At 47.3% G+C, this 55977-nt stretch overlaps 1 protein-coding gene across 2 annotated transcripts; it reads right to left on the reverse strand.

Annotated features, from left to right (window-relative positions):
* Positions 1-804: 804 nt before the first annotated feature.
* Positions 805-34934, reverse strand: TSFM (Ts translation elongation factor, mitochondrial). 2 transcript variants are annotated; one of them, XM_063952299.1, is made up of 6 exons: positions 34515-34934; positions 34256-34411; positions 21705-21833; positions 21012-21134; positions 1495-1573; positions 805-1326 (listed from the first exon to the last, which is right to left on the reverse strand). In XM_063952299.1, the coding sequence occupies exons 1-6, from the start codon at positions 34548-34550 to the stop codon at positions 899-901; spliced, it is 951 nt and encodes a 316-aa protein (XP_063808369.1). In that variant the 5' UTR covers positions 34551-34934; the 3' UTR covers positions 805-898. The 2 variants fall into 2 exon arrangements, with proteins under 2 accessions (XP_063808369.1, XP_063808370.1); XM_063952300.1 differs by having other exon boundaries at positions 34256-34408; positions 34515-34932.
* Between the last annotated feature and the right edge of the window lie 21043 nt (positions 34935-55977).

Below are 55977 nucleotides of genomic sequence, written 5' to 3' on the forward strand. Positions count from 1 at the left end.
TTGAAACCTACAAGTATTTTGCAGATATAAAAACAGTGCTCATCATCTATTCTTGGAGAGCAGGTGGAAGACAACTTTATCCAAAGTAATAATGTTAATTACATACTGCCCAGATAGGTTATCTAACAATGTGGATAGTCCTACCCCAAAGATAGGTACGGTAGTTTAGGGGACTTTACATACTAGAAATACCAGCGCTACGTAATCAGGTAAATGCATCACACCAATATCTTTGAATCATATTACAATTCCATAACAAGTGCCAGGAGGCACTTTCACAGCACATTTGGACATTGTGTAGTGACACCTAAACATGTCCCCAACCTGACAGCATTACTATAAACCCTATCTAGTACATAGAGTTGCATGTGTTGATATTTAGCCTATGGAGCAGTGTACCTTGCATGGATCAAACAGTAAACCCACTCTTCCTATGTTAAAGCTTCTAGACCCACTTATTTTGAGCATACCGTAAACAAGGATATCCGACTAGTTTCTCATCAGTACATGCATTATACAGACTGGCTTTCTAGGGGCTAATTATAGTAGCTGTGTCTTCATAGGATCATCTCCCTGTACACAGTAGGATGCACGCTCCCATCAGGCATACATAATGTATCACAATGACCCCCAACTGTGAGAGGAAATGAAGCAGCTTCTCAGTGTTTAACAAAGATCTAGGGAAAAGATCTGATAAATACAAATAGGTTATAATTTCATGTTCGTTCACGTAACAATATGAGAAATGTGTCCATAAATGCATATAATAGCTCTGCTCCAAGTGACGCAAACAAAACACTGTGATATTGGCAGCATTGCATTTATTTATCAGTTGGAAGGAAAAAAAAATAAAACCTTGCATTGTACAAATTTCCCAGCAGGAGCAGTTTGTTATGAATCATTGTGTCTGGCTGGTTTCTGTACACTCTGTGTCCTCTCCACATTCAAAGCGCACAAAATCCAGGACCTGTACTCCGTGTGGCTGCAGATACTGTCCTACAGTTAGACTGGGCTCCAGCAGGAAAGGTTGGGCCAACATTCTGGTCTCTGTCTCCCCAGCAGACTCATCTTCTAGAGAACCCAGTGACACAGGGCTCATGCCTACTAAGTGCTGGCCCAGTCTTCGACCAAGTTCAGATATGTTGCTTTTGTTGCCTGCATCAGTTATCTGACATACAACCAAGGATCCATATTTGCCAAATGACATGTTAGCCAAGGACGGCAAATCCGGAGGTAGTGTGCCATGTACATATGAACCTATAAACATGCCAGAGGGGACAGTTACCCATACAGCCCTCCTCAGTAACATGTTTTCTCCAAGTTTTCCTTCAAAGCAAAGAGAAAGAAAGAATCAACTATAATAACTGGTTAAGGAAGATAAACAAAGTGTAATAAACCGGCAAAGATACAGAGAATGACAATACATAGGAGCTGAACTCTTGTCTTCTTGCTCTTTTAGAGATGAAAGCAGTAATATTACAAAAGTATACATACCAATTGTCATTGCAAGAACATCTTTAAGAGAGGACTCTTCAGCCTTCATCTGTAAAATCTCCTCACCAGCCAAGGTGCCCTTTAGTTTAAAAAAAATAAAATAATAATAATAAATGTGTATCAGTGTAAAAAACAGCCACACATTTGTTACATATAAGAGATTTAAAAAAAAACTATATAGACTTCAGACCATTTGAAAATACAAAATTCAGTTATCTTGACATCAGATTGCAGCTTTATTAAAGCAAATTACATCCATACCCGATTACAGAAACCCCAGCATATTTTATGGATGGTATCTTAATGGGCTCTAATATCGGTCAAAAGTCTGAGACTTCAATCAATGATGGGACTACACAACAATGAAGGACTGCACTTCACGGTGATAGATTATTAGTTGGAGTTGTCAATTATGCTAACAAAATAAAAGATTGAACAGTTCTCTACAGTCTATCAGACATTATACAGAACTATACATGGCAAAAAAAAAAAAAAAAGACTTTTACCTATTTTTCAGCATTCAGTACTGAACACTAATTACTGTGTTTTGAAACAATGGCAAACAGTGTAAAGAGAAAAAGTTACTCCAAATGCAGTAAGCGTTGCTAGTCAACCCTAAATAAATAATAAGTGCTGGAATTTCATACCTATTGACCTTCCTAAGATTCGGTAAATAAAGGCTTATAGTGCTTTTAAGCTTATAGACAAAGTAAGTCACTTAGGGGGGAATTCAATTAGCTGGAGTAAGTTACCACAGCTAATTGAGCCCCTGGTGGCTATCCAATTAACCTCGAAAGCCGGCACTATCGGGGAAAAAAAAATGTCACCTGCCTGGAGGTAGGCGAAGAAAAGTCCCTGATAAATTACCCATTTTCGTGATTTTAAAAACTGGGACCTTATCCTGGATCCTATGTGCTTTCTCCCCAAAAACTGTTTTTTTTTTTTTTTTTATTTACACCTAAAAAATGGGCTGCAATTGAATTGCGTGAAAAAAAAAACCATTGTGTAAAAATAAAAATTTACTCACCGGTAATTCTATTTCTCGTAGTCCGTAGTGGATGCTGGGAACTCCGTAAGGACCATGGGGAATAGACGGGCTCCGCAGGAGACTGGGCACTCTAAAGAAAAGATTAGGTACTATCTGGTGTGCACTGGCTCCTCCCTCTATGCCCCTCCTCCAGACCTCAGTTAGGGATACTGTGCCCGGAAGAGCTGACATTACAAGGAAAGGATTTTTGGAATCCAGGGTAAGACTCATACCAGCCACACCAATCACACCGTACAACTTGTGATAACCTTACCCAGTTAACAGTATGAACAACAACTGAGCCTCACTCAACGGATGGCTCATAACAATAACCCTTATTTAAGCAATAACTATATACACGTATTGCAGAAAGTCCGCACTTGGGACGGGTGCCCAGCATCCACTACGTACTACGAGAAATAGAATTACCGGTGAGTAAATTCTTATTTTCTCTGACGTCCTAGTGGATGCTGGGAACTCCGTAAGGACCATGGGGATTATACCAAAGCTCCCAAACGGGCGGGAGAGTGCGGATAACTCTGCAGCACCGAATGAGCAAACACAAGGTCCTCCTCAGCCAGGGTATCAAACTTGTAGAACTTTGCAAATGTGTTTGAACCCGACCAAGTAGCCGCTCGGCAAAGCTGTAAAGCCGAGACCCCTCGGGCAGCCGCCCAAGAAGAGCCCACCTTCCTTGTGGAATGGGCTTTTACTGATTTTGGATGCGGCAATCCAGCCGCAGAATGAGCCAGCTGAATCGTGCTACAGATCCAGCGAGCAATAGTTTGCTTTGAAGCAGGAGCACCCAGCTTGTTGGGTGCATGCAGGATAAACAGCGAGTCAGTCTTCCTGACTCCAGCCGTTCTGGAAACATATATTTTCAAAGCCCTGACTACGTCCAGTAACTTGGAGTCCTCCAAGTCCCGAGTAGCCGCAGGCACCACAATAGGTTGGTTCAAATGAAACGATGATACCACCTTTGGGAGAAACTGGGGACGAGTCCTTAATTCTGCCCTGTCCATATGGAAGATCAGATATGGGCTTTTACATGACAAAGCCGCCAATTCCGACACACGCCTAGCCGATGCTAAGGCCAACAGCATGACCACTTTCCACGTGAGATACTTTAGTTCCACGGTCTTAAGTGGCTCAAACCAGTGGGATTTCAGGAAATCCAACACAACGTTAAGATCCCAGGGTGCCACTGGTGGCACAAAAGGGGGCTGAATATGCAGCACTCCCTTAACAAACGTCTGAACCTCAGGCAGTTGTCAAAGTCAGAAAAATGTCTCAATGCACGTTGCCATATTTGCACCGCACACTGGTCCGTGCTGCGCATGCGTACGCTCTCCCGTGGAAGCGCATACCCGCAATAGCGTGCACTCGCACGCGCAGTATGCGCATTTACGGTAGAGTTTATGTGATCGTAGCGTGCGACTCATTAGTTACAAATGTTCACAATTAATGTAGTTTATAGATCATGATCCCTTTGATAGTTTCTGTAAGTTTGGTTAAAGTATAATGTCCCAGAGCTGAGGAATCCCTCTTTGCATCGTACGAAGGGTTTAACAGGAATCATACAGCAGTGTTTGGTACCCATCGGAAGAGTATTTGATTAGCAATATTCCGGTGTTGGTTTGGAGCGTATTAATCGCTCGTGCGAATAGTTATGGACATAAGAAGTTTATGTCCATTTCTATGATTTGCACATACTCAGGTATGCGGCGGGAAACCCAGTTTCCCACCCACCTGAGCTGTTGGAAATCGTCACAGCCCACCTGTATGAATCACCCTATGACCTTTTGTTATGATGCAGGGCCGAATTCCTTCGGCCAATGGACAATGGGATTGTAGGACCAGGAGATTGCATTGTGTGTGGAGCATAAATAGGCAGGCCGACCACATCCAGCTCTCACTCTCTCATCAACGGTTATCTGCTGATAATCGGGAGCTGGATATCGAGGCGCTGGCGATCATACCCTTTGTGCGTAAGTTCTCTCCATAATCATTGTCTTTCTGCGAGCCAATCTCTCTCTCTCTCTCTCTCTCTCTCTCCTCTTTTTCTCTTAAATACCTTATAGTATTATAGTATTGTATCGTATTGCATTTAGGTCAGTGTAGTATTGTCTTTTTTGTATTTATTGTTTAGTTCTGTGGTTAGGAAGTCTCTGTTATATTGTAGTGTATCATATGTACTGTTATCCCCTTTTACAAGTATTCTAGATATAATACAGTTAATAGGCCTTGGAAACCTAAACCAGTATCTGTGTATTTACTATAGTGTTAAGTGTTCACTTGAGCGTCGGTGACGCTCAAATAGCTTTTGTAGATAGTCAGGTTACACAAGGTTGCATTTACACCCTGTACTCACATTAAGGTATTCAGTGTATTACATCGGTATAAGGTTTAACATAAAGGTATAGTGTTGTGAGCGTCTGCATCGCTGGTGACCTCCTCGTGGTCTCTAGCGTACGCTACGTTACAGCGAATCTTTCCCCTAGACATAACCAATAACGTGTCCTGTGATCACTGGGCCGTGAGCGAACGTGACGCTTGAGCGTCTCGCCTACGGCTGAGCGATCGTTACGCAAATAGCGTATCATTACGGTATTTCTTAAATAAACAGCGTACAGTGTTCTTAGCTTCATAAGGGTTGTTTATACGACAAGGAATTTAGCATTGTCAATTGCGGGCTCGTCCGGTCCTTTTCACATCTGCACTAGGTAGATCAGCAGACATTATCCCCCAGCAAAAGGGTGGGAGGTTATCTCGCAGTTGCTGACGGGATAAGCGTCTGCTTCGCTTAGACAAAGAGTGCTGAAGGAACCCGGTAACCGGAAGTAAGAACAAAACGCTTGTGTCTTTTAAAACTGTTTATTTTTCTTTTGTCTTGCGTACGCATACATTTATCTGCATTTCTGTTTCATTTTCGTATATCACTATTCCTGTTTGCCAATTTTTTATAGTTGATAGAAAGTGCTAAAAAGAGATTTGCTGTTATTTAAAAGTAGAGGTAATAGTTAAAGTATAGAACAAACACACGGTTTGTCTGAGATACAAGGCAGTCAGTGTGGATTGCGGTAGATGATCAGGGATCACCTACATTGATAAATAAATATATTGTGTTACGGTGGATCCTTTGCATTGCGTACACGTGTCGCTAACAAAGACTAGCGTACGCAATCCAAAAGGCAGACGCACGCAGCGTTCACTACGCAACGTAGCGTCTGGTTACGCCCACGTAGCCCAAGTCACGAAAAGTTGAATTAGCGCAAAGCGATAATTAGCGCAAAGCGATAATTAGCGCAAAAGCGATAAGTAACGCACAGCGGTAAATAACGCAAATCTATTTTTTGGAAAATCTGAAATTTAGTTTAACAGATCCTGCTCCTAATTGGTAACACTTTTGGCCTGAAGACAATTTCTGCGCAGAAATAGATATAGAAACAAAGTGTACATGTGTTGAGTGAGTGTGTTTTGTATACAAAAGTTTATACAATTTTAAAGGTGGAACCAAAAGGAAAGTCGGGTACTCGTTAAGGAACATACGTGTAAGTGACATATACGGTGGCCAGGGAGGCATCTCTGGTTAAATAATATTTGAGCATTAGAGTATAGCGGACCATAAGGTAACAAGACCAGGAGGTCATAAAGAACAAGACCAGGAGGTCGTAAGGTAAAAGGTCCGCTATAAAAGTCCAGTGGCACAACGCCTGGGGTGTTGGTGCAGAACCCATATAGGCCATAAGCTCTTGCTGAAGGAATCGCGGCCGGAAACATCGATTCCATTGATCTTTCAGTACATGACAAGTAGTGCTCGTGTACTGAACGATTGGACCACACGTAATTGTGTGCAGTAGTTAGTAATCTGACCTAAATACCATTAGAGTAAAGTGGTCACAAACGCTATTTGTACATTCTGACGTGATTTGTGTAATTTTTTATTTTTGGAAGGGAAGTTCGCTGGTCACTCAGGAACTATCTAACAACCCCAACTTTACTGGAAAGAGTAAGTGTCCTGCGGGTAACCCTCATATGTTCCAGTAAACTGAAGGTTCCATAGGGGCCCTGTATCGAGTACGCTGGCATCATAACGGTGTTTACAGGTCGTATTGGTCGAGGTGGGCGAGTGAGTGGGGTACTCGGTAAACCGCCACCGCCGGCCTACTGTGGAGTAATTTGGTTGTCTGAAAAGGCTTGCTGAAAACCTTGATACAGAAAATCCAAGGAGGATTAAGCAACACCTACAGACTATGGGGGCCAGTTGCTCAGGTAGGGGGCGATCAACCCTGGTTCAGGTTGATTCTGTGAACCGACCAGTTGGGTCGGCACGATATGTAATGTGTGAAAAATATGGAATTCACACCGAATCTTTATGTGATGAATGGGAGAGAATGACTGTACAAGACAGGGACAAGTTCCCAAGAATAGGTAGCTTCAGTCCAGAGGTGTTACAAAATTTAAGGAGGAGGATATGTCTCGTAAAATCAGCAAAGAGACGAATTCAGCATCATGATTATTTACAGTTATGGCACCAGGAAGGTGAGATACAGAGAGGTTTGGCTCTGGCGGCGGGATCTGGGGCAGTCAGGAAGTTGATTGCCACAGCTCCTCCTCCACCATACATTGCAGGAGAGAAGTTGATTGCGGAGAGAAACGCACTGGGTTGTAAAACACAAACTCTTAGTAACACTGTAAATGTTAATGATGTTAACCAAATAACTCATGCAAGTATTAACCCGTGCAAGATGTACCCTGTTTTGAACCTTCCTCAGGAGTGTGATCAAGAAGACGATTCAGCAACAATTTCAGCTCTCTCTCTTGCAGCCACCATAGCAGAGACCACAGTAGGCACAGCGACACCCACGAGATTAGTGAAAGCCCCTAGCGGAGGGATAGGTGAGGTCGTGTCAACGGGTAAGTACGGCACCATGCACTACACTGAAACAATTGTACCACAACAAGCTGTAGAATCTACACAGGAAGAGGCTGTTAGAATTGCTCCTGTAAGGGTAATAGCAGTTCCCAATGGAAAAACAGATGTGTCTGGAGCCACTCCCATAAGGAACATTGCCATGTACACTCCATTTTCCAGAATGGAATTAAGAACAATAGTGTCCGAATTTCCTGACCCCAGGAAGGATTTAGTTGCTAGCCAAAAATACATCAGGGATTTAGGTAACACGGTAGAACCCAACAACAAGGATTGGCAGATACTGCTAAGAGCTTGTTTACCTTCCAATGTTGATGCAACTCAGTTTTTAGCTGATTGTGCATTGGATAAAGATGTACCGCTTACAGACGTGTACAATAAGGATAATGTAAAAAGGATAAATTTACAGCTAAAAGAGTATTTCCCAGCCGTTGTTAAATGGAATAAAATATTTTCCATTAAGCAAAAGGAGTCCGAAACGGCAATAGAATATTTTCACCGGGCACTATTAGAAATGGCAAAGTACACTGGTATAGAAGACATAAAGACCAACCCAAACCATCGAGAAGTAGCAGTATCTGTACTGATGGATGGTTTGAAAGAAACATTAAAAGCTAGGGTACAGACCACGCAGCCATGTTGGCGAGGTCTGTCAGTGTCCACCTTGAGAGAGGCTGCTATTGATCACGACAGAAATATCACTAGGCACAGGGAGTCGCAAAGTGATAAGTTGATGTCCGTAAGTATACAGGCGCTGACCACAAGGCAGCCTGCGTATGTACCACCGAATCCTGTGGGTAAGGCAAGTGTAATAACATGTTTTTCTTGTAACAGACCGGGACACTATGCACGAGACTGTAGAGTAAGAAATGTACAAAGATCTTTTCAACCCCCTAGACAACAACACCACACACGACATTGGGAGCAGGGTCCACAGAGGCGGAGTTTTGAGCCACATACAGGGGAAACAAAAAGATATCCCCCAAACAGAGACTGGCATGCCTCTGGTAGTTCCCAGCTAACTCCCTCACAAGTAGTTGCTGCCAGCGGGATTCAGGGAGGTCAGCATACCCAATAGGGGTGTGGCCATACCTGTAATCTGCAACCAGTTAAATTGATTGCCAGTCTTGGAAGCGAACCAGAGATTGCAATCAATGTAGCCGGTAAAACTTTAAACTTTCTTGTAGACACAGGGGCGGCCAAGTCAGTGATCAATTCGACAGTGGGCATGAGAACCACTGGTAGGACAGTTCCAGCCATAGGAGTAACAGGAGTAGTCCAGCACTACCCTGTTAGCAAACCAGCCGAGATTACAATAGGGCCTTTGCATACCAAGCATTCCTTTTTGCTGGCTGCATCGGCACCGACCAATCTCCTGGGAAGAGACTTACTATGTAAAATGGGTTGCGTCATTTATTGTACTCCTGAAGGTGTATTCTTGGACATCCCTGAGAATCACGCTCAGGAAGTACGAGACATGTTAGACTCCCCATCAAAATTAATGTCACATTCCATTATGACAAATAGGAATCCATCCCAAGTAGAAGAGATGACATCTCAGATACCAGAGTCGCTTTGGACAAAAGATGGACAGGACACTGGATTAATGGCAAATGTAGCCCCAGTAGTAGTACAAGTAAAAGATGGTAGGATAGCTCCAAAAATCCCACAGTATCCTCTGAAGCCAGAGGTGGAGTTAGGAGTTTTCCCGGTAATAGAGCGCTTGCTACAACAGGGCATTCTAGTAAGAACGTCCAGCACAGCAAATAGTCCCATCTTCCCTGTTAAAAAGAGTGGGGGGAGGGGTTACAGGCTAGTGCAGGATCTAAGGGGGATTAACAAAATAGTCGAGAGTCAGTTCCCCGTAGTGCCTAATCCAGCTGTCATCCTAATGCAAATTCCTCCCACTGCCAAATTTTTCACTGTTATTGACCTCTGCTCCGCTTTCTTTTCGGTACCTCTGCACCCTGACAGCCAATATTTGTTTGCATTCACATACAGAGGAGTCCAATATACGTGGACTCGGTTACCCCAAGGTTTCATAGATAGTCCAAGTATATTTTCTCAGGCTTTGCATGATTGTTTACAGTCTTTCCAACCGGAAAGTGGATCAGTGTTGATACAGTACGTGGATGATCTACTACTGTGTTCTGATTCATTGGAGGCATCCCTGAAGGATACGAAACAGCTCCTGTTTCATCTTTCAGACACAGGTCACAAGGTCTCCAAAGACAAGTTGCAATTATGCCAAGCTAAGGTAAAATACTTGGGACACTGTCTAACACAAGGACTGAGACACCTGACCGCTGATAGAATCCAAGCCATTAGAGACATGACACTGCCACAAACCCAGCAACAGATCAGGACGTTTTTAGGAATGTGTGGGTATTGCCGTAATTGGATCCCAGGGTTTTCCATATTGGCGCTACCTTTGCAGGAAATGGTCTCTTCAAACAAACCTGATCGGATTTCGCATACAGACGAATCTGAAACAGCATTTGAGAGACTCAAACAGTGCCTAACGCAGGCACCAGCACTAGGTATGCCAGACTATGGGAAACCCTTTGAACTATACGGAACAGAAAGTGCTGGGTGCGCAGCAGGTGTACTAACACAAAAACACGGTGATGCCAGCAGGCCAATTGCATACTACAGCGCTCAGCTAGACACGGTAGCGCGATCCCTCCCCACATGCTTGCGTAGCGTTGCGGCGATAGCATTGCTAGTGACGAAAAGCGAAGATGTCGTGCTAGGCCACAACCTCACAATCCATACACCACATGCGGTATCGGCCTTATTGAATTCTGCCCAAACCAGACATGTCTCATCAGCAAGGTTTACGAGATGGGAATTGGCACTAATGGCCCCAGTAAACATCACCATAAGGAGATGCAGCACATTAAACCCTGCAACATTTCTCCCAGGTGTGCCTGGACAGGCACAAAGGGTGGGAGGTGAGAGTGATGGGGAAGGAGGATTTAATGCAAAGGAAGATACACATGATTGTATGGAATATTTGACCCAAAATTTTACCGCAAGGCCTGACATCAGTGACAATCCACTAGAAGATGCAGAACTCACGTTCTACACGGACGGTAGTTGTCACAGACAGTCAGACTCGGGAGACTTGTGTACTGGATACGCAGTCGTAGATGACCAAGACACCATAGAAGCGGAACCGCTAGGCCCACCTCACTCAGCCCAGGTTGCTGAACTGGTCGCCCTAACCAGAGCATGTGAATTGGCTAAGGGTAAGTCTGCCAATATCTACACCGATTCTAGATACGCGTTCGGGGTAGTCCATGATTTCGGAGCGCTATGGCGTCTCAGAAATTTCATGACGGCAGCTGGTACACCGATAGCGCATGCAGCTCACATAAAAAGGCTTCTAACAGCGATACAGGAACCCGACAGAGTGGCTGTTATCAAATGTAAAGCACATACATATAGCCAAGACCCAGTATCCCTTGGTAACAGCCGAGCAGACGAAGCTGCAAAGCTTGCAGCTGCTATCCCCATACGGACAGACACCACACAACTGATGGTATTTAATACCATCAACACACAAAAGTTGTGTGAAATGCAGAATTTGTGTTCCACTCAGGAGAGAGCAGTCTGGAAGGCAAAGGGATATGGCCAGGAGTCCTCAGGGCTCTGGACGGATGGACATGGTAAACCAGTGGCCCCCAGGGCATACCTTCCGTGTCTGGCTGAAGCAGCTCACGGGCTGACTCATCTAGGCAAGGAGGGGATGTGCAAATTGGTAAGAGCATACTGGTGCGCCCCAGGATTCTCCTCTCATGCTAGTAAAAGAGCAATGTCATGCCTTACCTGTCTGAGAAAGAATATTGGAAAAGCAATACCAACAGAACCATCCCATATCCCACCTGCCGGCGGCCCTTTCCAAGTAATACAAATTGACTTCATTCAATTACCCCCATGTAGAAATTTGAAATATGTACTTGTTTGTATAGATGTTTTCTCGAATTGGGTCGAAGCTTTTCCAACAGCTACAAATACCGCTATGTTTACAGCTAAGAAAATTGTGCAGGAATTTGTATGTAGATATGGTATCCCTAGAATCATTGAAAGTGATAGGGGTACCCATTTTACAGGTGATGTCTTTCAAGGAATGTGTAAGTTGATGGGAATTGATAGTAAGCTGCACACTCCGTACCGTCCACAGGCGAGCGCGAAGGTCGAAAGAGTGAACAGCACTATTAAAAATAAATTGAGTAAAGTAATGGCAGAGACAGGATTGACGTGGCCAGAAGCTTTACCCATTGTTTTGTATAGTATCAGAACCACTCCCAGGTCCCCTCTTAATCTGTCCCCTTTTGAAATCTTGTTTGGTCGACAACCGCATGTCATGATTAACCCTCAGGATGATTTGAAATGTAACAATGAAGTAACTGTAAAGTACTTAATTAATATGAGTAAGCAGTTGAGGAATCAAAATGATAATCTGAAGTTGGTGATTCCTGATTTACCAGATAGTAATTGTCATGACATTGAACCTGGGGATTATGTAATGATACGAAATTTTCTACGCTCAGGTTGTCTTATTGATAGATGGGAAGGACCATACCAGGTCTTATTGACTAGCACCACAGCATTGAAGGTTGCTGAGAGAGAGACTTGGGTCCATTCATCCCACTGCAAGAAGGTTGCTGATCCAGAGAAGTCCCGTGATAAGGAACAGACGGTAGAGGTTGTATCACTAGAGTGTCTGTTCCAGGAGGACTGAGGCGGCACCTGAGCCTTGAAGACCGAAAGCAGCTGTCAACTCCCCTCTCCCTTTTATTGTTTTCTCCACTTCCCATCCCCTCTCCTTTAAAATTTCTTTTTCCCCCTTCTCATTCTTCTCTATTTCCTCCTCAAAGATGGACTTGCCCCAAGAGACTGTGATCCGGATTTTGATGTTAACCATGATGTTGACCAGAGCAGTCTGTTCCGGCGAGAGTACCATAGAGGTCGAAAGAGGTTCTGGAATGGGTTCCGATTATGATGATGGAGGTGTAGTTTTCCAAGATCAACCAAGCCAACAAGCAAAGGCGAGTATCAGAAAACGATCCAATAGAAGAAATTGTGATGGATTGTTAGCTGAGGAAAATTGTATCTGTAGGCTCTGTGATAATCTGGTTGAAGATGGATGCATAAAGAAATGTCAATCTAGTTTTAATATCCATATAGACCGGCATCCATTGAGTGACTATCACTCCTTAGTGGGTAACGTGTTAAACCAAACAGATTGTTGGGTATGCTCTCAAGTACCTCAGGGTCACAGTAAATCAGGGCTAGTACCATTTCCTTTAACGTTAGGGGAGGTACTTGAGCTAAGTGGTGGGAGACCGGTGGACCGGAGGTTTAACATCTCCAGCCCTCCTAGTTTGAAGCTCCACCAATACCATGTGGATAGGTCCCTCATATGTTTTAACATCTCCAATCCTAGAAAACCGGGAAATTGGGAAGTGTCATGGAGCAACCTTACCATGACCTTTTCACACAGAGCAGATAGAATGCCTACAGATACAGAGCTCGTACGCCACATAGCCAGTAGAGGAAAATCATTCCGGTATCGATATACCTTAGGAAATAGGATTACTAAAGTTGGAGAGGTATCACCAGGATACTGTGCACATATCGTACAAACTGATACGTGCATTAGACAGATGGAAGAATTAGGGTCAGGAGATTTCACCTGGAAGGTTTGTAACATGGTCATGTCCTTCTCCGTCCCTTATGTTCTCCCCGATGATGCATATTTCATATGCGGGAGAAAGGCGTACAAGTGGCTTGCCCCAAACTCTGAAGGATTGTGTTATATTGGAAAAGTATTGCCTGAAGTAATGACTGTTACACATGACAAAATGAAGGACATACACCGTGGTGCCCAAACTCCTTATACTCACACTCACTACGAGCACCTTGTTAAAAGACAACTGTCAGAAAGGTTAGAGCATCCGGCCTCTGATCTTATCCATGAATCCACCGGGATTCAGGTTCTGGTAGCGTTAGATTTCACTCGCACCGCTCGAGGTGTGATGAATTATAGATACATTTCCGCACTCGCCACTTTGTTAGATAATATCACTGAAATGTATGATGACACGTTTAGATACACTGGAAGGGAACTTCAAGCTTACAAAACAGAACTAGTTCAGCATAGGATGGTTCTTAATTATCTTACAGCAGTAACAGGCGGATATTGTGTTACATTGGCAACACAGTACGGCATAAAGTGTTGCACGTATATCACAAATAGCACCGAGGATCCGGTAGAGGTCATAGACCAAAAGATGGACGATATTCTGCAATTAAAGTGGGAATTTCGTCGAAAACACAATCTCACCCTTGCTGCTGTAGGTAATGAGCTGACTGGTTGGGTGTCATGGTTGAACCCGCGAAATTGGTTCTCCGGTTTAGGAGACTGGGCTCAAGGAGTCATAATGGATGTTGGAAAGTTTCTCCTATGTATTTTGGGTGTCGTTATATCTATTGGATTGATATTTAGATGCGGGCAGGCTTTGATGAGGTGCAAGCAAAGCACGAAAGTGATGAGCTTAAGGAGTGAGGAAACTGTAATTAACCTGGATTTGATTTATGACCCAATGCTAGAAACCATGACGTAATGATGTAATGAGTATACGGTCCGTCTTTCACCCATTTCTATGTTTTCCTCCGAGGTACAAAGACCCACGTAGACGAAGGATTTGATGAGCCAAGGGGCCGACAACGGAAAGATGGAAAGAAGAAGAGCAGACGACCTGATAAACAAGATTTTGATGGACAATGCCATGGGTACCCCAGTTTCCCTAGGAACTTTAAAATCACGATAGCCCAACATTTTTTTGTAAATCCATGGACGTTGTTTGCTTTACTCACGATTTATGAGCAAAAGCACAAAGAAGAAGACTCCGATCAACCGACACCAATCAAGACCTCAATCGACGAATGTACATTTCCCTGACATAGAATACCATTGCATTTTTCATAAGTGTTCTCTATCTTCATCTCTACAACCCTCAGGTAATGACACACATAGACGATAGGGAATTCAGGCACAGATATCAGCAACCACATACCTCCCCCATTCATGTATCATCAACTAAAATGTGCATCCCCATTTTGTTACAACTACAGCCGAAATGAGCTCGGTAAAGTTTGACAGCCCATCCACAGACCTGTACCACAGGATAAGAAGGAATTCAAATGTATACTTCGCAATACCTCGAAGCTTGATCTACCACACGTACGGCACGATGATACATGACCCTCCAAACATGGACTCATACACACATGCTCCTGCTTTCTCACTAGGTCATACCCTCTTCACACCTTCTCCTCTCTCCTCCCCTACCCAACCATGGAAATCAATTAACCCCTGACTTACATTTTTCTCCTTAAATGTTTTGTGGCAGTTATTATTGACTGCCAAAGGGTGGACTGTCAAAGTCAGAAAAATGTCTCAATGCACGTTGCCATATTTGCACCGCACACTGGTCCGTGCTGCGCATGCGTACGCTCTCCCGTGGAAGCGCATACCCGCAATAGCGTGCACTCGCACGCGCAGTATGCGCATTTACGGTAGAGTTTATGTGATCGTAGCGTGCGACTCATTAGTTACAAATGTTCACAATTAATGTAGTTTATAGATCATGATCCCTTTGATAGTTTCTGTAAGTTTGGTTAAAGTATAATGTCCCAGAGCTGAGGAATCCCTCTTTGCATCGTACGAAGGGTTTAACAGGAATCATACAGCAGTGTTTGGTACCCATCGGAAGAGTATTTGATTAGCAATATTCCGGTGTTGGTTTGGAGCGTATTAATCGCTCGTGCGAATAGTTATGGACATAAGAAGTTTATGTCCATTTCTATGATTTGCACATACTCAGGTATGCGGCGGGAAACCCAGTTTCCCACCCACCTGAGCTGTTGGAAATCGTCACAGCCCACCTGTATGAATCACCCTATGACCTTTTGTTATGATGCAGGGCCGAATTCCTTCGGCCAATGGACAATGGGATTGTAGGACCAGGAGATTGCATTGTGTGTGGAGCATAAATAGGCAGGCCGACCACATCCAGCTCTCACTCTCTCATCAACGGTTATCTGCTGATAATCGGGAGCTGGATATCGAGGCGCTGGCGATCATACCCTTTGTGCGTAAGTTCTCTCCATAATCATTGTCTTTCTGCGAGCCAATCTCTCTCTCTCTCTCTATCTCTCTCTCTCCTCTTTTTCTCTTAAATACCTTATAGTATTATAGTATTGTATCGTATTGCATTTAGGTCAGTGTAGTATTGTCTTTTTTGTATTTATTGTTTAGTTCTGTGGTTAGGAAGTCTCTGTTATATTGTAGTGTATCATATGTACTGTTATCCCCTTTTACAAGTATTCTAGATATAATACAGTTAATAGGCCTTGGAAACCTAAACCAGTATCTGTGTATTTACTATAGTGTTAAGTGTTCACTTGAGCGTCGGTGACGCTCAAATAGCTTTTGTAGATAGTCAGGTTACACAAGGTTGCATTTACACCCTGTACTCACATTAAGGTATTCAGTGTATTACATCGGTATAAGGTTTAACATAAAGGTATAGTGTTGTGAGCGTCTGCATCGCTGGTGACCTCCTCGTGGTCTCTAGCGTACGCTACGTTACAGCGAATCTTTCCCCTAGACATAACCAATAACGTGTCCTGTGATCACTGGGCCGTGAGCGAACGTGACGCTTGAGCGTCTCGCCTACGGCTGAGCGATCGTTACGCAAATAGCGTATCATTACGGTATTTCTTAAATAAACAGCGTACAGTGTTCTTAGCTTCATAAGGGTTGTTTATACGACAAGGAATTTAGCATTGTCACAGTGAAGCCAGTTCTTTTTGAAAGAAAATGGATAGGGCCGAAATCTGGACCCCAATTTTAGGCCCATAGTCACCCCTGACTGTAGGAAGTGCAGGAAACGACCCAGCTGGAATTCCTCTGTAGGGGCTTTCCTGGCCTCACACCAAGCAACATATTTTCGCCATATACGGTGATAATGTTTTGCCGTCACGTCTTTCCTAGCCTTTATCAGCGTAGGAATAACTTCATCCGGAATGTCTTTTTCCGCTAGGATCCGGCGTTCAACCGCCATGCAGTCAAACGCAGCCGCGGTAAGTCTTGGAACAGACAGGGCCCTTGTTGCAGCAGGTCCTGTCTGAGAGGCAGAGGCCATGGGTCCTCTGTGCGCATTTCTTGCAGTTCCGGGTACCAAGTCCTTCTTGGCCAATCCGGAACAATGAGTATTGTTCTTATTCCTCTCTTTCTTACTATTCTCAGTACCTTGGGTATGAGAGGAAGAGGAGGAAACACATATACCGTCTGGTACACCCACGGTGTCACTAGGGCGTCCACAGCTATCGCCTGAGGGTCCCTTGACCTGGCGCAATATCTTTTTAGCTTTTTGTTGAGGCGGGACGCCATCATGTCCACCTGTGGCAGTTCCCATCGCTTTGCAATCTGTGTGAAGACTTCTTGATGAAGTCCCCACTCTCCCGGGTGGAGGTCGTGTCTGCTGAGGAAGTCTGCTTCCCAGTTGTCCACTCCCGGAATGAACACTGCTGACAGTGCTTGCACGTGATTCTCCGCCCATCGAAGAATCTTTGTGGCTTCCGCCATTGCCATCCTGCTTCTTGTGCCGCCCTGGCGGTTTACATGAGCGACCGCCGTGATGTTGTCTGACTGAATCAGCACTGGCCGGTTTCGAAGCAGGGGCTCTGCTTAGCTCAGGGCATTGTAAATGGCCCTTAGTTCCAGTATATTTATGTGTAGAGAAGTCTCCAGACTTGACCACAGCCCTTGGAAGTTTCTTCCCTGAGTGACTGCCCCCCATCCTCGGAGGCTTGCATCCGTGGTCACCAGGACCCAGTCCTGTATGCCGAACCTGCGGCCCTCGAGAAGGTGAGCACTCTGCAGCCACCACAGAAGAGACACCCTGGCCCTTGGGGACAGGGTGATCAGCCGATGCATCTGAAGATGCGATCCGGACCACTTGTCCAACAGATCCCACTGAAAGATTCTTGCATGGAACCTGCCGAAGGGAATGGCTTCGTATGAAGCCACCATCTTTCCCAGGACTCGCGTGCAGTGATGCACCGATACCTGTTTTTGTTTCAGGTGGTCCCTGACCAGAGATGCTAATTCCTGGGCCTTCTCCACCGGGAGAAACACCTTCTTCTGTTCTGTGTCCAGAATCATGCCCAGGAAAAGCAGACGCGTCGTAGGAATCAGCTGCGACTTTGGAACATTCAGAATCCAGCCGTGCTGTTGCAACACTTCCTGAGAGAGTGCTACGCTGATCAACAACTGCTCCCTGGACCTCGCCTTTATGAGGAGATCGTCCAAGTACGGGATAATTATAACTCCCTTCTTCCGAAGGAGTATCATCATTTCGGCCATTACCTTGGTAAATATCCTCGGTGCCGTGGACAGGCCAAACGGCAACGTCTGGAACTGGTAATGACAGTCCTGTACCACAAACCTGAGGTACTCCTGGTGAGGTGGGTAAATGGGGACATGCAAGTAAGCATCCTTGATGTCCAGCGACACCATAAAATCCCCCTCTTCCAGGCTTGCAATAACCGCTCTGAGCGATTCCTTTTTGAACTTGAATTTCTTTATATAAGTGTTCAAGGATTTTAAATTCAGAATGGGTCTCACCGAACCGTCCGGTTTCGGTACCACAAACATTGTGGAATAGTAACCCCTTCCCTGTTGAAGGAGGGGGACCCTGATAATCACTTGCTGGAGGTACAGCTTGTGAATTGCCGCCAGTACTACCTCCCTTTCCATGGGGGAAGCTGGCAAGGCTGATTTGAGGTAATGGCGGGGGGGGGGGGGGGGAGTCGCTTCGAATTCCAGCTTGTATCCCTGAGATACAATTTGTATAGCCCAGAGATCCACCTGTGAGCGAACCCACTGGTTACTGAAGTTTCGGAGACGCGCCCCCACCGCACCTAGGTCCGCCTGTGGAGCCCCAACGTCATGCGGTGGACTTAGTGGAAGCAGGGGAGGACTTTTGTTCCTGGGAACTGGCTGCATGGTGCAGCTTCTTACCTCTACCCCTGCCTCTGGCAAGAAAGGATGCGCCCCTGACCCTCTTGCCTTTCTGAGAACGAAAGGACTGCATTTGATAATACGGTGCTTTCTAAGGCTGTGAGGAAACCTGAGGCAAGAAAGTCGACTTTCCAGCTGTCGCTGTGGACACGAGGTCCGATAGACCGTCCCCAAACAATTCCTCACCCTTATAAGGCAAAACCTCCATGTGTTTTTTAGAATCAGCATCTCCTGTCCATTGCCGAGTCCATAAGACCCTCCTGGCAGAAATGGACATAGCATTAATTCTAGAGCCCAGCAGGCAAATGTCCCTCTGAGCATCCCGCATATATAAGACGACGTCTTTTATATGGCCCAGGGTTAGCAAAACAGTATCCCTGTCGAGGGAATCTATGTCGTCTGACAGAGTATCTGTCCATGCTGCTACAGCACTACACATCCAGGCTGAAGCAATAGCCGGTCTCAGTAGAGTACCAGAGTGTGTATACACTGACTTCAGGATAGCTTCCTGCTTTCTATCCGCAGGCTCCTTTAGGGCGGCCGTATCCTGAGACGCCAGGGCCACCTTTTTAGATAAGCGTGTCAGCGCCTTGTCCACCCTAGGGGATGTTTCCCAACGTAACCTGTCCGTTGGCGGGAAAGGGTACGCCAACAGTAACCTCTTAGAAATCACTAGTTTCTTATCAGGGGAACTCCACGCTTCTTCACACAATTCATTTAATTCATCAGATGGGGGAAAAGTCACTGGCTGCTTTTTCTCCCCAAACATATAAACCCTCTTGGTATTAACAGGGTTAATCTCAGAAATGTGTAATACATCTTTCATTGCAACAATCATGTATCGGATGGCCTTGGTCATTTTAGACTGTAAATGTGCCTCATCATCGTCGACACTGGAGTCGGACTCCGTGTCGACATCTGTGTCAACCATCTGAGATAGAGGGCGTTTATGAGCCCCTGACGGTTTCTGAGTCGCCTGGGCAGGCGCGGGCTGAGACCCCGGCTGTCCCAAGGCTGCAGCGTCATCAAACCTTTTATGTAAGGAGCTTACATTGTCGTTTAAGACCTTCCACATATCCATCCAATCAGGTGTCGGCCCCGACGGGGGCGACACCACACTTATTTGCCCTTGCTCCTCCTCCACATCAAACATGTCGACACAGCCGTACCGACACACCGCACACACACAGGGAATGCTCAGACTGAGGACAGGACCCCACAAAGTCCTTTGGGGAGACAGAGAGAGAGTATGCCAGCACACACCACAGCGCTATATAACACAGGGTTTTCACTTATAATAAGTGATTTACCCAATAGCTGCTTTATATGTCTTATTTGCGCCTATATTTATGTGCCCCCCCTCTCTTTTTAACCCGTCTTGTACCTGGATACTGCAGGGGAGAGCCTGGGGAGCTGCTTCCAGCGGAGCTGTGAAGAGAAAAAGGCGCTGGTGTGCTGAGGAAGAAGGCCCCGCCCCCTCAGTGGCGGGCTTCTGTCCCGCTTTCTGTGTAAAAAAATGGTGGGGTTTTTTACATATATACAGTGCCAGACTGTATATATGTATTTTTTTTGCCAAAAGGTACTTCAATTGCTGCCCAGGGCGCCCCCCCCCCCCCCCAGCGCCCTGCACCCTACAGTGACCGGAGTTTGTAAGTATGCTGGGAGCAATGGCGCACAGCTGCGGTGCTGTGCGCTACCTTAAATGAAGACGTCTTCTGCCGCCGATTTCGTCGTCTTCCAGCTTCTGTTCTTCTGGCTCTGCGAGGGGGACGGCGGCGCGGCTCCGGGAACGGACGATCGAGGACAGGTGCCTGTGTTCGAACCCTCTAGAGCTAATGGTGTCTAGTAGCCTAAGAAGCACAAGCTAGCTGCACGCAGGTAGGTTTGCTTCTCTCCCCTTAGTCCCACGTAGCAGTGAGTCTGTTACCAGCAGAAGCTCACTGAAAATAAAAAACCTAATAAATACTTTCTTTACTAGTAAGCTCAGGAGAGTCCACTAGGAGCACCCAGCTCTGGCCGGGCACAGATTCTAACCGAGGTCTGGAGGAGGGGCATAGAGGGAGGAGCCAGTGCACACCAGATAGTACCTAATCTTTTCTTTAGAGTGCCCAGTCTCCTGCGGAGCCCGTCTATTCCCCATGGTCCTTACGGAGTTCCCAGCGTCCACTAGGATGTCAGAGAAAAATAAAATAAAATAAATGGGGAGGGGGGGGGGGGGGGGCATGATTGAATTCCCCCCCATGTAGTACAACAGATATGATTTTGTCTTTTTAATGAATTGCTGATGGCAGGCAAAGCCGAGTATATTAACGCAGTTACAAGAACCATTAATACCTAAACTGATATATTTCCAAATATACTCTATTTGGATTGCAATGGAGAAAACTGGGAAATGGTGTTAGTCTAGCTAAGTACTTGAGGGGATACCGATAGGTAATGAGGCACTCTGCGCAACTCACCTTAACGTAAGAAGGTTGGTTCAGCGCCACACTCTGGGAATGCCTCAGTGTAGAGAGAGCCATCTGCTGAACCAGCTGCTGGAACCTCACATTCCTGGCTACAAAGTCTGACTCACAGTTCACCTGAAAGAATTTAGTGTTCAGAGTTTCATTTAGTTGTAAACTGACAAAAAAAAAATGTTATAATCCTATGAAACCAATAAGGTAAATAATAGTGAGTGATCAGTGTGTCATCATGATTGCAAATTCTCCACCCTCCACAGACCATGCAATAAGGAGAACAGGGACCTTGCACAGACTATACACATCTCCTCTCCTCCTGCTAATGAACTCAACTATGAAAGGAAATACTCAGCTACCATATAAAGATGAACGTTTCCTAATCCCAAACTTTTACTTCAAGGCAAAGGGTGACGCTAACAGGGCATAAAACTGAATTCAAAACTCTTGAAATTAAACATTTTCTGTCCTTATTAGGAAGTTCATCATTAACGTGTGCTACTACTACAATTTTCATGTGTTCACCCGCTAACTTGGGTATATATTAGATCTGGTTTCACAAAGTCCTGTTACATGGATACAAAGAACCATGAATAAAATTATTATATATGTATTTATGTCCACGTAATCCCAGCAATGTTACCGGACATATCTGCAGTACAGTGCAGCTCAGACACGTTCTTATTTACTCACTTCCACCATTACTGCACTGTTGCCTTCTAGTAGCAGACCCACAAGACCCTCTGCAGTCTTTCTTCCTTGTAACTTAAATGCTTTGCTCCATCCTTCTTTTTGGGCCTGCTGATTTAACCAAGCCTCTGCCTTCATAAAGACAAGAGTAAATGATGAAGAGACACATACATATAAATATATTACACCAATGAATAGCTATTTACATAGGTTAAAAATATTTTTACGAATTAAGAGGTACTTTTATATCAGGTACAGATACATCTGCTTTGCCATGCAAAAAAACCCCCAAAAAGACAGGTGAAGAAATTCTCTTTAACCCCGCTCCAAAAAAAACAAACCACAACAAGATTCCATGTGTGGTATTCAATTCTTTTCTGCTGATGGGCATGGTATAATCATTTCAGCTCGACCCGACCCTTTACGCAGATAAGCCCGATTATTATGGGCACAATATGCGCAATAACAGGGGTCACTTTAGAGAGGAGATTGGGTGTGATATATCATTTGATTACCGCCCCATGAGTGGTCAATATGCTGCAAAAAGCTGTAAACCTTTTAAGGGGGCATCACAAGAGGTCCTAAGACTACTGTTAGTCCCGGGATAATCCAATGACATAGCTCCATTAATAGCTTTGTATCAAGAACACACCCTGCCAGGGAGGACTATGAAGGAGGGTCAATGCTCCTGGGGTATTACTTGTCTGTAAAGTGGAGGGATGGCTCTGAGAATGGGGTTAGGCTTAAATATTCTTTATGCCATTAGTGAGTGTTCTCTGTCTCACTGACACAAATAATTCATAGCGCATACTTTAACTCACAAGGTTTGTGTTTTTTATTTTTTTATTAATGCCTTTCTCATACTCCCACAGCCACATACTACTGAATGTAATTAACCTGTTAGGGGTGCTGGTATTTAATACGGTCCAACATTTTACACATGAAAACCAGTACAAATTAGGAAAGGGGGTGTGGCCACAGGTAAGTGGGAGGGGGGGGGCTATCCTATAGTTTTCAATGTTAATTTGAAGAGCCAAAAATCGATACAAAGCCCTTTTTGGCAGGTACACACCATAAAAAAAAATAAGATTTTACTCACCGGTAAATCTATTTCTCGTAGTCCGTAGTGGATGCTGGGAACTCCGTAAGGACCATGGGGAATAGCGGCTCCGCAGGAGACTGGGCACAACTAAAGAAAGCTTTAGGACTACCTGGTGTGCACTGGCTCCTCCCTCTATGACCCTCCTCCAGACCTCGGTTAGGATACTGTGCCCGGAAGAGCTGACACAATAAGGAAAGAATTTTGAATCCCGGGTAAGACTCATACCAGCCACACCAATCACACCGTATAACTCGTGATACTATACCCAGTTAACAGTATGAAATATAACTGAGCCTCTCAACAGATGGCTCAACAATAACCCTTTAGTTAAACAATAACTATATACAAGTATTGCAGACAATCCGCACTTGGGACGGGCGCCCAGCATCCACTACGGACTACGAGAAATAGATTTACCGGTGAGTAAAATCTTATTTTCTCTGACGTCCTAGTGGATGCTGGGAACTCCGTAAGGACCATGGGGATTATACCAAAGCTCCCAAACGGGCGGGAGAGTGCGGATGACTCTCCAGCACCGAATGAGCGAACTCTAGGTCCTCCTCAGCCAGGGTATCAAACTTGTAGAATTTAGCAAATGTGCTTGACCCCGACCAAGTAGCTGCTCGGCAAAGTTGTAAAGCCGAGACCCCTCGGGCAGCCGCCCAAGAAGAGCCCACCTTCCTTGTGGAATGGGCTTTTACTGATTTAGGATGCGGCAGTCCAGCCGCAGAATGTGCAAGTTGAATCGTGCTACAGATCCAGCGAGCAATAGTCTGCTTTGAAGCAGGCGTACCCAACTTGTTGGGTGCATGCAGGATAAATAGCGAGTCAGTCTGACTCCAGCTGTCCTGGAAACATAGATTTTTAGGGCCCGGACTACGTCCAGCAACTTGGAATCCTCCAAGTCACGAGTAGCCTCAGGCACCACAATAGGCTGGTTCAAATGAAAAGCTGAACCACCTTTGGGAGAAATTGGGAACGAGTCCTCAAATCCGCCCTATCCTTATGAAAAATCAGATAAGGGCATTTGCATGACAAAGTCGCCCATTCTGATACACGCCTGGCCGACGCCAAGGCCAACAGCATGACCACTGTCCACGTGAGGTATTTTAGCTCCACGGATTTAAGTGGTCCAAACCAGTGCGACTTCAGGAAATCCAACACCACGTTGAGATCCCACGGTGCAACTGGAGGCACAAACGGGGGCTGAATATGCAGCCCTCCCTTAACAAAAGTCTGAACTTCAGGCAATGAAGCCAGTTCTATTTGGAAGAAAATGGACAGAGCCGAAAACTGGACCTTACTGGAACCCATTTTAGGCCCATAGTCACTCCTGACTGTAGGAAGTGCAGATATCGACCCAGTTGAAATTCCTCCGTTGGGGCCTTCCTGGCCTCACACTAAGCAACATATTTTCGCCATATGCGGTGATAATATTTTGCGGTCACATCTTTCCTAGCCTTAATCAGCGTAGGAATGACTTTATCCGGAATGCCCTTTCCTTTAGGATCCGGTGTTCAACCGCCATGCCGTCAAACGCAGCGGCGGTAAGTCTTGGAACAGACAGGGCCCCTGCTGCAGTAGGTCCTGTCTGAGCGGCAGAGGCCATGGGTCCTCTGAGATCATTTCTTGAAGTTCTGGGTACCAAGATCTTCTTGGCCAATCCGGAACCACGAGTATAGTTCTTACTCCTCTCCTTCTTATTAGTCTCAGTACCTTGGGTATGAGAGGCAGAGGAAGGAACACATACACCGACTGGTACACCCACTGTGTTACCAGAGCGTCCACAGCTATCGCCTGAGGGTCCCTTGACCTGGCGCAATAACATCCTAGCTTTTTGTTGAGGCGGGACGCCATCATGTCCACCTGTGGCCCTTCCCAATGGTGTACAATCATTTGGAAGACTTCTGGATGAAGTCCCCACTCTCCCGGGTGGAGGTCGTGTCTGCTGAGAAAGTCTGCTTCCCAGTTGTCCACTCCGGGAATGAACACTGCTGACAGTGCTAACACATGATTTTCCGCCCATCGGAGAATCCTTGTGGCTTCTGCCATTGCCATCCTGCTTCTTGTGCCGCCCTGTCGGTTTACATGGGCGACCGCCGTGATGTTGTCTGACTAGATCAGCACCGGCTGGTTTTGAAGCAGGGGTCTTGCCTGACTTAGGGCATTGCAAATGGCCCTTCGTTCCAGAATATTTATGTGTAGGGAAGTCTCCCGACTTGACCATTGTCCTTGGAAGTTTCTTCCCTGTGTGACTGCCCCCCAACCTCGAAGGCTGGCATCCGTGGTCACCAGGACCCAGTCCTGTATGCCGAATCTGCGGCCCTCTGGAAGATGAGCACTCTGCAGCCATCACAACAGCGACACCCTGGCCCTTGGAGACAGGGTTATCAGCCGATGCATCTGAAGATGTGATCCGGACCACTTGTCCAACAGATCCCACTGAAAGATCCTTGCATGGAACCCTCCGAATGGAATTGCTTCGTATGAAGCCACCATCTTTCCCAGGACTCGCGTGCAATGGTGCACCGACACCTGTTTTGGTTTTAGGAGGTCTCTGACTAGAGATGACAACTTCTTGGCCTTCTCCTCCGGGAGAAACACTTTTTTCTGTTCTGTGTCGAGAACCATCCCCAGGAACAGTAGACGCGTTGTAGGAACCAGCTGCGACTTCGGAATGTTCAGGATCCAGCCGTGCTGTTGTAGCACTGCCTCAGCTAGTGCTACTCCGATCAACAACTGTTCCCTGGACCTCGCCTTTATAAGGAGATCGTCCAAGTACGGGATAATTATAACTCCCTTCCTTCGAAGGAGTATCATCATCTCTGCCATTACCTTGGTAAATACCCTCGGTGCCGTGGACAGACCAAACAGCAACGTCTGGAATTGGTAATGACAGTCCTGTACCACAAATCTGAGGTATTCCTGGTGAGGGGGGTAAATGGGGACATGCAGGTAAGCATCCCTGATGTCCAGTGATACCATGTAATCCCCTTCGTCCAGGCTTGCAATAACCGCCCTGAGCGATTCCATTTTGAACTTGAACCTTCGTATATAAGTGTTCAAGGATTTCAAATTTAAAATGGGTCTCACCGAACCGTCCGGTTTCGGTACCACAAACACTGTGGAATAGTAACCCCATCCCTGTTGAAGAAGGGGTACCTTGACTATCACCTGCTGCGAATACAGCTTGTGAATTGCCTCCAGCACTGCCTCCCTGTCTGAGGGAGCTGTCGGTAAGGCAGATTTGAGGAAACGGCGAGGGGGAGACGTCTCGAATTCCAGCTTGTACCCCTGAGATACTACCTGTAGAATCCAGGGATCCACCCGTGAGCGAGCCCACTGGTCGCTGAAATTCTTGAGACAGGCCCCCACCGTACCTGGCTCCGCCTGTGGAGCCCCAGCGTCATGCGGTGGACTTAGAGGAAGCGGGGGAGGACTTTTGTTCCTGGGAACTGGCTGTATCTGCAGCTTTTTCCCTCTACCTCTGGGCAGAAAGGACGCGCCTTTAACCCGCTTGTCTTTCTGGGGCCGAAAGGACTGTACCTGATAATACGGTGCTTTCTTTGGCTGTGAGGGAACATGGGGCAAAATGTTGATTTCCCAGCTGTAGCTGTGGAAACGAGGTCCGAGAGACCATCCCCAAACAACTCCTCACCCTAGTAAGGCAAAACTTCCATGTGCCTTTTAGAATCAGCATCACCTGTCCACTGCAGAGTTCCTGGCAGAAATGGACATTGCGTTTATTTTAGATGCCAGTCGGCAATTATCCCTCTGTGCATCTCTCATGTACAAGACTGCGTCTTTAATATGCTCTATGGTTAGCAATATAGTGTCCCTGTCTAAGGTACAGAGAATCTGACCACGCAGCTGCAGCACTGCACATTCATGCTGAAGCAATAGCTGGTCTCAGTATAATGCCGGAGTGTGTATATACAGACTTCAGGATAGCCTCCTGCATTCTATCTGCAGGCTCCTTTAGGGCGGCCGTGTCCTGAGACGGTAGTGCCACCTTCTTTGACAGACGTGTGAGCGCTTTATCCACCCTAGGGGATGTCTCCCAACGTGACCTATCCTCTGGCGGGAAAGGGTACGCCATTAGTAACCTTTTAGAAATTACCAGTTCTTATCGGGGGAAACTCACGCTTCTTCACACATTTAGTTCATCAGATGGGGGAAAAACCACTGGAAGCTTTTTTTCTCCCCAAACATAATACCCTTTTTTGTGGTACCTGGGGTAATATCAGAAATGTGCAACACATTTTTCATTGCCGTAATCATGTAACAGGTGGCTCTATTGGAATGTACAGTAGTCTCATCGTCGTCGACACAGGAGTCAGTATCCGTGTCAACATCTGTGTCTGCCATCTGAGGTAGTGGGCGTTTTAGGGCCCCTGATGGCTTTTGAGACGCCTGGGCAGGCACGGGCTGAGAAGCCGGCTGTCCCACATCTGCTATGTCGTCAAACCTTGTATGTAAGGAGTTGACACTGTCACGTAATTCCTTCCACATGTCCATTCACTCAGGTGTCGACCCCGCAGGGGGTGACATCACATTTATCGGCATCTGCTCCGCCTCCACATAAGCCTCCTCATCAAACATGTCGACACAGCCGTACCGACACAGCACACACACACAGGGAATGCTCTGACTGAGGACAGGACCCCACAAAGTCCTTTGGGGAGACAGAGAGAGAGTATGCCAGCACACACCAGAGCGCTATATAATGCAGGGATTCACACTACCCACAGTGATTTTTCCCTTATAGCTGCTATAATACACAGATTTGCGCCTAAATTTAGTGCCCCCCCCTCTCTTTTTAACCCTTTGAGCCTGAAAACTACAGGGGAGAGCCTGGGGAGCTGTCTTCCAGCTGCACTGTGAAGAGAAAATGGTGCCAGTGTGCTGAGGGAGATAGCCCCGCCCCTTTTTTTGGCGGACTTCTCCCGCTCTTATAATCATAATGTGGCAGGGGTATTTTACACATATATATAGCTTATTAGGCTATATTATGTGTGATTTGCCACTCTTAAGGTACTCTAATTGCTGCCCAGGGCGCCCCCCCCCACAGCGTCCTGCACCCATCAGTGACCGGAGTATGTGGTGTACACAGGGAGCAATGGCGCACAGCTGCAGTGCTGTGCGCTACCTTAATGAAGACCGGAGTCTTCTGCCGCCGATTTCCTGGACGTTCTTCTTGCTTCTGGCTCTGCAAGGGGGACGGCGGCGCGGCTCCGGGACTGGACGACCGAGGCTGGGCCTGTGTTCGATCCCTCTGGAGCTAATGGTGTCCAGTAGCCTAAGAAGCCCAAGCTAGCTGCAAGCAGGTAGGTCCGCTTCTCTCCCCTAAGTCCCTCGTAGCAGTGAGTCTGTTGCCAGCAGATCTCACAGAAAATAAAAAACCTAAAATATACTTTCTTTTCTAGGAGCTCAGGAGAGCCCCTAGTGTGCATCCAGCTCGGCCGGGCACAAAATTCTAACTGAGGTCTGGAGGAGGGTCATAGAGGGAGGAGCCAGTGCACACCAGGTAGTCCTAAAGCTTTCTTTAGTTGTGCCCAGTCTCCTGCGGAGCCGCTATTCCCCATGGTCCTTACGGAGTTCCCAGCATCCACTAGGACGTCAGAGAAATAATAATAATAATAAGAATTTACTTACCGATAATTCTATTTCTCGTAGTCCGTAGTGGATGCTGGGGACTCCGTCAGGACCATGGGGATTAGCGGGCTCCGCAGGAGACAGGGCACATCTAAAAAGCTTTTTAGGTCACATGGTGTGTACTGGCTCCTCCCCCTATGACCCTCCTCCAAGCCTCAGTTAGGTACTGTGCCCGGACGAGCGTACACAATAAGGAAGGATCTTGAATCCCGGGTAAGACTCATACCAGCCACACCAATCACACCGTACAACTTGTGATCTGAACCCAGTTAACAGTATGATAACAAAACGAAGTAGCCTCTGAAAAAATGGCTCACAACAATAGTAATAACCCGATTTTTGTAACAATAACTATGTACAAGCATTGCAGACAATCCGCACTTGGGATGGGCGCCCAGCATCCACTACGGACTACGAGAAATAGAATTATCGGTAAGTAAATTCTTATTTTCTCTGACGTCCTAGTGGATGCTGGGGACTCCGTCAGGACCATGGGGATTATACCAAAGCTCCCAAACGGGCGGGAGAGTGCGGATGACTCTGCAGCACCGAATGAGAGAACTCCAGGTCCTCTTTAGCCAGAGTATCAAATTTGTAAAATTTTACAAACGTGTTCTCCCCTGACCACGTAGCTGCTCGGCAAAGTTATAATGCCGAGACTCCTCGGGCAGCCGCCCAGGATGAGGCCACCTTCCTTGTGGAATGGGCATCTACATATTTCGGCTGTGGCAGGCCTGCCACAGAATGTGCAAGCTGAATTGTACTACAAATCTAGCGTGCAATAGACTGCTTAGAAGCAGGAGCACCCAGCTTGTTGGGTGCATACAATATAAACAGCAAGTCAGACTTTCTGACTCCAGCCGTCCTAACTATATATATATATATATATATATATATATATATATATATATATATATATATATATATATATATATATATATATATATATTTTTAGGGCCCTGACAACGTCTAGTAACTTGGAGTCCTCCAAGTCCCCAGTAGCCGCAGGCACCACAATAGGTTGTTTCAGGTGACAACGCTGACACCCCTTTAGGAAGAAACTGGAGACGAGTCCCAGTTCTGCCCTGTTCAAATGGAAAATTCTAATATGGGCTTTTGTAAAACAAAACCGCCCATTCTTTTTGACAATCGCCTGGCCGAGGCCAGGACTAACAACATGGTCACTTTCCATGTGAGATATTGGTCAACAGCATGGTCACTTTCCATGTGAGATATTTCAAATCCACAGATTTGAGCGGTTCAAACCAATATGATTTTAAGGAATCCCAACACTATGTTGAGATCTCACGGTGCCCCTAGAGGCACAAAAGAACTGTATATGGAATACACCCTTTACAATCTGGACTTCAGGAACTGAAGTCAATTTTTTCTGGAAGAAAATCTACAGGGCCGAAATTTAAATCTTAATGAACCCCAATTTGAGGCTCAAAACACTCCTGTTTTCAGGAAGTGCAGAATCGACCTAGTTGAATTTCCTTCGTGGAGCCTTCCTGGCCTTACCCACGCAACATATTTTCACCACATGTGGTGATGACGTTGTGCGGTCACCTCCTTCCTGGCTTTGACCAAGGTAGGTATGACCTCTTATGGAATGCCTTTTTCCCTTCAGAATCCGGTATTCAACCGCCATGCCGTCAAACGCAGCCGCGGTAATTCTTGGAAAAGACATGGTACTTGCTGAAGCAAGTCCCTTCTTAGCTCCCCAGGCCCTTAGTCCTCTGTGAGCATCTCTTGAAGCTCCGGGTACCAAGTCCCTCTTGGCCCATCCGGAGCCACTAGTATAGTTCATACTCCTCTATGTCTTATAATTCTCAATACCTTGGTTATGAGAAACAGAGGAGGGAACCCATACACTGACTGGTACACCCACGGTGTTACCAGAACATCCACAGCTATCGCCTGAAGGTCTCATGACCTGGCGGAATACCTGTCCCGTTTTTCGGGCGGGACGCTATCATGTCCACCTTTGGTCTTTGCCAACGGTCCACAATCATGCTGAAAAACTTCCCTATGAAGTTTCCACTCTCCCGGGTGGAGGTCATGCCTGCTGAGGAAGTCTGCTTCCCAGTCGTCCACTCCCGGAAAGAACACTGCTGACAGTGCTATCACATGATTTTCCGCCTAGCGAAAAATCCTTGCAGTTTTGTCACTGCCCTCCTGCTTCTTGTGCCGCCCTTTCTGTTTACGTGGGCGACTGCCGTGATGTTATCCCACTGGATCAATACCGGCTGACCTTGAAGCAGAGGTCTTGCTAAGTTTAGAGCCTTATAAATTTGCTCTAAGCTTATTTATGCAGAGAGAATTCTCCAGACTTAATCACACTTCCCTGGAAATTTTTTCCCTGTGTGACTGTTCTCCAGCCTCTCAGGCTGGCCTCCGTGGTCACCGGCATCCAATCCTGAATGCCAAATCTGCGGCCCTCTAGAAGATGAGCACTCTGTAATCACCACAGGAGAGACACCCTTGTCCTTGGATATAGGGTTATCCGCTGATGCATCTGAGGATGCGATCCGGACCATTTGTCCAGCAGATCCCACCGAAGAGTTCTTGCGGGAAATCTGCCGAATGGAATTGCTTCGTAATAAGCCACCATTTTTACCAGGACTCTTGTGCAATGATGCACTGACACTTTTCCTGGTTTTAGGAGGATCCCGATTAGCTCGGATAACTCCCTGGCTTTCTCCACTGGGAGAAACACGTTTTTCTGGACTGTGTCCAGAATCATCCCTATGAACAGTAGACGTGTCATCGGAAAAAGCTGCGATTTTGGAATATTTAGAATCCACTCGTGCTGACGTAGAACTACTTAAGATAGTGCTACTCCGACCTCCAACTGTTCTCTGGACCTTGCCCTTATCAGGAAAGCGTCCATGTTTCCTTTTAAGAAAAATCATCATTCCGGCCATTACCTTGGTAAAGACCCGGGGCGCCGTGGACAACCCAAACGGCAGCGTCTGAACTGATAGTGACAGTTCTGTACCAGGAACCTGAAGTACCCTTGGTGAGAAGGGCAAATTTGGACCTGTAGGTAAGCGTCCCTGATATCCAGTGACACCATATCGTCCCCTTCTTCCTGGTTCGCTATCACTGCTCTGAGTGACTCCATCTTGATTTGAACGCTTGTATGTAAGTGTTCAAATATTTCAGATCTCACCGAGCCGGTTGGCTTCAGTACCACAATATAGTGTGGAATACTACCCCCTTCCATGTTGTAAGAGGGGTACTTTGATTATCACCTGCTGGGAATACAGCCTGTGAATTGTGTGAGGGGGAGATGTCTCGAATTTCCAATGTACACCTGGGATACTACATGTAGGATCCCGGAGTTCCCTTGCGAGTGAGCCCCCTGCGTACTGAAACTCTTGAGATGACCCCCTACCGCACCTGAGTCCGCTTGTACGGCCCCAGCGTTATGCTGCGGACTTGGCAGAAGCTGTGAGGGGCTTCTGTTCCTGGGAATGGGCTGCTTGCTGCAGTCTTCTTCCCTTTCCTCTACCCCTGGGCAGATATGACTGGCCTTTGCCCGCCTGCCCCTATGGGGACGAAAGGACTGAGACTGAAAAGACTGTGTCCTTTTTTGCCGATATGTGATTCGGGGTAACAAAGTGTGGATTTTTCAGCTGTTGCCATGGCCACCAGGTCCGATGGACCGCCCCTTTATACGGCAATACTTCCACATGCCGTCTGGAATCTGCCTCACCTGACCACTGTCGTGTCTTCGTCTGGCAGATATGTAAATCACATTTACTCTTGATGCCAGAATGCAAATATCCCTCTGCGCATCACGCATATATAGAAATGCATCCTTAAAATGCTCTATAGTCAATAAAATCTTGTCCCTGTCAAGGGTATCAAAATTTTCAGTCAGGAAATCCGACCAAGCCCCCTCAGCGCTGCACATCCAGGCTGAGGCGATTGCTGGTCGTAGTATAACACCAGTATGTGTGTATATACTGTCATGATATTTTTCAGCTTCCTATCAGCTGGCTTCTTGAGGGCGGCCGTATCTAGAGACGGTAACGCCATGTTTTTATAAGCGTGTGAGCGCCTTATCCACCCTAAGGTGTGTTTCCCAACTCGCCCTTACTTCTGGCGGGAAAGGGTATACCGCCCATAACTTTCTATCGGAGGAACCCCACGTATCATCACACACTTCATTTAATTTATCTGATTCAGGCAAAACTACAAGTAGTTTATTCACACCCTACAAAATACCCTTATTTGTGGTACTTGTAGTATCAGAAATATGTAACAGCTCCTTCATTGCCCTTAACATGTAACTCGTGGCCCTAAAGGAAAATTACGTATGTTTCTTCACCGTCGACACTGGGGTCAGTGTCCATGTCTGTGTCTGTCGACCGACTGAGGTAAATGGGCGTTTTTACAAGCCCCTGACGGTGTCTGAGACGCCTGGACCGGTACTAATTTGTCCGCCGGCCATCTCATGTCGTCAACCGTCTTGCAGCGTGTTGACATTATCACGTAATTCCATAAGTAGACCATCCATTCCGGTGTCGACTCCCTAGAGAGTGACATCAACATTACAGGCAATTTGCTCCGCCTCCTCACCAACATTTTCCTCATACATGTCGACACACACGTACCGACATACAGCACACACACAGGGAATGCTCTGATAGAGGACAGGACCCACTAGCCCTTTGGGGAGACAGAGGGAGAGTTTGCCAGCACACACCAAAAGCGCTATAATGTATATAACAACCCTAGAAGGTGTTGTTTCTATATATGCGCTCTTAATATATCATTATATCGCCAATTTATGCCCCCCTTCTCTTTTAACCCTGTTTCTGTAGTGCAGTGCAGGGGAGAGTGGGAGCCTTCCTCACCAGCGGAGCTGATCAGGAAAATGGCGCTGAGTGCTGAGGAGAATAAGCTCCGCCCCCTTTTCGGCGGGCTTTTCCTCCCGGTTTTTTAATAACTGGCCTGGGTTAAAATACATACATATAGCCTTAATGGCTATATGTGATGTATTTATTTGCCAAATAGGTATTTATATTGCTGCCCAGGGCGCCCCCAGCAGCGCCCTGCACCCTCCGTGACCGTGTCAGTGAGCCGTGTGACAACAATGGCGCACAGCTGCAGTGCTGTGCGCTACCTCTCTGAAGACTGTGAAGTCTTCTGCCGCCTGTTTCCGGACCTCCGTTCCGCCGTCTTTCTTCAGCGTCTGTAAGGGGGATCGGCGGCGCGGCTCCGGGACGAACCCCAGGCTGACATGTGTTCCGACTCCCTCTGGAGCTCAGTGTCCAGTAGCCTAAGACTTCAATCCTCCTGCACGCAGGTGAGTTGCCAGTCTCTCCCCTAAGTCCCTCGTTGCAGTGATCCTGTCGCCAGCAGGAATCACTGATTAGAAACCTAAAAAAAAACTTTACTAAATAGCTCCTTAAGAGAGCCATCCAGTTTGCACCCTTCTCGGACGGGCACAAAAACCTAACTGAGGCTTGGAGGAGGGTCATAGGGGGAGGAGCCAGTACACACCATGTGACCTAAAAAGCTTTTTAGATGTGCCCTGTCTCCTGCGGAGCCCGCTAATCCCCATGGTCCTGACGGAGTCCCCAGCATCCACTAGGACGTTAGAGAAAAAAAATAAAAAAAAGTTACTGTACCTGCCAAAAAGGTACAGTTGGAGGGTATGGTATTATAGTTAGACGTACAGTACAAGTAACCCCGTCTCCTAAGTGTTACTGCCACTCCCCTGATGCTAGTGCTAGGGACGGGGAGCATGGCAGGCACATCCTGGGTACACATGGCCCTTCACCTGTTTTGGGTCACTGTTGAACTTCTCCAGCGCTTTCTTACAGTTCATAAACGTGTATCCGGTCTTCTTCCGCAGCCTCACCAGGAGCTCCTTGTCTGCAGCCAGTAGCCGGACACATGAGTGGAAGAGCCCGGCCTGCTGCCAGGAGTGGAGCTGCTGGGACAGACAGACATCATTACATCGCACACACGCAAAATACACAGGGAGATACGGGACACGTATGTGCAGTGTCCCCGCCGGGCACGGGCACATGTCTCACCTTGACACGCAGAACTCCTGACAGAGCAGCAGCCATTCCACCCGGAGATGAATGACAGGACGCGGGGAGATGACGTCACACCAACTGTTAGAAGCGGCACTAGATGTATAATGGGTAATGAATTCCGACGCTTGTTTCAGGAGCCATATTGGTGAAGTCAGTGAGGAGGGGACGGAGCTTTGGTATACTGCTGTGCTGCTATCTGTGCAGTTATTGCCAGGATAAGGATACATGTAGATCATGTTATGTCACTGCTTGATACATGAACCCCCTGGTTTGAAAGAGTAGGATTCTCTCTGTTACAATGCGATTAGTGGCATCATGCCATGGGGGAGCAGGGCATAATCAATGAGAGAGACAATAGTTTCCCTTCGTGGGGAGGACCTTTCCCATAAGCTCGTGGGTCCATATCACAAACTATTTGGAATAGTAACCTGTGGCAAGCGGAGCAAGACACCGAGGTCCGAGTCCTATCACAGGACAGCTCCCGAAGAAAACAGAACGAAGCAGGCAAGACTTTGGGTCTATTTATGGTGTGGAGAAGTTGCCCATGGCAACCAATCAGCACTGAAGTAATATTTATATTTTGCATACTATACAATTGTACGGAGCAGCTGATTGGTTGCCATGGGCAACTTCTCCACAGGCTCTTCTCCACTCTTTTCACTGCTTCATGAATAGACCCAAGTCTGACAATCATTAAGGAGCCACAAATTATTATTTGAAAGAGGGAGATCTCATTCAAATGAGGGTGCGCCTAGTATAGTGGATATATTCCCCATTCCCTGGACTTCATAATGATCTCTGCAGTGCCGCGGTATTCTCTGGTGGTCATGTGTGATAACGTCTCAGTGGTCACATTTGTTTGCAAAGGAAGACTCCTCATACAGACACGTTTAATGCTCTCTTTAGTATTTCCTGTCTTAAAGGCCCTACACACTGGGCGATATGAGTGAAAGATATGAACAATCGTTCATTAATAAACGAGATACCGTTCATATCTTTCAGTGTGGAGGCACCAGTGACTAACGATGCGCTGCCCCGCGCTCGTTCCTCGCTGGTGCCCCGTCGCTTGTGCATGCAGGGCAATATGTCTTGTCCATATTTGCCTGCACTGCTATGGAGCTGTCACTGCCCCCCCGCCGTCGGGCAGCTCGGCGGCGGATTGCGCAGTGTGTAGGGCTCATTATGTTTGTGCACAGTTTTGCCTTGAAATGGCATGGGTAACAATGTCATTGCATTGCTGGCACCATGATGTAATCGAAATCCATGCCTTTCAGATCCAAGTGACAGCAATTATAAGGAGGAAACATAGGTAATTTTCCACTCCAATTTGTACCCCTGCAGTGGTTAGTACAAGACCCAATAATCCTTAGCAGTGCAGGGATTAAGGGGCCCATTTAATATTAATCGCATTTGCAATGCGATGTGGGCACGATATTAGTGTGCTGTCCCACTGACCACATATGCACAGCGGACATTTCCGGGGAGTTCCTGGGAATCCTGCTGGGGAGGGTTTGTGGTGTGTAGCCCATAGGCTACAGCAGGTTTCCGCCATTTTCAGATTGGTAAATCTGCCAGCATAGCATCCCACATAGAAACCTATACGGGATGGGGGGGTCACACTCACCGGGGTTTCTCACACACACAGACTCTACACAACTCACATACCGCCGCTACAGAGGACTGGATCCCAACGCTGGATGCAGAAGACACAGCTTTGGAAAGTTAGTAGTTAAAGACTGATTAAGCTAATTGGAAACTTCCAGTTGCTTAATTAGGGCCTAATTCAGACCTGATCATAGATGTGCAAAAAAACACACATCTACGATCCAAATCTCTGCCATGCGGGGGGACGTCCAGCACAGGGCCAGTCCGCACCGCATGCCAGCCCACCCCCACCCGACAGACGTGTGAAAACATTCCACTGCATTGATGCTTTTGCAACCGCCGAGTTGCTCCCTAGCCTGGCTACGAAGGCAGGTGGCTACCCGACGTTTTTTTGGCTGCAGCGCCACAGGCCGCCCCACAAACGGTCCGGACACGCCTGCATTGTCCGGACCGCGCCCCAAAAACGCAGCCGACACGCCCCATGACCGGCTCTGTCAATCAGGCAGAGGCCATAGCATCTCACTGAGTGCGCACACGTGGAGCGGCTTTTGCACGTGCGCACACAGCACAGGTCTTCAGCCTGTGAATGCTGCCGCTGCAGCATCCCGGTCTGAATTAGGAACTTAGTCCTCAGGGGGAGTGCTGCCAGGGTTCCAGTGCGAGTCCCGGTGATTTTTCCTAAAATTAATAACTTTAGGAAAAAATCTGACTTGCTCTGGAGGTGCGTAAAAAAAAGATGCAGAAATCACTGTGGCCCCTTTTCAGTCCCACAGTTGAATACCAAAACCCTGCGGCTGCGGGGAAAAACGCAGCTGTGTTCTTTGTTTCCTGCAGGCAATTGAATCTGCCCCTTAGTATAAAGTATACTGTTAACCCTTACGCTGCTGGTGCAATCCTATTTATGCAGCTTCACGGGTAATATTCTGCTAATTAATGGCTTGCTGTGCCCACATAAAATGATAAATGATGTAGGCATATAAAGTGGCAAGTGTTACCAGATTTGTAAGACCCTTAACACGTTTCTCCACCTAGACAATCAGTAGCTTCCTCAGAAGGATATCTAAGGAGACATTTGGCTCTTCCACCCTACAAGTTCAGAGCTGTTTTAAATGCAGACTAGTTTAGTGATTCACTGTACATTCACTTCACTACATGTCTGCTTGCACAGACTACTCAGCAAAAGAAGGTCAACCCTAAAGGTTGCGGAGCGATATCGCTGAGCGATTTTGACTATGTAGTCAAAATTGCTCAGAAAGTTGGTGCATATCGCACTGTGTGCACAGCCAGCAATAGCAATGCGTGTCCCCGCTAGGTCACTATCGCTGCTAAAAACAGACTGTGCAGGCAAGTAAATTTTGGCTAGGTCGCTGGAAAAGAAAAAGCATCCCCTTGCTTAAATGAGTTAGCCAAAATTGCCCAATAGCCAAAATCGCTTGCACACTGTGGGCCTAATTCAGAGTTGATCGCAGCAGCAAATTTGTTAGCAGTTGGGCAAAAGCATGGCCCTCATTCCGAGTTGATCGCTCGCTTGCTGCTTTTAGCAGCAGTGCAAATGCTAAGCCTTAGCAGAAGTGCGAACGAAAGGTTAGCAGAACAGTGCTGATTTTTTTTCAAGCAGTTTCAGAGTAGCTGCAGACCTACTCCTACCTTGCGATCACTTCAGTCTGTTTAGTTCCTGCTTTGAAGTCACAAACACGCCCTGCGTTCGGCCAGCCACTCCCCCATTTCCCCAGGCACGCCTGCGTTTTTACCTGACACGCCTGCATTTTCTCTTACGTTCTAGAGGATGCTGGGGACTCCGTAAGGACCATGGGGTATAGACGGGCTCCGCAGGAGACATGGGCACTCTAAGACTTTAGATGGGTGTCAACTGTCTCCTCCCTCTATGCCCCTCCTCCAGACCTCAGTTAGATCCTGTGCCCAGAGGAAACTGGATGCACTACAGGGGAGCTCTACTGAGTTTCTCTGAAAAGACTTTTGTTAGGTTTTTTATTTTCAGGGAGCACTGCTGGCAATAGGCTCCCTGCTTCGTGGGACTGAGGGGAGAGACGCAGACCTACTTTACTGATAGGCTCTGCGTCTTAGGCTACTGGACACCATTAGCTCCAGAGGGTTGGAACACATGTGTCGTCCTCGCTGTTCGTCCCGGAGCCGCGCCGCCGTCCTCCTCACAGAGCCGGAAGATAGAAGCCGGGTGAGTATCTGAAGAAAGAAGACTTCAGTGGTGGCAGAAGACTTCATGATCTACAGTGAGGTGCTGCGCGCCATTGCTCCCCCACACACACAGGCACAGCAAGGCACATATACAAAAAAGCGCTGCATAGGCTGAGACTGTGTTTTCAGTGTCTAGTGGCGCTGGGAGTGTGCTGGTATACTCTCTCTCTGTCTCTCCAAAGGGCCTTATTGGGGAGCTGTCCCCATATTCATAGATCCCAGTGTGTGTGGGGGTGTCAGTACGTGTGTGTCGACATGTCTGAAGCGGAAGGCTCGTCTAGGGAGGATGCAGAGCAGATGGTGGTGGTGTCTCCGTCGGCACAGCCGACACCGGATTGGTTGGACATGTGGAATGTGTTAAATGCTAATGTGACTTTAGTGCATAAGAGATTGGACAAAGCAGAGTCCAAGGACAAAGCAGGGAGTCAATCCATGGCTTTGGCGGTGTCACAAGACCCTTCAGGGTCCTATAAACGTCCCTTTTCCCAGGTAGCAGACACTGATACGACACGGATTCTGACTCCTGTGTCGACTATGATGATGCAAGGTTACACCCAAGGGTGGCCAAGAGTATTCAATATATGATTATTGCAATAAAAGATATTTTACATATCACAGAGGACCCCTCTGTCCCTGACGCAAGGGTCTGCATGTTTAAGGGGAAGAAACCTGAGGTAACGTTTCCCCCATCTCATGAGCTGAACGCTTTATTTGAAAAGGCTTGGGAAACTCCTGACAAGAGACTGCAGGTTCCCAAGAGAATTATTATGGCGTATCCTTTCCCCTCAAAGGAAAGGTTATGGTGGGAATCCTCGCCCACGGTGGACAAAACTTTGACGCGCTTATCCAAAAAGGTGGCGCTACCGTCCCCGGACACAGTGGCCCTAAAAGATCCTGCGGATCGCAGGCAGGAAACTACCTTAAAATCAATTTACGCGCATACTGGAGCCCTGCTTAGGCCGGCAGTAGCGTCGGCATGGGTGGGTAGCACAATTGCAGTGTGGGAAGATAACTTGTCTTCGGACATTGACACCTTAGATAAGGATAGTATTTTGTTGACCTTGGGTCACATTAAGGACGCAGCGTTATATATGAGAGAGGCTGCGAGAGATATTGGGCTTTTGGGTTCAAGAGCCAATGCCATGGCAGTTTCTGCTAGGAGGTCCCTGTGGACCCGTCAATGGACAGGGGATGCTGATTCAAACAGACATATGGAGGCTTTGCCTTACAAGGGTGAAGTTTTATTTGGGGAGGGCCTCGCGGACCTGGTTTCCACAGCTACCGCGGGTAAGTCTTCTTTTTTGCTTTATGTTCCCCCACAGCAAAAGAAAACACCTCAATACCAGATGCAGTCCTTTCGGTCGCATAAGTTCAGAAAGGGTCTGGGCTCTTCCTTCCTCACCAGAGGTAAAGGTAGAGGGAAAAGAGCACCAGCTACGGCTAGTTCCCAGGAACAAAAATCCTCCCCGGCCTCTACAAAATCCACCGCATGACGCTGGGGCTCCGCTGCGGGAGTCCGCACCGGTGGGGGCACGTCTTCGTCTCTTCAGCCAGGTCTGGGTTCAGTCGGATTTGGATCCTTGGGTGATCGAAATTGTATCCCAAGGCTACAAACTGGAGTTCGAAGATGTGCCTCCACACCGATTTTTCAAATCGGCCTTGCCAGCTTCTCTCCCAGAGAGGAAAACAGTTTCAGAGGCCATACAGAAACTGTGTCAACAACAGGTGATTATCAAGGTTCCCCTAGGGCAACAGGGAAAGGGGTTTTATTCAACCCTGTTTGTGGTCCCGAAGCCGGACGGATCGGTCAGACCAATTCTAAATCTAAAATCCCTAAACCTATATTTGAAGAGGTTCAAATTCAAGATGGAATCTCTCCGGGCAGTGATCTCCAGCCTGGAAGGGGGGGATTTTATGGTGTCTCTGGACATAAAGGATGCATACCTTCATGTCCCCATATATCCTCCTCATCAGGCGTACCTGAGATTCACTGTACAGGATTGCCATTACCAGTTTCAGACGTTGCCGTTTGGGCTTTCCACGGCCCCGAGGATTTTCACCAAGGTGATGGCGGAAATGATGGTGCTCCTGCGTCAGCAGGGGGTCACAATTATCCCATACTTGGACGATCTCCTGATAAAGGCAAGATCAAGAGATCAGTTACTAAAAAGCGTGTCTCTCTCCCTGAGAGTACTACAAAAACACGGCTGGATTCTAAATCTACCAAAGTCGCAGTTGGTTCAGACAACTCGGCTGTCATTTTTGGGCATGATTCTGGACACGGGAAAAAAAGAGGGTTTTCCTCCCAATGGAAAAAGCCCAGGAGCTCCAGAACATGGTCAAGGACCTGCTAAAACCTAAAAGAGTGTCAGTTCATCAATGCCCTCGAGTATTGGTAAAGATGGTGGCGGCCTACGAGGCAATTCCGTTCGGCAGGTTCCATGCGAGAACTTTTCAGTGGGACCTTCTGGACAAGTGGTCAGGGTCCCATCTACAAATGCATCGGAGGATAAGCCTGTCCCCACAAGGCCAGGGTATCTCTCCTGTGGTGGCTGCAGAGTGCTCACCTTCTAGAGGGTTGCAGGTTCGGCATTCAAGATTGGGTTCTTGTGACCACGGACGCGAGCCTCCGAGGATGGGGGGCAGTCACTCAAGGAAGACATTTTCAGGGAATATGGTCAAGCCAGGAGGCTGGTCTACACATCAATGTGCTGGAGTTAAGGGCCATATACAACGGCCTACTGCAAGCGGAGAATCTCCTTCGCAACCTAGCCGTTCTGATTCTGTCAGACAATATCACGGCTGTGGCGCATGTAAACCGCCAAGGCGGGACAAGGAGCAGAGCAGCAATGGCAGAAGCCACCAGGATTCTTCGCTGGGCGGAAAATCATGTTAGCGCTCTGTCAGCAGTCTTCATCCCAGGAGTAGACAACTGGGAAGCAGACTTCCTCAGCAGACACGATCTCCATCCAGGAGAGTGGGGGCTTCATCAAGAAGTCTTTGCAGAAGTAACAAGTCGTTGGGGACTTCCTCAAATAGACATGATGGCGTCACGCCTCAACAAAAAGCTTCGGACGTATTGTTCCAGGTCGAGGGATCCTCAGGCAGTAGCGGTGGACGCCCTGGTGACACCGTGGGTGTTTCAGTCGGTCTATGTGTTCCCTCCACTTCCACTCATCTCGAAAATTTTGAGAATCATAAGACGAACAAGAGTGCAGACAATTCTAATTGTTCCAGATTGGCCTCGAAGGGCATGGTATTCAGATCTTCAGGAAATGATCACAGAAGATCCGTGGCCTCTTCCTCCCAGGGAGGACCTGTTGCAACAGGGGCCCTGTGTGTTCCAAGACTTACAGCGGTTACGTTTGACGGCATAGTGGTTGAACACCAAATCCTAGCTAGGAAAGGTATTCCGGGGGAAGTCATCCCTACTCTTATCAAAGCTAGGAAGGAGGTGACGGCAAAGCATTATCACCGTATCTGGAGGAAATGTTTCTTGGTGTGAAGCCAAGAATGCTCCTACGGAAGATTTTCAGCCGGGTCGTTTTCTCCATTTTCTACAGACAGGAGTGGATATGGGCCTGGAGTTAGGCTCCATTAAGGTGCAGATTTCGGCCTTATCTATATTCTTTCAGAAGGAATTGGCTTCTCTCCCAGAAGTCCAGACTTTTGTAAAGGGAGTGCTGCACATCCAACCTCCTTTTGTGTCCCCAGTGACACCGTGGGACCTTAATGTGGTGTTACGGTTCCTTCAATCACACTGGTTTGAACCTCTTCAAACGGTGGAGTTAACATTTCTCGCTTGGAAAGTGGTCATGTTGTTGGCCTTGGCATCTGCAAGGCTGGTGTCCGAATTGGCGGTTTTGTCTCACAAGAGCCCCTATCTGATTTTCCATGTAGATAGAGCAGAGTTGAGAACTCGTCCTCAATTTCTGCCTAAGGTGGTTTCGTCGTTCCATATGAACCAACCTATTGTGGTGCCTGTGGCTACGGGTGACTTGGAGGATTCCAAGTCCCTTGATGTTGTCAGGGCCTTAAAAATTTATGTAGCCAGGACGGCTCGAGTTAGGAAAACAGAGGCACTGTTTGTCCTGTATGCGGCCAACAGAGTTGGCGCTCCTGCTTCTAAGCAGACGATTGCTCGCTGGATCTGTAACGCGATTCAGCAGGCTCATTCTACGGCTGGATTGCCGTTACCAAATTCGGTAAAGGCCCATTCCACTAGGAAGGTGGGCTCTTCTTGGGCGGCTGCCCGAGGCGTCTCGGCATTACAGCTGTGCCGAGCAGCTACTTGGTCGGGTTCAAACACTTTTGCAAAATTCTACAAGTTTGATACCCTGGCTAATGAGGACCTCCTGTTTGATCAATCGGTGCTGCAGAGTCATCCGCACTCTCCCGCCCGGTTTGGAGCTTTGGTATAATCCCCATGGTCCTTACGGAGTCCCCAGCATCCTCTAGGACGTAAGAGAAAATAAGATTTTAAACCTACCGGTAAATCTTTTTCTCCTAGTCCGTAGAGGATGCTGGGCGCCCGTCCCAGTGCGGACTAATTCTGCAAGGCTTGTATATAGTTGTTGCTTACATAAGGGTTATGTTACAGTTGTGATCAGTCTCTGGCTGATGCTGTTTTGTTCATGCTGTTAACTGGTTTAGTGTATACCATGTTGTACGGTGTGTGTGGTGTGGGGTGGTGTGTATCTCGCCCTTAGATGAACAAAAATCCTTTCCTCGTACTGTCCGTCTCCTCTGGGCACAGTTCTTTAACTGAGGTCTGGAGGAGGGGCATAGAGGGAGGAGCCAGTTCACACCCATCTAAAGTCTTAGAGTGCCCATGTCTCCTGCGGAGCCCGTCTATACCCCATGGTCCTTACGGAGTCCCCAGCATCCTCTACGGACTAGGAGAAAAAAAATTATCGGTAGGTTTAAAATCTTATTTTTTAGCACACTCCCGGAAAATGGTCAGTTACCACCCAGAAAAACCCACTTCCTGTCAATCACTCACCGATCAACAGAGCGACGGAAAAGAGTCGCTAGAACTTGTGTGAAACTGCATAGTTTTTTGTGAAAGTACGTCGCGCTTGCGCACTGCGGCACGTAAGCATGAGCAGAAATGCCAATTTTTAACCTGATCGATACGCTGAGAACAACGACAGCTAGCTATTAACTCAGAATGACCCCCCATGTGCACTGCAGGGGGGGCAGATATAACATGTGCAAAGAGAGTTAGATTTGGGTGTGGTGTGTTCCAACTTAAATCTAAATTGCAATGTAAAAATAAAGCAGCCAGTATTTACCATGCACAGAAACAATAAACCACCCAAATCTAACTCTCTCTGCACATGTTATATCTGCCACACCTGCAGTGCACATGGTTTTGCCCAACTGCTAACAAATTTGCTGCTGCGATCAACTCTGAATTACCCCCTTAGTCAAAATCTCCTACCGCCAGTTCAAGGGAAAACGCTTAGTCAAAATCTCTCATAGACAATATCTCTCCATGTGTATGGACCTTAAAGGCCCATACACACTGGGTGATTTTGAGCTTAAAGCAGCTCACTTTTGGTGTTTTGAGCTGCTTTCAGCTCAAAGCAGCCGTGTGTATGCCCAAACGATGAGTGGTGAGCGCTGATGCGTGCTCCCATTTCATCGCTGGCAGCCGCCGTTCCTCTACTTGTATTACCAGTAGATGAACAGTGGGGTGAGCAGCTTTCCATAGCATCCTGCTATGGAAAGCCGCTTACCCCCGCTGACATCGCTGGACAGGGGGGAATAGCGCGCAGTGTGTATGCACTGAGCGCTTTTCAGCCCAGCGATATCAGCGATCATCGCTGTTCATACACTGGGCAAAAACGCCCAGTGTGTATGCACCTTTAGACTCAAAGAATAAATTCCACCAATTTCTGCCTGAAACTGGATTGTCAGCATTTGTGGTAATCTGTCTATCAATTTATGCTGTCAAATAGATGATACTTTAGTATGGAACTTCTTTCTTCTACTGTCAGAGATTAAGCTGTGGAATCCAATGTGAAAGCTGTGCGTGAAGTCAGTGCCTTGTTGACTTGTTGGTGGGAAGAGTAGATGGTTGGTTTGTGTTTGAGTATTTGTGTGTGGATATTGTGTACTGTGTTTTGGGGAAGAGGCATACCTTAGGGTGTGCAAGCGGTGCTGTTGCCCAGTGCCCTGTAGGCGGTATTGTTGCTGCCTCTTGGCGTGTGCATTTGGCTTACAATGTGAATGGAATGGCACCCTGCAAAGCTGCCTGGATCCCCTGTGGATGTTCTGGATGGTGCTGTACTGATGGCCCCTCCCCTCGGCGTGATATCATGAATCACGTGTTTGGGGGCAGGATCGGAACACTGTCCTGCTCCTGCAGTGCTTTGGGGATTTGAACATGACTTGGATGTGTAAACATGTTTATAGTTATATTTGAATCGTCTCATATTGTGAAAAATTTAAACAGTTCAAAACCCAACCAAAAAACTGCAAGAAGATGAATGTTTTTATTAAGGTCATATATTATCTGTAGGAGTGACACACATGAATGCAGAAGTTCTCACAGATAATGGGGCTTATTCAGAGTTGTTAGCAAACCAAAAACATTAGCAGTTTGGCAAAACCATGTTGCACTGCAGGTGGGATCAACTGTGTGACCATCGGACATCCGAGTAACCCTCCGGTTATCAGGATGTCCTGCAAAATTACGCTGCTGGGGTCAGTGAAGCCCACTGGCTTCTGCTCGCCCAGAAAATGGAGCAGACATGACCCATTTTTATGGAACACTTCCTGTACCCATCCATGTTCTAAAGTAGGATGGATTTGCCTTTTTTAATGACTACTACTTTAAAACATCGGGCACATTCGCTGGGAAACCAGCTGATGCCTGGAATTTGCAGGCTATTGCACTTACCCCAAAACCTACTGCTAAGAAATTCAGAGATACTGTTGAGAAAGCATTTTTAGCATTAATATCAAGGAATACTTTGTGTTTAATAACAGCTGGAAAGTGACAGGAGACTGATGGTCTTTATGGAGTGTGTCTAATTAATAGTTCAAGCACCTCCGTTTTTGTTTTGTTTCTCTAACGTCCTAAGTGGATGCTGGGGACTCCGTCAGGACCATGGGGAATAGCGGCTCCGCAGGAGACAGGGCACAAAAATAAAGCTTTAGGATCAGGTGGTGTGTACTGGCTCCTCCCCCTATGACCCTCCTCCAAGCCTCAGTTAGGTTTTTGTGCCCGTCCGAGCAGGGTGCAATCTAGGTGGCTCTCTTAAAGAGCTGCTTAGAAAAAGTTTTTTAGGTTTTTTATTTTCAGTGAGTCCTGCTGGCAACAGGCTCACTGCATCGAGGGACTTAGGGGAGAGAATTTCAACTCACCTGCGTGCAGGATGGATTGGATTCTTAGGCTACTGGACACCATTAGCTCCAGAGGGAGTCGGAACACAGGTCTCACCCTGGGGTTCGTCCCGGAGCCGCGCCGCCGACCCCCCTTACAGATGCTGAAGATTGAAGGTCCGGAAACAGGCGGCAGAAGGCTCTTCAGTCTTCATGAAGGTAGCGCACAGCACTGCAGCTGTGCGCCATTGTTGTCACACACTTCACACCAAGCGGTCACGGAGGGTGCAGGGCGCTGCTGGGGGCGCCCTGGGCAGCAATATTTTATTACCTTAAGGCAAAAGAATACATCACATATAGCCATTAAGGCTATATGTATGTATTTAACCCATGCCAGTTATCTAAATCCACGGGAGGAAAGCCCGCCGAAATAGGGGGCGGGGCTTATTCTCCTCAGCACACAGCGCCATTTTCCTGCTCAGCTCCGCTGTGAGGAAGGCTCCCAGGACTCTCCCCTGCACTGCACTACAGAAACAGGGTAAAACAGAGAGGGGGGGCATTTTTTGGCGATATACTGGATATATTTAAGCTGCTATAAGGAACAACACTTATATAAGGTTGTTCCCATATATATTATAGCGCTTGGGTGTGTGCTGGCAAACTCTCCCTCTGTCTCCCCAAAGGGCTAGTGGGGTCCTGTCTTCGATAAGAGCATTCCCTGTGTGTCTGCTGTGTGTCGACATGTATGAGGACGATGTTGGCGTGGAGGCAGAGCAATTGCCGATAATGGTGATGTCACCCCCCAGGGAGTCGACACCGGAATGGATGGCTTTGTTTATGGAATTACGTGATAATGTCAGCACATTACAAAAATCAGTTGACGACATGAGACGGCCGGAAAACCAGTTAGTACCTGCCCAGGCGTCTCAGACACCGTCAGGGGCTGTAAAGCGCCCTTTACCTCAGTCAGTCGACACAGACCCAGACACAGACACTGAATCTATTGTTGACGGTGATGAAACAAACGTAATTTTAAGTAGGGCCACACGTTATATGATCACGGCAATGAAGGAGGCTTTGCATATCTCTGATGCTGCAAGTACCACAAAAAGGGGTATTATGTGGGGGGTGAAAAAACTACCTGTAGTTTTTCCTGAATCAGAGGAATTAAATGATGTATGTGATGAAGCGTGGTTTAACCCAGATAGAAAAATGCTAATTTCAAAAAAGTTATTAGCATTATACCCTTTCCCGCCAGAGGTTAGGGCGCGCTGGGAAACACCCCCTAGGGTGGATAAGGCGCTCACACGCTTATCAAAACAAGTGGCGTTACCGTCTCCGGATACGGCCGCCCTCAAGGATCCAGCAGATAGGAGACTGGAAACTACCCTAAAAAGTATATACACACATACTGGTGTTATACTGCGACCGGCCATCGCCTCAGCCTGGATGTGCAGTGCTGGGGTCGTCTGGTTGGATTCCCTGACTGAAAATATTGATACCCTGGACAGGGACAGTATTTTATTGACTATAGAGCAATTAAAGGATGCTTTCCTTTATATGCGAGATGCGCAGAGAGATATTTGCACTCTGGCATCGAGAGTAAATGCGATGTCCATATCTGCCAGAAGGAGTTTATGGACGCGACAGTGGTCAGGTGATGCGGATTCCAAACGACATATGGAAGTATTGCCGTATAAAGGGGAGGAATTATTTGGCGTCGGTCTATCGGATCTGGTGGCCACGGCAACTGCCGGAAAATCCACCTTTTTACCGCAGACCCCCTCCCAACAGAAAAAGACACCGTCTTTTCAGCCGCAGTCCTTTCGGTCCTATAAGAACAAGCGGACAAAAGGACAGTCATATCTGCCTAGGGGCAGAGGAAGGGGTAAGAGAGGGCAGCAAGCAGCCCCTGCCCAGGAACAGAAGCCCTCCCAGGGTTCTGCAAAGCCCTCAGCATGACGCTGGGGCCTTACAAGCGGACTCAGGAACGGTGGGGGGTCGACTCAAGAATTTCAGCGCACAGTGGGCTTGCTCACAGGTGGACCCCTGGATTCTGCAGGTAGTATCTCAGGGTTACAGGTTGGAATTCGAGAAGTCTCCCCCTCGCCGGTTCCTAAAGTCTGCTTTGCCAACGTCTCCCTCAGACAGGGAGACGGTATTGGAAGCCATTCACAAGCTGTTTGCTCAGCAGGTGATAGTCAAGGTACCCCTCCTACAACAGGGAAAGGGGTATTATTCCACGCTATTTGTGGTACCGAAGCCGGACGGCTCGGTAAGACCTATTCTAAATCTGAAATCTTTGAACCTGTACATACAAAAATTCAAGTTCAAGATGGAGTCACTCAGAGCAGTGATAGCGAATCTGGAAGAAGGGGACTTTATGGTGTCCCTGGACATAAAGGATGCTTACCTGCATGTCCCAATTTGCCCTTCACATCAAGGGTACCTCAGGTTCGTGGTGCAAAACTGTCATTATCAGTTTCAGACGCTGCCGTTTGGATTGTCCACGGCACCTCGGGTCTTTACCAAGGTAATGGCCGAAATGATGATTCTTCTGCGAAGAAGAGGCGTATTAATTATCCCTTACTTGGACGATCTCCTGATAAGGGCAAGGTCCAGAGAACAGCTGGAGGACGGAGTAGCACTAACCCAAGTAGTGCTGCAACAACACGGGTGGATTCTGAATTTTCCAAAATCTCAGTTGACCCCGACAACACGTCTGCTGTTCCTGGGAATGATTCTGGACACGGTTCAGAAAAAGGTGTTTCTTCCGGAGGAGAAAGCCAGGGAGTTATCCGAACTTGTCAGGAACCTCCTAAAACCAGGGACAGTGTCTGTACATCAATGCACAAGAGTCCTGGGAAAGATGGTGGCTTCTTACGAAGCGATTCCATTCGGCAGATTCCACGCACGAACTTTTCAGTGGGATCTGCTGGACAAATGGTCCGGATCGCATCTGCAGATGCATCAGCGGATAACCTTATCGCCACGGACAAGGGTGTCTCTTCTGTGGTGGTTGCAGAGTGCTCATCTGTTAGAGGGCCGCAGATTCGGCATACAGGACTGGGTCCTGGTGACCACGGATGCCAGTCTGAGAGGCTGGGGAGCGGTCACACAAGGAAGAAACTTCCAGGGAGTATGGTCAAGCCTGGAGATGTCTCTTCACATAAATATACTGGAGCTAAGAGCGATTTACAATGCTCTAAGTCTGGCAAAACCCCTGCTTCAGGGTCAGCCGGTGTTGATCCAGTCGGACAACATCACGGCAGTCGCCCACGTAAACAGACAGGGCGGCACAAGAAGCAGGACAGCAATGGCAGAAGCTGCAAGGATTCTTCGCTGGGCGGAAGATCATGTGATAGCACTGTCAGCAGTATTCATTCCGGGAGTGGACAACTGGGAAGCAGACTTCCTCAGCAGACACGATCTACACCCGGGAGAGTGGGGACTTCATCCAGAAGTCTTCCACATGATTGTGAACAGTTGGGAAAAACCAATGGTGGATATGATGGCGTCCCGCCTCAACAAAAAACTGGACAGGTATTGCGCCAGGTCAAGAGATCCTCAGGCAATAGCTGTGGACGCTCTGGTAACACCGTGGGTGTTCCAGTCAGTGTATGTGTTCCCTCCTCTGCCTCTCATACCAAAAGTACTGAGAATTATACGGCAGAAGGGAGTAAGAACGATACTAGTGGCTCCGGATTGGCCAAGAAGAACTTGGTACCCGGAACTTCAAGAGATGCTCACGGAGGATCCGTGGCCTCTACCTCTAAGACGGGACCTGCTTCAGCAGGGACCGTGTCTATTCCAAGACTTACCGCGGCTGCGTTTGACGGCATGGCGGTTGAACGCCGATTTCTAAAGGAAAAAGGCATTCCGGAAGAGGTCATTCCTACACTGGTAAAAGCCAGGAAGGAGGTGACTGCACAACATTATCACCGCATTTGGAGAAAATATGTTGCGTGGTGTGAGGCCAGGAAGGCCCCCACGGAGGAATTTCAACTGGGTCGATTCCTACATTTCCTGCAAACAGGATTGTCTATGGGCCTCAAATTGGGGTCCATTAAGGTTCAAATTTCGGCCCTGTCGATTTTCTTCCAGAAAGAATTGGCTTCAGTTCCTGAAGTCCAGACTTTTGTAAAAGGAGTACTACATATACAGCCCCCGGTTGTGCCCCCAGTGGCACCGTGGGATCTTAATGTAGTCTTGGATTTTCTCAAATCCCATTGGTTTGAGCCGCTCAAATCGGTGGAGCTGAAGTATCTCACATGGAAAGTAACCATGCTACTGGCCCTGGCTTCAGCCAGGAGAGTATCAGAATTGGCGGCTTTATCATATAAGAGCCCATATCTGATTTTCCATACGGACAGGGCAGAACTGCGGACGCGTCCTCATTTTCTGCCTAAGGTGGTGTCAGCGTTTCACCTGAACCAGCCTATTGTAGTGCCTGCGGCTACTAATGAGTTGGAGGATTCCAAGTTGTTGGATGTGGTCCGGGCATTGAAAATATATATTTCAAGAATGGCGGGAGTCAGAAAGTCTGACTCACTGCTTATATTGTATGCACCCAACAAGATGGGTGCTCCTGCTTCTAAGCAGACGATTGCTCGTTGGATTTGCAGCACAATTCAACTTGCACATTCTGTGGCAGGCTTGCCACAACCTAAATCTGTCAAGGCCCATTCCACAAGGAAAGTGGGCTCATCCTGGGCGGCTGCCCGGGGAGTCTCGGCATTACAACTCTGCCGAGCTGCTACTTGGTCAGGGGCAAATACGTTTGCAAAATTCTACAAATTTGATACCCTGGCTGAGGAGGACCTTGAGTTCTCTCATTCGGTGCTGCAGAGTCATCCGCACTCTCCCGCCCGTTTGGGAGCTTTGGTATAATCCCCATGGTCCTGACGGAGTCCCCAGCATCCACTTAGGACGTTAGAGAAAATAAGAATTTACTTACCGATAATTCTATTTCTCGTAGTCCGTAGTGGATGCTGGGCGCCCATCCCAAGTGCGGATTGTCTGCAATACTTGTACATAGTTATTGTTACAAAAAAATCGGGTTGTTATTTGTTGTGAGCCGTCTGTTCAGAGGCTCCTACGTTTGTCATACTGTTAACTGGGTTCAGATCACAAGTTATACGGTGTGATTGGTGTGGCTGGTATGAGTCTTACCCGGGGTTCAATATCCTTCCTTATTGTGTATGCTCGTCCGGGCACAGTATCCTAACTGAGGCTTGGAGGAGGGTCATAGGGGGAGGAGCCAGTACACACCACCTGATCCTAAAGCTTTATTTTTGTGCCCTGTCTCCTGCGGAGCCGCTATTCCCCATGGTCCTGACGGAGTCCCCAGCATCCACTACGGACTACGAGAAATAGAATTATCGGTAAGTAAATTCTTATTTTTTTTATTTTGTTTCTATGCAAATTAATTCAGCCACATTTGTAAATGTATGAGACTCACAATTAATATTGTTAAAAAAAAAAAGATGAATTGCTTCTCTGATCGCGTCTCCGTTCAAAACATCAGAGAACATCAAGAAGCTGTTACATCTCCAAGTCCATTCTAGTTTAACTGAATGTGAAGTTTCAGTAGTCATGAGTGAAGAGACATGATGAAAAGCAGCAATGTTATTAATCTATGGGGCTGGTGGATTTATACTGGAACATAACTTTGAAATGACACTGATGTGGATTAGAGAATGAGGAGTAATCGTGATCAGAGGAGTGCAGATCTTTTAATGTAACTTTAGGTCTGTAAAGAAATTCAATCTAAAAGTTTATTAGAAGTAGCTTTGAAAGGAGCCAACTGAGCGCTCTAATGCAAAATATAAATTACCACCTATTCTCCTAAAGACTTCCAAATAGATTCATTGGCCGGGAAGTAATGAAGTCCGAGTTTGGTGGCCGTGTGGAATGATGGCCATACTCAGACTTTTTTTTAAAGGGGCAATCATGTACAAGGCATGGTTTAGCCTTGTACATGATTGCCTCTTTAAAAAAAATGTCCAAGTTAGTCTGGCATCCTGCACGGCCGCCGGATTAGGACTTCATTACATGGCAGCCATTATTTCAGTTGGTGTATGGACTTGTTTAAAACTTGGCATACAGTAAATCAATTAATTGTCTAAGTAATATGTAATCTTTGCAATGCCCACCTTAAGGAATATGTAGACATCTTTTAGGTCATTTAGAATTAAAAACTCTCATTGTAATATTTGTAGAGGAAAAAAAACTTAAGATTATCACTTTAGAGTATTTCATGGAAATCTGTGTACATTTAGGGGCCTTAGCACTATGAAAGTGATATGAGCATCCAAACACGTGTAGATAAAACTAACCTTAGGTCACCGTTCATAAAGTCTACATGAGCATGTTGACCTGGTCGAAATATCAACATGCATTAGCAGGTTCACAGTGACCAAGTCAACTCGGATGATATGTCAACATGACAGGTTATCAACATAACGTACTTTATGGCCCAGCGATCACTTACCTGGTACCAGCAACGTCTTCCAGGTACCGGTGGTCACGTGAGCAGTACCGGCAGGGACATTTGACAAACAGCTTTATGGCGAGTACTCTCCCCCTATCCTTACCCTTAACCCTCCCAGAGGCACCTAAATGTGACATTGTTGACTTTGTGAACTTGTCGCCATTCTCCCTGTCAACATGTTGAACCATGTCAACACTATGGCCGGATACCTCAATAAGGTAAATAACTAACTGTGCTACATCTGAATCTTTAAAATAATAGGATTTTACTTACCGGTAAATCTATTTCTCGTAGTCCGTAGAGGATGCTGGGGACTCCGTAAGGACCATGGGGAATAGACGGGCTCCGCAGGAGATCGGGCACTTTAAGAAAGCTTTGGATTCTGGGTGTGCACTGGCTCCTCCCTCTATGTCCCTCCTCCAGACCTCAGTTAGAGAAACTGTGCCCAGAGGATATGAACAGTACGAGGAAAGGATCTATGTAACCTAAGGGCGAGATTCATACCAGCCACACCGTATAACTTGTGATAAACTACCCAGTTAACAGTATGAACAAGTAACATAGCCTCGGTTCAAGACCGACCAACTATAACATAACCCTTATGTAAGCAATAACTATATACAAGTCTTGCAGAAGAAGTCCGCACTTGGGACGGACGCCCAGCATCCTCTACGGACTACGAGAAATAGATTTACCGGTAAGTAAAATCCTATTTTCTCTAACATCCTAGAGGATGCTGGGGACTCCGTAAGGACCATGGGGATTATACCAAAGCTCCCAAACGGGCGGGAGAGTGCGGATGACTCTGCAGCACCGATTGAGCAAACAGGAGGTCCTCCTCAGCCAGGGTATCAAACTTATAGAACTTTGCAAAGGTGTTTGACCCCGACCAAGTAGCAGCTCGGCACAGTTGTAGTGCCAAGACCCCTCGGGCAGCCGCCCAAGAAGAGCCCACCTTCCTAGTGGAATGGGCCTTAACCGATTTAGGCAATGGCAATCCTGCCGTAGAATGCGCCTGCTGAATCGTGTTACAGATCCAGCGAGCAATTGTCTGCTTTGAAGCAGGAGCGCCAACCTTGTTGGCCGCATACAGAACAAACAGAGCTTCAGTCTTCCTGATCCTAGCTGTTCTGGTCACGTAAATTTTCAAAGCCCTGACCACATCCAGGGACTCGGAGTCCTCCAAGTCCCGTGTAGCCACAGGCACGACAATAGGTTGGTTCATATGAAAAGATGAGACCACCTTGGGCAGAAATTGAGGACGAGTCCTTAACTCTGCCCTATCCACGTGAAAATCAGGTATGGGCTTTTATATGATAAAGCCGCTAATTCCGAAACACGCCTTGCAGAAGCTAAGGCCAACAACATGACCACTTTCCAAGTGAGGTATTTCAACTCCACTGTTTTGTTTCCAAGGTGACTTGAGGAAACTTAATACCACGATAAGATCCCAAGGCGCCACCGGAGGTACAAAGGGAGGCTGAATATGCAGCACTCCCTTCACAAAAGTCTGTACTTCAGGAAGAGAAGCCAATTCTTTTTGAAAGAAAATGGATAAGGCCGAAATTTGGACCTTTATGGACCCTAATTTTAGGCCCAAATTCACTCCCGTTTGAAGGAAGTGAAGCAGACGGCCCAAATGGAACTCCTCCGTAGGAGCAGCTCTGGCCTCACACCAAGAAACATATTTCCGCCATATACAGTGATAATGTTTCGATGTCACATCCTTCCAAGCCTTGATCAGGGTAGGAATGACCTCCTCCGGAATCCCTTTTTCAGCTAGGATCCGGCGTTCAACCGCCATGCCGTCAAACGCAGCCGCGGTAAGTCTTGGAACAGACAGGGCCCATGCTGCAGCAGGTCCTGCCTTAGAGGAAGAGGCCACGGATCTTCTGTGAGCAACTCTTGCAGATCCGGATACCAAGTCCTCCTTGGCCAATCTGGAACAATGAGAATTGTTCTGACCCTTCTTAGTCTTATTAATCTCAACACCTTGGGTATGAGAGGCAGAAGAGGAAACACATAGACCGATCTGAACACCCATGGTGTCACCAGAGCGTCTACCGCTACCGCCTGAGGGTCTCTTGACCTGGCGTAATACCTCTTTAGCTTTTTGTTGAGACGGGACGCCATCATGTCTATTTGAGGCAGTCCCCACTGATCCACGATCTGTGTGAAGACTTCTTGATGAAGTCCCCACTCTCCCGGATGCAGGTCGTGCCTGCTGAGGAAGTCCGCCTCCCAGTTGTCCACCCCCGGGATGAACACTGCTGATAGTGCGCTTACATGGCCTTCTGCCCAGCGCAGAATCCTGGTCGCCTCTGCCATGGCCACTCTGCTCCTTGTGCCGCCTTGGCGGTTTACATGAGCAACTGCCGTGATATTGTCCGACTGAATCAAAACCGGTTTGTTCTGAAGCAACTCCTCCGCCTGGCGTAGGGCGTTGTAAATGGCCCTTAAATCCAGTACATTGATGTGGAGACAAGTCTCTAGGCTTGACCAGAGACCTTGGAAATTTCTTCCCAGTGCGACAGCCCCCCAACCTAGGAGGCTCGCGTCCGTGGTCACCAGGATCCAGTCCTGAATGCCGAACCTGCGACCCTCTAGGAGGTGAGCACTGTGCAGCCCCCACAGGAGAGATACCCTGGCCCTGGGAGACAGGGTGATCCGTTCCTGCATATGTAGATGGGACCCGGACCATTTGTCCAATAGGTCCCATTGGAAAGTCCTCGCATGGAACCTGCCGAAGGGGATGGCCTCGTATGAAGCCACCATCTTCCCCAGAACCTTTGTGCAATGATGCACCGAAACCTTTTTTGGCTTTAAAAGGTTCCTGACCAGGGCTATGAGCTCCTGAGCCCTGTCCGCCGGAAGAAAAACTCTTTTTTGGTCTGTGTCTAGAATCAGGCCCAAAAAGGTCAGACGCGTTGCAGGTACTAGCTGGGATTTCAGTAAATTGAGAATCCAGCCGTGCATTTGCAACGTCTTCACGGACAGAGACACGCTGTCCAGCAACTTCTCCCGAGATCTCGCCTTTATAAGGAGATCGTCCAAGTACGGGATAATTGTGACTCCCTGTTTGCGCAGGAGCACCATCATTTCCGCCATTACCTTGGTGAAAATTCTCGGGGCCGTGGAAAGACCAAACGGCAACGTCTGAAATTGGTAGTGACAATCCTGTACTGCAAATCTCAGAAACGCCTGGTGAGGGGGGAAAACCGGAACATGAAGGTACGCATCCTTTATGTCCAGGGACACCATCCAATCCCCTCCCTCCAGGCTGGCGATGACCATTCTGAGCGATTCCATTTTGAACTTGATCCTCTTCAAGTACAGGTTCAGGGATTTTAGATTTAGAATGGGTCTGACCGAACCGTCCGGTTTCGGTACCACAAACAGGGATGAATAATAACCCTCTCCTTGATGGAGATGAGGAACCTTGATTATCACCTGTTGAATGTACAATTTGTGAATTGCCGCTAACACTAGCTCTCTCCCTGACGGGGAAGCCGGCAGAGCCGATTTGAAAAACCGGCGAGGGGGCATGTCTTCGAATTCCAGTCTGTATCCCTGGGAAACGATCTCTATTGCCCAGGGATCCACCTGTGATTGAACCCAGACGTGGCTGAAAAGACGAAGACGTGCCCCCACTTGATCTGACCCCCTTCCCCCCCCCGGAAAGCCCCAGCATCATGCTGTGGACTTTGCGGAAGTAGGGGAGGACTTCTGCTCCTGGGAACTAGCTGAGTGCAGCTTTTTTCCCTTGCCTTTACCTCTGGCAACGAAGGACGATCCTCGTACCTTCTTGTTTTT

The sequence above is a fragment of the Pseudophryne corroboree genome, chromosome 2 (genome assembly GCF_028390025.1).
Source record: "Pseudophryne corroboree isolate aPseCor3 chromosome 2, aPseCor3.hap2, whole genome shotgun sequence".
NCBI classification, from domain to species: Eukaryota; Metazoa; Chordata; class Amphibia; order Anura; family Myobatrachidae; genus Pseudophryne; species Pseudophryne corroboree.

Bases quoted from the DNA above. Each gene is read 5' to 3' on its own strand.
- TSFM (XM_063952299.1), bottom strand. From the start codon at position 34,550: ATGGCTGCTGCTCTGTCAGGAGTTCTGCGTGTCAAG. The intron at 34,412-34,514 runs GTGAGACATGTG...TGTCTGTCCCAG, and splicing joins CAGGAGTTCTGCGTGTCAAG to CAGCTCCACTCCTGGCAGCA. The intron at 1,574-21,011 runs GTGAGTTGCGCA...TTTAAACTAAAG, and splicing joins ACCAACCTTCTTACGTTAAG to GGCACCTTGGCTGGTGAGGA.